Consider the following 72,089-nt stretch of genomic DNA (forward strand, 5'->3'; position numbering starts at 1 on the left):
GAAAGCAAGTTTTACTGGACAACTGAAATGTTATAAAATATGAAGTCACTGTCCTCGCTTCAGAGAGTACTATTGGTGACAAAGATTTTTCCTGTAAATATTTCATCTTTCACCTATGAACTAAACATCTCATCTCCACCCTATGAATTTCCCATCTTTTTTACCTACTAGTAGTAAGAACTTGAGCAAATAATTTCATTTCAGGGCCTCATTAGGAAATGCATACAATGTTCATTAGTGTTTTTCAAAATATGGGTCATTACCCCATTTGTGGGTCACAACTAATATTTTTATAAAATAAAATGGAATTGACTCAATTTGAATAGAAAATATAGAGAACAAGACACAGTAAAAGGCTTGTTTGCAAATTTTGTTTTAGTTTTAAATATCTGTATGCACAGTGTGATATAAAGTGTATTCCTTAATATAAGATGTAGGCAAAAAAGTTTGACAAATACTGTTCTAAAGAATCATAAGTTCCTTCTAAGTCTAAAATGAAATTATTCTAGTTTCCAGCTCAAAAACTCTGATATTGACCTCTTTTAACCTTATGTCATATGGTTTATTGCCTGACAGACAACAGTAGCCAGCTATTGGGTTGGCCAAAAAGTGCCTTCGATTTTTAAGTAAAAATAAAAAACACATTTTTCATTTTCACCAAGACTTTTATTGAAAAAAGTATTCACCCTTTTGTTCCACTACCTTCTGCCATTTTTCAGGCAACTTCATAATTTCACCTTCCCAATACTTTTATTATCTTTTTGAGCAAAGAACTGTTCCAGGTGCCTTTTACGGTCTTCCAGGGAATTGAAATTTTTTCCTTTAAGAGAATTTTGTAAAGACCAAAATAAATGGAAATCTGAAGGTACTATGTCTGGTGAATATGGCAGATGAATGAGAACTTCCCAGCCAAGCTAAGTTTTTGCCTGGTGATCAAAGAAACATGCAGTCTTGCGTTATCCTGATGGAAGGTTATGCGTTTTCTGTTGACTAATTCCGAATGCTTTTTTCTAGTGCTGATTTCAGTTGGTCTAACTGGGAGCAGTACTTTTTGGAATTAATCATTTGGTTTTCTGGAAGGAGCTCATAATAGAGGACCCCTTTCCAATCCCACTATATACACAACATCACCTTCATTGGATGAAGACCAGCCTTTGGTGTGGTTGGTGGTGGTTCATTTCGCCTGCCTCACAATCTCTTCTGTTCCACGCTCTTGTACAGTATCCACTTTTCATTGCCTGTCACAATTTGTCTTAAAACGGAACGTTTTCATTACATTTAAGTAGAGAATCACATGCGGAAATATGGTCAAGAAGCTTTTTTTTGCTTAACTTACGTGGAACCCAACCATCAAAGCGATGAACATAACTAGGCAGGTGCAAATGATTTTCAACACTTGATTTGGATATTTTGAGTATGTTGGATATCTCCGCCGTGGTATAACACTGATGGTTCTCAATTAATGTCTCAATTTGATCGCTATCAACTACAATGGGTCTACCTGCCTGTGGAACATCATCCAGTGAGAAATCTCCAGCATGAAACTTTGCAAACACTTTTGACATGTTCAATCACTCACAGTACCTTCTCCGTACACTGCACGAATCTTTTTTTGCATTTCAGTTGCGCTTTTACCTTTTAGAAATAATCTGCCGAAAATGTTGCTTTTTTCCTTCCATCTTCAATGTTAAAATGGCTACAAAAAAATTCACCTATTTTGATAAGTCTTTTTTAAAATGCGTGCTGATGTGACAGCTGTCATGTGCAATCTAACAAAATTCTTTCAATGAAGTTAAAGACAACTAAGTGCTACTAGAGCCATCTTATGGAAAAAAACGAACGAACCTTTTGGCCAACCCAATACAAGGGCATTTAGTTAAAGTGAGTGAAAAATATTTACTCCCTCAATTAGTTGTACTCGTTATAGCCACTGTAAGTCATTAAAAGACAACTTCTTGGGCTTTCACACACTCTGGGTAAGTGCCAGACCTAAGGCAGATAGGAGTTTGCCATGGTTGAGAAATAGAAATAGGTGAGAATGGTAGGTATCTAGTGAAAAAAGACAATGGTAGGAGATGAAGTAAATCATGGTAAAGTGTTTAGAGTATATTTTTACTGCCAGGGGAGCCATTTGAAAGCTGTAAGCAGAGGACTTCTGTGGCCTTTTTAAGACCAGTAGGATTGCTGTATAGAAAATAGATTTTTACACAGCAAGAATGAAACTAAGAAGGTTAAAAGACTATGACAGTCATTCAGGTGAGAGATGGTTGTGGCTTCTATTAAGGTAGTAGCAGTGGAGATGAAAAAAAATAGATGGATTTGGGGAAAGTTTTGGAAGCATACAATACAGAATTTGCTAATAGACTGGATATAGGGGGCTTGGCAAAGAAGGGAATCAATGATAGTTCCTAGAATTTTAGTTGTGATGGGGAAGAGCAAGTTGGGGGGCATGGTGGCAGGAATCCAGATTTCTGTTTGGGAGCTGTTAACTTTGAGATACATTTTAGGCATCTAAATGAACATGTCAAGAAAGTAGAACTGGGTTTCATGGGAGAAGTAAGGACTGCTGGATTTTATGCATTTGGGCATCATCAACATATAAACAGTATTTATAGCCACAGGACTGCTACTTCCATAAGAGTGTCATGCAGTGTCTCTTTTAGTCTTGATAACAATTCAAGGGAGATATTTTCTTTTTATATCGATATGATTAGCTTCTTTCTATGTCTGATCAACTCCTATGCTCAGAGATACATAGGCTAACTGTCAAGCAGCTACTAAATGGTGGAGCCTGGATTCAGATCTGTCTGACAGAGTTCTTGTTCTTTCCATTACACCAGGTTGTTTTACTGAAGTATTAGAATATGTGAATTTCTGAGTGGAGGATTTTAAATTTTTTTGAATGAAGGTTGTTTTTTTTTCAAAAGGTCTGTCTAGTCTAGAGAGAATGAACTTCATTCAGAATCTAATCCAAGTTTATAAATTCAGTAGTCTTTTCTATCCTTATGCAACTTCCCTTGGGCAGGTGCCACTGATAGTTCCTTTTTTTTTTTCTTTTTAACTCTACTCCTTTGGCATGTGGGATATGACTCTCTGTTTTCCTTTTTCCTCATATGTTGATTTTCTTTTCTTCACTGACCCTTAAGTATATGTGTTATGCAGGAATTTTTAGCCTTCTTTCTTAACTTTACATATTCCCCCTTCACATTTTTATGTTCTCATTGCTTCAAATACTAAATATACCCTTATGACCCTCAAATTTTTTGCTTCCACTCCAGACATTTTTTCCCTAGCTCTATCCAACCAGGTCCAAAGGTTTCTGAAAGCAATTAGCCTGGAGGCTCCCCCGTGCGAATAAAGAGGAGCGAAGTGTAGGGGCTGTGATTAATTCATCTACTTATAATCATTTACATATCGTCTGCTTTTATGGAGTTTAAAAAATAGACTGGCAAGCAGACAGTGATCCACGGGGAGCGTTAACTAAGGGTTTGGATTGGCACGAAGCCATTCATGTGAACATAAAGAAGTCCTCGGCCACAGGAACATAACTTGCAAAGCAGAATTCTGCTTAGTTCCTCAAAGAGATTTAACCAGAAATTTTTGAAGTGTATCAGTTCAGCCGAACATTAAAAAGGAAATCGAAGGCGAATCCCATCATGGAAGGAGGAAAGTTGGGGACAGATAACGGGTTCGCGCAGAACTTTGCATTGCAGCAGGTCATGAAGAGAACAAGGTACCGATTAGGAAGTGGGAAGAGAATGAATACACCTATGCAGAAAAAAGTGAAAAGCCGGGAGTGGCACACATTAAAGACCTAGAATTTGTTAAGAATCCACGGTAAAATAGACATCTCACCCCAAACCAGCTTCGGCGGCTCTCGCTCCAGCGGCTCCGGCTCCAGCGGCTCCGGCTCCAGCGGCTCCGCCCCCGCGTCCTCACAGACCTTAACGGGCGGTGCACCGCCCAGCTCGTCCCGCCCCCTTTCCCGACTGGCCCTCGGCAGGGCCGCGTGCACGTGTGAGGCGGATCCCGCCCCCTCCGTGCTCTTGGCCAATGAGAAATGGTGTCGTAATTCGCCACCGCCTAGTCTCGGGTCGTGTGACCACATCTCCCCGCCCTCTCACCCGGTTGCCTCCCGGTTCTGAGAAGATGGCGAAGGTCTCAGAGCTTTACGATGTCACATGGGAAGGTAACTGCTGCCGGGGCGGGCGCGGAAAGACCAGAAGCCGTGGGAAGCCGTTCGGGAGTACCTGCTGCCCTCGGAGAGCTGGATTTTCCGGTCTCTCTTCGGCATTGGACCGGCAGAGCTGTGGTGGTAGCTGAGGTGGAGGTTGAGGCTGACCCCTTCCTTGGCCGGCCACCGACTGGGGTCTGTGGTGTTTCCCACCTCTTGCGCCAGTAGGCTGACCGACCGTCCTACCTCCGCGCCAGTCCAACGGCCCCGGGTAGCTTCCATTGAAAGGCGGCCGGGACCTGGGGCTAGGGTTGTCATACGTTTCCTGTGGCTGCTGGGCGGCGCGGAGGAGGCGGGATAGTTGCCTGCACAAGCGTCTTTGCAGCCGAGAAATACACGGCCTGTACAGGCCTTTGAAGTGCTCTGTAAGGGTTACAATTCTGTGTAGTAAAGGTGTGTGGAAAACCCGTGAACATATCTGATTCTTTTACATGCCAGTTTACATTTCATTCTCTCTTCAAAACTGGGTTTCTGATTTCTCCCCTTGTTAATTATCCCCTGTCCCATTCCCCCTCAAAACACATTTACACACACAACTTCCTTCTTATTCCCTACCAGTAATTCCTTTTCTGAAGGGGAAGTACCTCTGGTTTAATCTGAGGTGGAGTTTGTGTTTAAATTTGGAAGCAGCCAAACTTTGGATGAGTTCTGTAAGAGATTTTCCTTTCTTAAAAACTTTCGTGGGCTGCATGCATGCTTAAGAGAAGAGCCTTGAGTTTCTCTAAGGCATGGAATTTGTGTAATCGAAATTTATATTCCCAACATTTCACAGTAGACTTCAGTAGCTTATTTGTTCGGATATTTAAATAATGGCCTGATAACATGTGGACTGAAAACTATATTGATTGTTCAGTGGTGAGTAAATCTTTCCAGTATTACAAAGTTGAAAACAATAATGGGAAAAGGTAAAATTCTTTTATACTGGAAGTGAATTCAGTGATGTATTATTGCTTTTGTGGCTTCTAGCACACTGAACCGCAGTGTTTCTACCTGTACTGGGGAATCCATTATATTAAAAGTATTAAGTTCTCAGTACTTGGAGACAGCAAATTAAGTAACACAGTCCCTACCTTCAGGGAGTTCATAGTCAAATGGAGAAAGACAGACTTGTAACATAGTTTTAAAAGGCTTGTGTCAGGGTATATTCCTTCAGTAGATACATGGCTGTTATTTTTAATGCTTTTAAGAAATTTTCAAATATTTCATGGTATTTCGAAGGTGCTATTTTGAAGGTATGTTCAATATAAGTTTCTTAGATGATGGTGTTGTGTAGAATGGTAGGGAAGGAGTAGGTGTGTAACTACCAGCAGACAAGGTAATTTAAGTAACTTGGACCTTACCCTGTGGACATTCTAAAGATGAGTGACATAATTAGATTTAGATTAATCAATGATAACTACTTCACAAGTTTGTTGAGGAACAAAAGGGAAAACGTATGTTAAAGTGCTTTTAAACTGTTAAATACATATAAAAAGATGATCTGGCTCCTGCCTGTGTCTCCAGCTTTATCTTAAGCTACTCTTACCCTTGCTCTGTGAGCTGGCCATGCTGGCTTCTGTTGAATTCCCTAAATGTGCGATGCTCCTCTAGTCTTAAGACTGGATACAAGCTATTCCTTCTGATAGGAGTGTTCTTCCCTCCTGGTTCTACTCTTATACTCTGCTCTACCGACTATTCTCGGCATTCCCCTCAAAGGTCACATACTTCAGAGAGCCTTCCTTGACCACCCTACCCCCGCCCATTCTCCATCCCGCCACCAAAATTTAAAAGAGAAAAGACAACAAAAACAAGCAACAAAACTTACCCCTGGTCCTTTAACTATGTGTCCTCATAGTACTGAAGTACTTACCCAATTGTGTTAAGTTTAAAAATGTCTCTCCTCGAATGAAGAGGGACCAAGCCTATCTTGTTCTAGTGCATGACATATTGGAGGAACTTAGTGATCGGTTGACTAACTGAATTGTTAGTAGGATTAAAAAATTAAAAAATCATCACAAAAAATACTATAAGTAATTTTCTTAGTATTGGAGTGATATTTTTAGTATCTTAGACTTAGGCAACTCACTTAGCAAATAGAATATAGTTTGCTCATTTTAATTAATGTAATCAATAAGTAGAATTAAAATTCTATTTTAGGAGACTTTTAGGAAAAGAGTATTGTAGATTTTTCTTTCAGAGACTTTTGGTAACAAGAGGGTAATGGGAGGACCCTCGGGGTAGTTTTTTTGTTTAGATTTGGAGGGGGGCGGGAGTGTCAGTTGACCTGTGTCCTTTAAGAATTCCATTGAATAGGGCTTCCCTGGTGGCGCAGTGGTTGGGAGTCCGCCTGCCGATGCAGGGGACACGGGTTCGTTCCCTGGTCCTCCGGAGCGTCTGGGACCGTGGGCCATGGCCGCTGAGCCTGCGCGTCCATAGCCTGTGCTCCGCAATGGGAGAGGCCACAGCAGTGAGAGGCCCGCGTACCGCAAAAAAAAAAAAAAAAAAAAAAAAAGAATTCCATTGAATAGCATCATGAATTAAAGTACTGGAAATGGTTAGTTCAAAGAGTAGTGTGATTCTTGTGATAGGAAAGTTTATCACATATTTATAAAAGACATATATACTAAGTTTAACACTCTCAGTCTCTGTTGGGCTCTATAAAAAAGTAGGTATATGGTTTATTTATAAGCCAGTTGAAAGTTATTGATGTTTATTATATAGAGGAGTTTGGAGGTGGGAAAGAGTTGAAGGAGGGTATAGTCAAGTTTGTTGAGAATAGGGTATTTGGGCAGAATATGGATAGGATGCCTCGCACAGTGCCTGGCCTATAATAGGCATTAAATGAATATTTGTTGAAAAAATATTTATTAAAAATATTTGAGGGGATTTTAGTTGTATATGCTCACTGTCTCTACTTCTCTTTTTATTCAGTCCTTTAAACAACCACAATTTGGTTTCCATGCTCTATTAGTCTAGTAAGATTTCTAGGGAGATCTAATGCCGGGTCTAATGTATCTGTTTTGTACATCTATACTACATTTGTCATTGCAGGTCATTGCCTCTATGAAAAATTCTTTCGTTGGTTTCTTAATAGCATTAAGGCTCTCTTTTTACTTTTCAGAACTTTGCTGTGTTCTCTGCATCCATTTGCTCCTTAATTTTTGATGTCCCCAGTGGTTCTTTCCTTAGCCCTCTTAATCTGTTATTGGTGGTGATTAATCCTGAGTTCAACAGACTTCTAACTGTTGCAGGCATAGGTGTTATGTGGTCTGTGACTTTCCTGAAATTACATGGAAAATTGGGTGTGTTTTTAAACATGTACATATTTCTGGGGGAAAGTTGGTTCAAAGGTCCCATCAGCTTCAAAGAGCTCTAAAAAGGTTGAATGTCTTCTGTGGGTAATCATCCACACCTAGCTTTAATTATTAGCCTGTATGCTAAATGACATGTTAGTTAAACATATATTTGAGTACTTTGTGCCAGCTGCTGTTCCAGTTCTTGCGGATACAGTGCTGAAAAAGACAGGCAGGGTCCCAGGTCTCATGGCATGTACCCTGAGATTTCACTTCTGCACTAACGGTTCATATTTATGGATATGTAAATGTTTAGTGAAGGTCATTTTTGCAAGGTAAGAGCTGGAGAGGTAGGTTGGTGCCTTGAATACTAGCCTAAGGAATTTGGACTTTATTTTGTAGATAGTTGGGAGCCACTTTCCTATTTAAAAAAAAAAAAAAAAGATCAGTGACTCCTTTTGTTAAACTTAAAATTTTAAATGGACTTTTGATATAGGGCAGGGCTTTTTCTTTGATAGGGATCTCCTGATTGAAATTCCTTGTCATCTTTAATAAACCATTTTCAACTTTGCTTTCTGTAACATGGAACAAGAACATAAAGAACCTTGTATAGCAGCTTCAGTGCACAAGTCAGTGCATTGAGTCACCTTAATATAACAGCAGTGTTTGAAAGCTCTTTACCTTTGTGGAGTCTTTTTAAAGCATCCAGCTTTGTTTTATAGAAAAAGTCTATCTTTTGCACTCAAGTTTTTTTTGGCTTTTGTAATATTTAATTATAGTATATAATTACATTAAGTTTAACTGCCATGAACTGGTTTGCATGCAAACACAACTGACATTTTAAAATGTAACAAATAATGGAAACAACCAAGAGCCTGTTGGGCAAGAGCTTCTCAAATGCTAGGGGCATCATTAGTATTTTTTGCAGGAAGAAATTCTTTGATTATAACTGGAGGATAGTTAGAGTTTTTAATGAACCTTATTAATGTCACCCATATTTTTTTATTGAAGTATAGTTAATTTACAAACACCCCTCATATTTTAATTACTTGTTTACATTCTGTACACACACAAATCTTCTCAGTGCTTCCAATGACCAGCATAGTGGTGAGAGTCAAAAAATAGCTCTCAGTAAATGCTAACTAAAATTTTTGTAGCACTTTATATTTTATGAAGTGCTTTACATAAATTATCTGATATTAGGAGTTCTAAACTCAGATGCCAAGAAGATGAGGATAATGTGTGAAATTATGTGAAAGATGATAGTGGTGCCTATGAAGAACTGGTGAGTGCATGCCTTATCTAAAGGTAATCAGAATCAGATTAAAAACAGATTACCCCCCACCCCAACCCCCAACATTGTACTGGCTAAGACATTTGAGGGGTCTAGGTTTTGCTTTATGTAACGTTCATGGCAGATAGGCTTGTGATCTTCTGTATTTTATAGCTGAGGTTAGAAATGTTATATAACAGGTCCAAGATGACTATGCTAAGTAGCAGCATTGGGATTTAAACCAAAGTCCTCTGACTGTAGCTCCTATGTCTTTATGCCACTTCATGCTCTAAATCTGGAATTGGCATTATTTTCTGTAAAAGGCCAGGTAGTAAATATTTTCAGCTTTGTGTGACATATGGTTTGTCTCAACTATCCAGCTCTACCATTGTAGCACAGAAACAGTCAGACAGTACCGAAATGAATAAGGGTACCTGTGGGTTTTTTTGTTTTGGGTTTTTTTGGGGGGGTGGGGGGTGCCTGTGTTCTGGTAAAACTTTATCTATAAAACAAGTGGCTGCAAAATTTGGTCCTGGGACTTTAGTTTATTGACCCCTGCTTTCAGTCTCCTGCTTTAAATGAAATATGAAGACCAAAGCCAAAGATGGAAGGATTAGGAAAAGATAAATAGCATTTGGTTTTAGAGAATGTACTGGTGGCTTGCAGAGAAGTTTCAAAGCCTTTTGGTTCAGAAACAAAAGAGAATTAAAAGTGGGTATGAGAACAGGTAAGGAAACAGAGGGTAGAACATTAATAGCTTAAATTTTTTTGAGCACATTTTGTACCATACACTGTTCTAAGCACATAAATTATCTCACAGTGCTTACCACAACAACTATATGATACAGGTATTATTATTTTTCATCTCCACTTTTTAGATGAGAACATTAAAGTGAAAAGTGTTAACTATCCAATATCACACAGATAGAAAGTGGTAGAACTGGCATTTGAACTCCAGCAGTTTGAATTTTGCATCTTCACTTTTAACCACTACACACTAGTGCCTTTAGATAGTAGAAGAGATATCTGAAGAAAGAAGATAAAAATTTAAAGCTTATGGGAGTTTTGAAACACAGGAAAAACCTTTGAATAGTGAAAAGAATTGTGAGGCAAAATTGAAGTGTATGTAGCACTTTAAATATATCTTTGAGGGAGTCATAACAGTGCATAGATAATACTTTTTACCTTGCTTTAAAAATATCTTGAAGTACATGTTATACTCAATTTGGTTTTCTTTTAAAATTTAGAGCTTGGGTAAATAGGGAAATATTTGCGTGAAAGGGCTCATTGTTTTTCCTAGTTAATCTTTAGAAAAAGTGCTTTTATTACCAAGTCCAAGATCATTCTGCTCAACGAGCAACAGGCTAATAACTTGAGAGGTGAGTTGTTGGGACAAGGAATAGTGACTTTATTCAGAAAGCCAGCCAGCTGAGAAGATGGTGGACTGGTGTCCCAAAGAACCATCTTACCCCAGTTAGAATTCAGGCTCTTTTATAACTAAAAGAGGGGAGGGGGTATGGTTGATTGCTGCAAACTTCTTGGTGTCAAAATCCTTTGTTCTTGCATCTGTTCATGTAGGTCAGGTCATGATGTTCCTGAAAACCTCCAACAAGACAAACTTTATACTCTGTTTGCAACTTCTTATCTCTGTCTAAGTAGAAAAGTGTTATACCTTTAAAGGTTGGAGTCTTGAGAAAGGGCTGGCCTGTATATTTCAGGCCATTAGGCAACACTCTTAACTTGTAGCAAAAGCAATAGAATACAAAGGTTAAAGTAAAAGAAAAATATACAATATGGAGTCAGATTTGTTCTTCCCTATTATACTTTGCTCTCCTAATTTTCCTTCTTCTGGTGAGTGATCCTTCAGGTTTTTTTTTTTTGTTTGTTTTTTTAAGGGTCTCTGGGAGTAGTCTTTGACAGAGAAACATGTTCCCCACCCCTGCTGTGGGTTACATAAACTAAGAATTAACCTGAGCTCCATTTTGCAATGGCCTGAAGGAACTGCTTTGCCTGCCTTCTCTCTCTCCCCCAATAGGTGGGTTGGGCACTTTCCCAGTCCCTGGGAAAAGGTTGGTCCCCAACCTTTTTGGTACCAGGGACTGGTTTCACGGAAGACAATTTTTCCACGGACCAGGGTGGGGTGGATGGTTTTGGGATGATTCCAGCACATTACATTTGTTGTGCACTTTATTTCTATTGTTATTACATTGTAATATGTAGTGAAATAATTATAAAACTCACCATAATGCTGACAGGAGGTGGAGCTCAGGCAGTAATGAGAATGATGAGGAGTGGCTGTAAATACAGATGAAGCTTTGATCACTTGCCCGCTGCACTCAGCTCCTGCTATGCGGCCTGGTTCCTGACAAGCCATGGACCAGTACTGATCCATGACCTGGAGGTTGGAGACCCTTGCCTTACCAAATGAGATACTTTTATTCCTCTACCATAGTTTATGCTCTTTGTTGTAGAATTCATCTGACAAACTCCCTTTGATCCTTAGGGCTTAATTCACATATCACAGATGTCTTCTTTAACCCTTTCTCCCTGCCAGGTGAAATTAATCTTTCCCTCACCTTGCTTTCTTAGTGCTCTGAACATAACCACTATCTTACCTTTTATCACATTATTTTGCTGCTGTTTACAGTTTTTCTGTTAACTTGTCAATTTCTTAGGCACACTGGATGATTCTTTTTCATCATTACGTTTATAGCATGTTATAAAAAGTGTGTATTAATATATTTTTGAATGACTAATTAGAAGTCATGGGGGACATGACAGTGGGTGAAAGGGAATGTTTTAAAAGTCAGAGATTTTCCAGTAATATACTTTGATTATGAATAAGTAGGAGGAGACTGATGGAAAATTGAGTACTGTTGGTAAATGAGAAATTTGACAAAAAAGGAGATGGGACCAATTTTTCTCTTTTAGTCTCTAGTTTATGGGAAGGAATTCTGTGGTTTCTTAAAGGGCATTCTAAAGCAAGTTAAGAAATAATCTAATAGATTAAAAGATATTTCTTAAATTCAAACTGCATAGTTTATTAATTCGCCTGGGCTAGCATTTCTTAATTTGGGTGTCAGGGTACAGGCAAGGGGTGCAGTTTTGTGGAACAGATCTGTAAAACACTAAATAAATTTATATTCCCGAGGCTCTTCCTATTTTAAAATAGTCTGCCAGGTTGACAGAGAATGTCAACTTCAGACAGTATAACTATGGTATAGGGGATGTGGTTTGAATGAGTTATGAGAACCCAGGTTGTGGACCTTGTGGATATATGTTATATGCATGTTATCTTGTGGATATATGTTATATTTTATATTTGATATATGTTATATTGTATATTTGGTATAAGGTATAATGTATATTTGGTCTTCATCCCCAATTTCTGGCACAGAGCTCCTAAACCCTTGTAATTTCCTTAGTGATAGGGTTGATAGGAACATCTTCTGTTATAATATTTGGTCTTAGTCCTGGGTTCCACATACAACATCTTCTGAGATTTATAGTGATACATGTCTTTTTATATACCACTGAATAACTGGTGGCTGGATAGCTTCGGGATGGGGGCTGGTCACTGGTAAGACCAAGACTTGAGTGAAGGGTTGGAACTTTCAACCCTACCCTTCAACCTGCTGGGAGGGGAGAGGATCTGGAGATTGACTTAATAACCAGTGTCTAAGGATCTAATCAGTCATGCCTACAGACTGAAACCTTCATAAAAGCCCCTAAACTTCAGGGTTCGTAGAACTTCTAGGTTGGTGGATACATCAAGATGCTGGGATGGCTCACTCAGAGAGGGTACTCCTATGCCCCCGAAAACCCCCTCCCACCCCCAGCTCTTTGCTCTGTGTATCTCTTCCATTTGGTTGTTTCCTGAGTTGTATCCTTTATAAAAAACCAGTAATAGTAAGTGAAGCACTTTCCTGAGTTCTTTCAGCCACTCTAGCAAGTATCAAACTGGATGCAGGAGTTGTAGGAAGGAACCCCTGATTTTGTAACGAGTTGCTCATAAGTATGGGTATCCCTGACTTGTGTTGGTTTCTGAAGTGGGGGCAGTCTTTTGAGACTGAGTCCTTAACCTGTGGGGTATGAGTAACCTACTTTTTTGTTTGCCTGCTCAATTCCTCTTCAACCTTTAAGATTCAGTTCAAGTTACTTCCTGTGCAGAGTGAGAGTCAAGGTGATTTCTAGGTTTCAGTAGAAGAAATTAACTATGTTAATTTGTAATGATTTTCTAAGACCGTTTTTGTAAATTCACTTAGGGTCCATTTTCATCTTATGATGATTTTTGTTTTCTTTTGTAGACTTCAAACTGTAGGGACTCAGGTAATGCATATAAAGGTAGTGAAAATCCTATATGCTTCTCTTAGATATATTCTATAGAAGCATAGCATATTGTTTATTTAACTCATGTGTTCAACAACAACTTAATTCAACTATTTAAATCTGTACAACATGTATGTCAATAGAAGGAAGAAGGTAGTACTTCAGATGAATATGTAAGATTTTCAAGAGGTAAGAGTAAGAAAGCATGTATGTAATTGGTGAACTGGACAGTTAATTCTACCATAGCCATATAAAAAAGGGATCTTTTTTCTGGGTTAGGTACTCCCCCACCCCAGTTATTATTTCTGCTATTGTCAAAATGCTGTTCTTTGAAACTCCAGAGTTCCCTATTGTATTAATATGCAAAGTTGTTCTCTCAACTTTTGTTGTTTGCTAGTGCCTTTGACCTTACTTTACATTATTCATTTTTATCTTTATATATAATCAAAAAATTTCCTTTGTCCTAATTTTTTCTTCTGTTTATTTCCCTTTGTAATTGTGTATCTTTATATGGACTGTTGTAGTAATGTTGTTATTAAGAGAGTTTTGTGATGAATGTTTCTTCAGTGCTGATAGCCTAATATGATACCCTGATTATGAAAATTTTAGTCAATGGGTAAACTTCAGGAGCACCTTGAATTTTTGAGATTTCAATGTATAATTTGATTTGTTTTTCTGAGAAAATAATCCTTAGCTTTTATCAAATTCTGAACACTGTAACCCAAAAAAGCTACGATCCATAGTTGCTTAAAGGGATAGAAGATATTTGTAGCAGACCCATGCCGTACACTACTTTTAAAGATAGTTGTAATATCAGTTGTAATGCATTTTCAGTCTTCTAAAGCAGGGGTCCCCAATCCCCTGTCCTCGGCCTGTTAGGAACCAGGCCACACAGCAGGAGGTGAACGGTGGGTGAGTGAGCAAAGCTTCATCTGCTGCTCCCCATCACTCACATTACCGCCTGAACCATTGCTCGCACTACTGCCTGAAACATGCCCCTCCCCCGTCCGTGGAAAAGTTGTCTTCCACGAAACCACTCCCTGATGCCAAAGAGATTGGGGAGCGCTGTTCTAAAGGATCTGTTGCTCTTGCTAAAATGATTTTCTGCTTTATTAAATTTGAGATACCATAGACTTTTACATTAGTGTGAGTGTATTTTCTTAAAAAGTTGATTTCATCTTGTCAACTGACATTAATCAAATGTATATATATATATGTAATCGCAAGCATTTTTTTTTCAGAAATGCGAGATAAAATGAGAAAATGGAGAGAAGAAAACTCACGAAACAGTGAGCAAATTGTGGAAGTTGGAGAGGAATTAATTAATGAATATGCTTCTAAGCTTGGAGATGATAGTAAGTTTTTTAATTTATTGTGTTCATGCTCAGCACGTTTCATTTACAGTTCTTAGTTTTTTTAAAAAAAAATTATTATTATGTTTTTTCTGCTGTTCATATTAATCTCTCTATGATCTGTTAGTTTTTAAAAAACTTCTTAGGAAGTCTTAATGGCAATTTTATTTTGAGAAGGACTTATAATTGTTGGTAGTAGTGAAGCTATCAAATAGGCATTTTTGTTTTAAAGCTTACAAGGCTGTAGTCCTGGTCAGGTCAAAATGTATTTTATAATGACTTTTGAAACAGTAAAAGTATTAAATAATTAGAGATTTTTTTTTTACCTTATATTAAAATATTTTGCATTGCTGAAAACATAAGGTTGCTTTCTTTCCTTAATTCCAGATGTAATACAATAAATCAATTTTCAGTTATGAGTAATGTTCTTTAAAATATCAGAAACAGGAAGAATTTATTATCTAATTTCTGTTCTGAGATTTTTATATTAAATTCAGTTTTTTCCTCTGTGTATCTAGTTTGGATCATATATGAACAGGTGATGATTGCAGCCCTCGACTATGGTCGGGATGACTTGTCATTGGTAGGTATTTAAACTTGTTTTATTTTATATTTAATTTGCTTCATAAATTATGTGTAAGCAGTTAGTATATGGCTGTATTGAATGCTTTCTGTAGGTGGTTTTCAGTGCTACTCTTTTTTTTTTTTTTTTTTTTTTTTTGCGGTATGCGGGCCTCTCACCGTCGTGGCCTCTCCCATCGCGGACAACAGGCTCCGGACGCGCAGGCCCAGCGGCCATGGCTCACGGGCCCAGCCGCTCCGCGGCATGTGGGATCCTCCCGGACCGGGGCACGAACCCGTGTCCCCTGCATCGGCAGGCAGACTCTCAACCACTGTGCCACCAGGGAAGCCCTCAGTGCTACTCTTGAGTAGCTGGGACTAGCTAGGTACTTTGGGACACAGTATGTTTTTATATCTTTTTAACAATCTTGAGAAGTAGATGTTTAGTATCCCAGTTTCACTGAAGAGGTTAAATTAGTTGGTGAAGGTTATCCACTTAATAGGTGAATTATGCCATATTATAGAGTTAAAAATAAGAAGCATACAGTTTAAAACATTTATTTTTGGGGTTGTTAAATGACTTAATATATAATGTTAAGTACTGTTTTACAATGTTTTAAATGTATATGTTAAATTAGTAGAAAATCCTGACATGTACAGAACATGACTTAAAATATTAATATTAGGTATTTAAGTGGGGCCTGACACATGGAAGTAATTTTTAATTTTAATTTAATTTTAAAATAAAAGAATGATAGCTATATTTTTAAACACTCATGTGCTAGGTGCTATGCTAGAAGCTTTACATCATGGTTTATTTAATCTTTATAATTATTTCATAATTTGATTTGTGTTTGATACTATCACTATATTCATTATATAAATCAGGAAGCAATGGTTTCTGTTCTTTTGTTCTGTATTTCTGAGCTCTTAAGTGCTCCTTCACACTGCTTCCTCATTTAAGCCCAAAAGAAATACAAAAGAAACAGAAAGTAGAAATACCCAAGAACATATGCATGTCTAATTAGCTTTGTCCTTTTCAAGGTAATTATGTCATGTTGACTATACACATAATTCCAGTGGAGCTACCAGTGATAAAAAATATTCCACGAAACCGTTGTATTACGTTTAGCACCTATGAGACATAGTCTTTTGAATACCAACAGAGGTGGCAGCTTATATCTTGAGGGAAATTTTGAAATTTTTTTTTGTATAGCAAAATGCCATTTGGTAAAGTAGGAGATTAAGTGAATAGGTAATAACTTCTTTTGTAACACAGTATTTTTTTTTTAGTGGTTCAGAAGTTCAGCACAGTTAGCTTGATTGAACAAGTACTATGAGTTTTGCATGATGTCAGAGAAATAAATGACCATCATCTTCAGTTTTGACTAACTTGAATATTTTTCTTATTACAGAACTTAGAGCCACAGACTTTGAAGCTATATTTCCAGATCATATTAAAATTTACTTCATTATTGGTTAATAGTTTCTTCATTAGTTAAAGGCATTTTTAATCAGTTATGCTTGGGGGAACTAGAGTGGACCATTTTTATCATGCTTAATATTTCTAGCACTTCCAAGACTCTTATAATCCCTTATAGGTTGCTGAGAACATAGTAGGTGCTCAATAAATACTTGATTATTTGTGTAGTTGAGTTGATGGGTAAATTATGGATATCTGCCAAAAGGAGATTGGTACTCCATTGATATGGTGTCTGTATTTTATGACCCCAAATCACATGTGTACTGACAAGGTGATTGATTAGAATATGACTTCAACAGGGCAAAATTAAACAAAGTGTTAACAGTATTTGCTAGGGACTTGAGGTTCCTACCAAAAAACTTAATTTTTATCAAGAGAATGTTTGTGCAATACTTAGGAAGAAAAGGCCAGCAAGCAGTTGTAGTTATTTAAGTGGTGCCTGACACATTATGGAAGCAATTTTTAAGTGATATGGTAGTAGTATTTGAAGAGTTATTAGTGGACCTCATAATCTGCTCATTTTCTTAGTTAAGAGCTTGATCAGTTTCTGAGAACTGATTGTTGTCCTCACTGTAAGTTCAGAGTTCTTTTACTGCATTATTCATTACTGATTAATTTCACTTATGCCATTAGATCTCAGTAATGAAATTATTTAAGAAAAACATTGAAGACTATGTAAGCCGTTCCTTGTAACCCATTTAGTATATGTAGTGTAATTACTACTCTTCAAGTCTTTTTTACCAATATTTTTTTTTAGTTTTGTCTTCAGGAGTTGAGAAGACAGTTCCCTGGCAGTCACAGAGTCAAGCGACTAACTGGCATGAGATTTGAAGCCATGGAGAGGTAACTGAATCTTGTAAATAGTGTGATCCTGTTTTAAAATGGCAAACATGGGGTCTTACATTTAGGTCCTTCTATACCCGAGGCAACATCATTAATTGTGCAAGATCTTTTGCTAGTGAGCTTCAGAATAGTGTCAGAGTGCTTCTCAGACTAAATCCTGCCAAGTTACTCTCCTTAAATAGAATTTGACATAAGAGTGTAATCCATTTACCATCTTTGGCCTAGTGGAATTGGGATCATGCTTTGGAGTAAAATAGGCTTCCTATCCTGTTTCTAAGGATTTATTAGCTGTTGACCTGGCAAATTATTTAAGATTTTCAGCCTTACTCCTCTGTAAAACAAGAATATTACCAACTTGTCAGGGTTGTTTTTTTGAATTAATAATGATATATGTGTAGTGCCCTCACAGGCACTCAAGGTATAGAAGCTATTATTATTATTATTATTTTATTTATTTTTTACGGTACGCGGGCCTCTCACTGTTGTGGCCTCTCCTGTTATGGAGCACAGGCTCCGGACGTGCAGGCTCAGCGGCCATGGATCACGGGCACAGCCACTCTGCGGCTTGTGGGATCTTCCCAGACCAGGGCACGAACCCGTGTCCCCTTCATTGGCAGGCAGACTGTCAACCACTGTGCCACCAGGGAAGCCCTATTATTTTTTTTTTAATTGAGATATAATTGATATATAACATTGTATTAGTTTCAGGTGTATAACATAATGATTTCTTAAATGTGTACTTTGTGAAATGATTACCGCAATAAGTTTAGTTAACATCCATCATCATAGTTATAAATTTTTTTCTTATGGTAAGAATGTTTAAGGTTTACTCTGTTAGCAACTTTAAAATGTACAACACAGTATTGTTAACTATAGTAAACCATGCTGTATTATATCCCCAGGACTTAATTTATCTTATAACTGGATGTTTGTACCTTTTGACCACCTTCACCCACTTCTCCCACTCCCCATTCCCTCGTCTGGCAACCACTAATCTGTTCTATGTATCTGTGAGCTCAGGTTCTCTTTGATTCCACATGTAAGTGAGATCATACAGTATTTATCTTTCTCTGTCTGACTTATTACACTTAGCACAATGCCCTTAAGGTCCATCCAGGTTGTCATAAATGGCAGAATTTCTTTCCTTTTTTATGGCTCAGTAATATTCCATTGTACATACAGTTGACCCTTGAGTAACATGGGTTTGAATTGTGTGGGTCCACTTAGTACGTGGATTTTTTTCAATAGTAAATACTACAGTGCTACACAGTCTGTAGTTGGTTGAATCTGTGGATGTAGAACCTTGGATATGGAAGGGCCGATTTTAAGTTATATATGGATTTTCCTTTTTTTAATTTAAATTTTTACTTTTGGCTGTGCTGGGTCTGTCGTGGCACACAGGCTCTTCATTGTGGCACATGGGCTTCTTGTTGCAGCATGCGGGCTTCTCTAGTTGCGGTGCACGGGCTCAGTAGTTGTGATGTGTGGGCTCCCTAGTTGTGGCACGCGGGCTCTAGAGCATGTGGGCTCAGTAGTTGCGGCACGTGGGCTTGGTTGCCCTGTGGCATGTGGGATCTTAGTTCCCCAACTAGGAATTGAACCTTTATCCCCTGCATTGGAAGGTGGATTCTTAACCAGTGGACCACTAGGGAAGTCCCCTATGTATGGATTTTCCACTGTGCCGTAGGTTTGGTGCTCCTGACCCACACGTTGTTCAAGGGTCAGCTGTACTTACACCAAACTGTTTTAGCCATTTATTTGTCGATGGACACTTAGGTTGTTTCCATGTCTTGGCTGTTATAAATAATGCTGCAATGAACATGGGGGTTCAAATATCTTTTCAAGTTAGTGATTTTATTTCCTTTGGATAAATACCCAGAAGTAGAATTGACTAGATCAAATGGTAGTTCTGTGTTTAATTTTTTGAGGAACTTTTATACTGTTTTCCATAGTGACTGTGCCAATCTACATTCCCATCGACAGTGCACAAGGGTTCCCTTTTCTCCACATCCTTCCAACACTTGGTATGTTTTGTCTCTTTGATAATAGCCATTCTAATAAGTATGAGGTGATATCACATTGTGGTTTTAATTTTCATTTCCCTGATGATTAGTGATGTTGAGCACCTTTTCATGGACTTGTTGGCTATTTGTGTGTCTTCTTTAGAAAAATGTATATTCAGTTGCTCTGACCCCTTTTACTTGGCTTGTTTTTTTGTTATTGAATTATATAAGTTCTTATAATATTTTGGTTATTAGCCCCTTATCAGGTATGATTTGCAAATATTTTCTCTAATTCCATAAGTTGCCTTTTCATTCTGTTGATGTTTTTCTTTGCTGTGCAGAAGCTTTTCTAGTTTGATGTAGTCCCAATTGTTTATTTTTGTTTTGGTTGACTTTGCTTTTTGTGTTGAATCCAAAAAATCATCACCAAGATTGATGTCAAGGAGTTTACCACCTACATTTTTTTCTAGGGGTTTTATGGTTTCAGGTCTTATGTTCAGGTCTTTAATCCATTTGAGTTGTTTTTCTGTATGGTGTAAAGATAGAGGTCCAGTTTCATTCAGGCTGTCTAGTTTTCCCAACACTGTTTATTGAAGGGACTGTTTCTCCTCCATGATATATTCTTAGCTCCTTTGTCATAAATTAATTGACCATATACGTGTGGGTTTATGTCTGGGCTGTCTGTTCTGTCCCATTGGTCTATGTGTCTGTTTTTATGCCAGTACCTTACTGTTTTGATTACTATAGTCTGAAATCAGGGAGCCTGATCCCTCCAGCTTTGATTTTCTTGCTCAAGATTGCTTTGGCTACTCAAGATCTTCTGAGATTCCATACAGATTTTAGGATTATTCTATTTCTGTGGGAAATGGCACTGGAATTTTAAGAATTGTACTGAATCTGTAGATTGCTTTGGGTACTATGGACATTTGACTAATCTTAATTTTTCCAGTCCTTGAGCATGAGATAATCATCTCATTTATTTGTGTCTTCAGTTTATTTCATTAGTATCTTACAGTTTGTAGTATATAGGGCTTTCAGCTCTTTGATTAAATTTATTTCTAGGTATTTTATTCTTCTTGATGCAGTTATAAATGGGATTGTTTTCTTAATTTCTCTTTCTGATAGATTCTTATTAGTGTATTGAAACACAACAGATTTTTGTATATTAATTTTGTATCTGCAACTTTATTGAATTTATTAGTTGTAACAGTTTTTGATGGAGTCCTTTGCACCAGTAAGCTGTGATTGTATTCACCTGTCTCGCAATTTTGGATGCAGTGGTTTGCCCTGTAACATTAATTGTCTGATGGATCTAAGAAGAGTTGTTGGGTCAGCTTTTTTCTTGCGAGGATGGGAGTGATGACTTCCAAGGTCTTTATGTGCCAGACCAGGAACCAGAAATCTTGAGTATCTTTTCATGCAATAATTGGCCATTTATATATGTTCTTTGGAGAAATGTTTGTTCACATTGTCTGTTTTTAAATTGGGTTACTTTATTTATTTACATCTTTTTATTATTTAGTTGTAAGAGTTCTTTATATATAGTCTAGATACAAGTTTTTTATCATATATATGATTTGCAAAAATTTTCTTACATTATGTAAGTTGTCTTTCACTTGCTTAATGGTGTCTGATTACAAAGGATTTTGATTTTTTTATGAAGTTCAGTTCATTTTTTCTTTTGTTGCTTGTCATTGTGGTGTTATTTCTAGAAACCATTGCCTAATTCAAGGTCACAAAGATTACACTTCTAACAGTTTTGTAGTTTCAGTTTTTGCATTTAGGTCATTGACACTTTTTGAGTTAATATAGTATGAAGAAGGTGTCCAACTTTATTCTTTCTTTTGTGGATATCCCATTGTTCCAACACCATTTGTTGAAAAGACTGCTTTCCCCATTTAATTGTCTTGGGCAATTAAATCAATTGAATGTAAATGCGATGTTTTATTTCTGGGCTTTCAATTCTGTTCCATCGATATATATGTTTATTATATACCACACTGTATCGATCCCAATATTGATATTGTAGCTTTGTAGTAAGTTCTAAAATTGGGAAGTGTGAGTCCTTCAACTTTGTGGGGTATTTTTTTCAAGATTATTTTGTCTGAGTCTCTTAAATTTTTATATTCATTTTAGAGTCAGCTTGTTGTTTCTTACCTTTTTAACTTGGTGTTTTAGGTGAGACAGGGTTAACTTGTACCTCAATTGTAGCAGCTTTTTTCACATAGGGTCTATTGATATAGTTTTTCTTAATCCTTTTATTTCTTGGCTTTTGGCTTATGTGTTTATGTATATGTATATTTTAATATCTTTGGATCTTCTCAGTTAGCAAAGGGCATGGATAAATAAAAATAAATAAAATAGTATTATTATAGGTTAGCAGAAAATAATTTTGAATCAGAGGACAGAATGGAAGAAATCTGCAAAGGATTGCTCCTGAATCAGTATTGTACTCTAATACCACTTTTTGTTTTACTTCAAGTAGTATGAGTTCCTAGCCCGTTCTTAAAATATGTGAATAGCAAAGCACATCCCAGAGTCCAAGATGAATGATTTTTCAAATTATCTTTTTAACACATTTTAATAGTTATCATTCTACCCTCTTTCCAGCCTTACAAAAAATTGATATGGTAACAATAATTTATTTTTCAGTATTAACTCAGGTTTCTAAGAAACCTAGTGAACTTTAATTTCTTTAAGCTTTTATTCTTTAATTGAAACTCATATCATCATTTTACCTAGTAAGGTTTTACTGTTTTTTTCTGAAAGAGTGGCTGTTATATGTTTTTGTTACACAGGACCTTTAACCATTGATTCTCATACATGATTGTGTGAATTAGAATTATCTGTGGCATTTAAAAAATAGTAGTTGCCTAGTCCTCACTACTGAAATCAGTCTGTTAAGGGTGTAATGCAGGAGAATAGGCAGATTTGAGAACGTTGCTGACTAAAGGTAAATTTTTATGGACCTTCAGTGTATTAGTCAAGACTCTCTAGAGAAACAGAACCAGTGGGATGTGTGTGTGTGTGTGTGTGTGTGTGTGTGTGTGTGTGTATACATATACATATATATATAATGGAGATTTATTATGAGGCAGTTATGGAGGCTAAGAAGTCCCAGGATCTGCTCTCTGTGACCTGGAGACCCAGGAAAGCTGGTGCTGTAATTCAGTCTGAGACCAGGTCTGAAGGCCTGAGGACCAGGGGAGCCAATGGTGTAAATCTCAGTTTGAAGTCTGAAGGCAAGAGAAAGTGAGATGAGATGTCCCAGCTCCAGCAGTGTAAGGCAGTAAAAAGAGGTAAATTCTTCCTTCTGCCTTTGTTCTATTCAGGCCCTTGAGGGATTGGATGGTGTCCACCCATATTAGGGAAGGTAATCTGTTTTACTGAGTCCATGGATTCAAATGCTAATCTCATCTGAAACACCCTGAGACATACCCGGAAATAATATTTGATCTCGGCACCCTGTGGTTGACACATAAAACTAATCATCACACCCAGTTTTTACATAAATTACTTTTTTTTATTATAATATAACTTAAATATGTTCAAATATAAAACCAGTATTAGTGCCTTACATGTATATTTTCATATAACTGTGAAAACAATGTATGGTTTCTAATAAAATACCAAAAAAACTAGAAAGTACTAAAATTCAAATTATCATTCTATTAATGAAGTGAATGAATAGTTTCCTCTGTCATTTCCAATATATTTCCTGGAAGTTATATAGTTGAGAAAAGATCCCCAAGTGATTCTTATGTACTGTGTCTTGTGAGAACCCGTGCTCTATGGCATTAATTTTGCCCTTGTTTATATACTGTTTATATACTTTATTTTATACTTGTTTAATGATACTATTTTCTCTTTCTCCATATAGTTGCAGGTTCTTATGAGGCTAGCATACCTACTATATAATCATGTGTTTGATGTCCAAACTAATTTTCTTTTTTTGAGCTATTGCTAACTCTGATTAACTTAGTGTACAGTGATGTTATTTGGACTTTGCATGGTATGGACATATTTACAAATTAAGTCTGATTTTATTTTCTCAGTAGTCTACTACAGTAGTAAAATATTCTTAGCTACTGGCATGACCACAACCACAGATACAGGCTTGGTCACTAAAATTGTGGGCTGGTGTTTGATTAAAAGATGTGTCACCATGATGTGTTGAATAACATTAAGAGAAAAATTAAAAATTATCATAGGGAACTTAAGAATAGATCACAAGAGTATATCTGCCATCCCTAGTTTTATAAATACTGCTGTAAAAGTGTTTAAACATCGTTTTTTGCTTTCTCTAAAGATCTGTATCCGGAAGTGGAGAAATTGATTGGAAGGGAGTTGGGGGTTGTGGATATGGTTAGGAGGGAATTTCAGACTCACTCGACTATTTCCTTGTATCCCAAATAAGATCACAGTGTATAGGATTATATTGTTAGATAAAGTTCTTTATGTGATTTCTGATGTATTCCTCCCTTTGATTCACTATCATATAATGTTAATTTTGGCTTCTTAGTTATATCCTGCCATATTTGATTATTTTTTCCTTTGATAAACTTGTTAACTATTTCCCATATGAGACTAACCCAGCAAAGTGTATTATGTGTGCATACTTAATAGGTACTTAATGAATTGAACTTCACCAGCTCAACTAAGAAAAGCTGTCATAAATATTTATTAAAGGAGAACTAATACTTAGATCATTTCCTTGTGAATATATTTGTTAAAATTAAACTTTTTCTCATGGTTTATTAGCTGTAATTCTATGTATAACTAGGACCACAAAGGTGTCTCTTTGAGCTGCTAGTTTTTACCTTTGTATTTAGGCCAAATTGAATCAGTATGTTTTTGAAGTAAGTTTTTCTATAAATACTTTATACTTTTTTTTTTTTTTTTGCTTAGAAAATGACATTGTAGCAAACTTGCTGTCATGTGAAGATCAGAAGAGGCTTAGTAGCGATTGTAAATGCATATAAAGTCCTGCCAGTTTAATCATTTTCTGTATTTACTATTTGTCACTAAATTTTAAGGTAATGATTCTTGATATTTGTTTTTCTTTTTAAATAGATATGATGATGCTATACAGCTATATGATCGAATTTTACAAGAAGATCCAACTAACACTGTAAGTTAGCTGGTTGTGCTGAAGATCAATTCGTTTTAAGAGGTGAAATTAATTTATTTTGGAAATAATGGAAAAAAACACATGGAACCATGTTCTATTTTGTTACTTTAAATATTTCATGATGGGCCATTTAAAAAAAATAGGTTTAAAACTCTTCAGTAAAATTTGATTTATAATATCTCTTATTAGAAAGAAGCTAGTTGAAATTTAGAAAGAATGAATTTTATGTGCTTGCAAAAAAAAACACCTAGCAGAGCTTATTGTTTTTGTAATACTTTGAAGTTTATGGAATACTAACTTCTCTGGTTTGGGTAGTTATATTTTAATTGTCTTCATCAAAAATGAAAGACGTCACCTCAGTAATTAGTATATGGAATTGATTAATGAAGGCTTTTTTTTTTCAGTTTTGCTTTCTTCCTTATACCTGAATAGGGATATATATATGTATATGTTTTCCTTAAGATAACATCTTTAATTTATTCTGATTTTGAACAAATATTTATCTCAGTTTATTGGGCAGAAGATTTGTTTCAAATATACTTATATAGTTTATCTGTTTTAAAAACACCATGGTGAAAAATTTTTTTTTAATATTGAGAACATTTTAGTTTACTATATTGGCATAATGGCTTCCCTCAGACTTACCTTTTACTAAATGAAAAGTCAGAGACGCTAGATAACGTATCAGGCGTTTCAATGTTTCATATTATTCTATCCATACACACATATGCCTGCTAAAGTAAAGTAAATATTTTTAGAGTTTTTAAATAATAATCAGTTTGAATTTGTTTTTTCCCTTTATAGAGACAGATTGTTATGTTAACACATAATACAACTACGTGAAGGTTTTCTCTTATTTGCCAAGTAGTTTATTAAAAATATACATTTTAAAAAGCCATATAATGTATGATTGTGGATTAAAAGATGAAGAAATACTGATTGAACATTGGTAACTTGATTCATTTTAAATTATTTATGCTAAGTTTGGAAGTTAATATTGAAGTATGCAATTTTTAGATAGCATTTATACCAGGCATTTATTGGTCATAAATCCCTGATCTCTCCTTGCCCCTTTTGTTACCTATAGGAATATGTATTTTTTTTTGCTTAAATAATATTTTTTCCCAGCTTTATTGAGATATAATTAACATTGTGTAAGTTACACAACTTGGTGATTTGATATGTGTATATATATACAGTGAAATGGTTTAGATTATTGCTTTTAATACAGTCTCACCCCAGGGATATTTTCTCTGGAAACTTTCTAGGTGTTGTGTTTTGTTTTGTAGATATTTGAATGGTAAGGATTCATCATTTTGTGAGGATTCTCAAAATATAGAAAGTTCAGGGAAAATTTTGACAGAGCTGCAAGCCTACCTGTTATTAAAAAAACCCAGTTAATTTAGATATCCCAAATAAAAAGAGAGTTAAAATTGAGAAGTTCTGAATAATCCTTAAATCTTATTTATCCTAATAGCTTGCCATCTGTCTTAATAAAACAGTCCCTTATAAAAAGCCCCATTTTTCTTTTCCTAGAGATTTTCTCATGTACTTATTTCAGCTCTAAGACTTTACTACAGTTTCAAAGGTATTCATTTTTTACACAGTGATATTTCTGTGTAATATGAAATATGACATCAGATTTCTGAAAATTTGTTTCATGTAGTTTTCTCATACTAGTTTAAAAGATTAATAGTTTGTAATTTATTTTTTTGAATTAGGAGTCATATTTTACTTCTGTCAGTTTAAGTTGGGCATATTTTAAATAAAGTATTTCACTGCTTCAGGTTCTCAGATAATATGTAACTAAATATTATTCTATCTTTGTAGTACTTTCCATGTTTTATGGTTTGGCTCCCCTCATAGACTATGTATGAGGAGGTAATAACTAAATTATTTAGTTGTTAGGTAAACATTTTAGAACAAGGTAACTAAATTCAGCTTTGCTAGATGTACTATTCTTTCATCAAATATTATTTTTATCTAGTCTCCCCTCAGTCCCTTCTGTCCTTCTGTAAATGTTTATTGAGTACCTGTGAAGAGCCACGAAAATGTTGGTGTTACTAAGAATAAAGACACTATTTCTGTTACTGTATCCATAGAAAGCACTGTGTTAGACATTAAGGGAGAAAAACAAAGCCATATAAGAACTAATAAAGTCTAGTAGGGGAAGACTTTTCTTATATTAAACAGTAAAGTTACTATGTAGAAGACACGATAGTTATAATTCAAGCTTTTATACTGTAGAGCTTTGCATAGTCTAAAACTGATCATGTGACTCTTTCATCTGCTTCTGTGTTCCTATATATCCAGTATAGAAATGAGGCTGTTCATTAAAGCTTTAAGGAGCTCTCTTTCCCTCTCACATGCATTCATTATTCTTTCAAAAAATGTTTGTTGAGTGCTTGCAACATGCTTGTTGTGGAGACTAGCAGGATGAATTAGACACCATCCTTGACTTTGTTTTTAGAGAGATAGCATGATATAATGAACACATTATGGACTTTGAAATAGACTTATTGAATCCTGACTCTGGTGATTTGCTGCATTACTTTTGAGCCTTGTAGGCCTTGAAGGATGAGTATGGCTTAAATAAGACAAAGGTGGTAGGCTGGGGAAAGACATTGTATCCCATGAATGGCATGAGTAAGCCTTAGCATTATTAAAGTACAAGGCCTACCTAGGGAAAAAAGAATAAAGTGATTAAAATGGAAGTTTTCAGATTTTGGGAGGTTGCTTAAATGGGACATCTCATCTATTTTTAAAAAGCTGTAAAATATTCTTTTGAAAAAAGTAACATGTACCCATGTTAAAAAATTACAAACAGTACAGAGTATATGGTGAAAAATAAGTCCTCCCACCCCTGATCTCAAGTCCTCCTTCACTTAGGCAAACATTGTTAACAATTTCTTAAGAACTCTTACAGAAATTTTTTCTCATGCACACACAAATAGGTGTGTGTGCATGTGTGTCACTTTTGACAGGGAGAATGGTTGGAAATGCAAATGGTAGCATACTGTACCTAGCAATATCTTTTAAAGTTCGTGTGCTGTCAGCACATCCTTTACCTCATCCTTTAGGTACCTGCATAGCATTGTAATGCATGGATGTATAATCCCTGTCTTCATGGAAAACTTTCTTTTAATTAAGTCCCCTTGGTATCTGATATATTCTTCCCAGAAGCAGTGTTGCAGTACATGTCATTTGTAGGATAGATTCCTAGAAGTGAAGTCTCCTAGTCAGGAGGTCCATGTATTTTAAAATTTGATAGTTGTTACCAAATTTCCCTCCACAGAAGCTTTTTAGCTGTCTATACTCATTTATTTGGTATATGAAAGTGCTTCTTGCCCTGTATCCTCCCAGGTGGTATATTATCAGCTTTTTTTGTGTTTAACCATTGCCAGTCTAATTAGTTAAAAATGTTACTTTGTTTTAATTTGCATTATGAGTGATGTTTAATATCTTCTAATATGCTTAAAGGACCAGGTGTATTTCTCTTTTTGAACTGCCTCCTTTAACACGATTTTCGCATGAAATTTCATTTCTATTCTCATTGAAGAGAGGGCATGGTTCTGGTGCTCTTTGTAAGTTTTAACCTCCCCCTTCTTCCTGACTGATTTACTGCTGAGGAAAACTAGGGCTCTAAGGAACAATATTTTGTACCTTTTAGTTGGTTCATTGTTCAGAGTGACTAGCGATACAAGAAAGTCTACATTTGTGAACCTCCTGGTATGTTACACTTTAGAATTTTAATTTTTTTTCTGCATTATCAATACAGTTTTATTTCTTTTTTTGTTTTCTTTTTAATTGAAGTATAGTTGATTTACAATATTCTGTTAGTGTCAGGTATACAGCATAGTGATTTGGGCCTTTTTGCAGATTAGATTCCATTATAAGTTATTACAAGATATTGGGTGTAACAGAATTTTAATTTTTATTCTTAAAAAATGGAGAATGAAGTCAAATTTTGATTAGTGAAATTCCACCAGATTTTTTTTTAGAGATAACTTTGTCAGTAATACGGGAGTTGGTTTGAAAGAGGTGAAAAGAAATGAAATAGTAATTTGGAGGCTGTTCTGTCTTAGGCTAGAGATTATGGGGATCTAAACCTAGGATAAGTAGAATTGAAGAGGATGGGGGTTGGATGAAAGTATATTTTGCAATAAAAATATACAAATGATGCAAACTTAGATATGAATGTTATTTTAGAAGGATAACTCTGAAGTATGAAAATTTTCGTCACCAGCTCATCAAAATCAAGTATTGAATTAGGCTCACTGTGAGCTTTTTATCCCTTAGATTACCCCAACACCGGTCAGTTTTTTGTTTGCCTGCTTTTAAAGTAAAAGTAGGCTTTTCATCCTTTGAAAGCTCTTTGAGGGAAAAATTATGCCCATTGCATGCAACAATGCCTAGCATATATGCCTTCAGTAAATACTTGTTGAATGCATGAATGCCTTTCAGAAAGAAAGTACAATAATTCTTATCTTTTTAGTTAAATTTCATATTTCAGAAAGATCAGATTTTGCCTCCCAATTGTGAACTGCCTGTTATGATATATCAAATATTTGAAGTCTTATTTTGGAATTAGATGTAATTGCCTCTGTGCCAAGAGTGAAGATGGTTTATTTATTTATTTTTTTTAAATTAATTTTATTTATTTATTTTTGGCTGTGTTGGGTCTTCGTTGCTGTGCGCGGGCTTTCTCCGGTTGCAGCAAGCGAGGGCCACTCTTCATTGAGGTGCGTGGACCTCTCATTGCAGTGGCTTCTCTTGTTGTGTGCAGAGCACAGGCTCTAGGTGCGCAGGCTTTAGCAGCCGTGGCATGTGGGCTCAGTAGTTGTGACCCGTGGGCTCCAGAGCACAGGCTCAGTAGCTGTGATGCGTGGGCCCAGTTGTTCTGCGGCACGTGGGATCTTCCCATGCTCGAACCCGTGTCCCCCACATTGGCAGGCGGATTCCCAACCACTGCGCCACCAGGGAAGCCCCTGAAAATGCTTTTAGAATGCCATATTTCCCAGGGTCACGGCATAAGCCTCGGAGGCAGAAGAACTTGGAACTCTGCTTTCCCTTTGTTGGCCAGTGGTCTGTTTCTGTGTCCCAACATCTGGGGTAGGGGGCGTTCTAGGTTGTATTTTGCTGGTAGACCTTAATCCTTTAATCATTTTCTAGGTTCTCTCCCTGCGTGGCCTCATTTTTTTTTAAGATGTGATATGTCTTTCAGGAAAAATTGCTAGCTAGCTCCTTGTATATATACAGAGGTATGTAAGAAATTTATGGTCATAAGAATGTTTTGAAGTTTCATAGTTTATAATAGAAATTCTGACTCCATTATTAAAATCGCTTGTAAAATGTGGAACAGTTTTCATTTTTGACTTAAACTGACTTTTACAAAGGTTGATCTAAACAAGAAATTTAGATAAATACAGAATATTGGCATATTTTATAAGATAAAAAGTATTAAAAAAAAGATAAAAAGTATAAGAAAGAAATATAAATGGAAGTTGATAGTCAAGACTGTACTTAATGTCTAATTAGTGCTATTTTAAAAACTGTTTTGGCATATAATTGATGTAGAATAGACTGCACATATTTAAGGTATATAATTTGATAAGTTTGGACATTTGTATACACTTGTGAAACCATCACCACAATCATAATGAACAAAACCGTCATGCTCTAAAGTTCTCTTTGCTCCTTTTGATTTTTGTATTCTTATATATATTGTTTGAGCTTTCTTGTGAGATATCATTAAGTTACTTGCAAACAATTTCATCCTTTTGGGTCTTTGTTAGACAGGACCAGAACAGTGTTTATACTGGGACTAATTAATTCCCCATTATGTTCTTCTGGGTAGTCTGTTCACTGCTCCAGGAATCATGGCATTTTCCAGTCTGGCTGGTAGGTAGGGGCACTATTCCCAGCCCTGTGTGAGCTCTGGGCACATTTTCCCCTAAACTTTTCTGGTAGATCTTTCCTTGGCTGTAGTGGTTTCCACATACACATGCACTGATCAGTGCGAACCTGAGTACTCGAGGGAAACCCTTGAGATTCAAGGCGAATCTCTTTAGAGTCTCCATTCTGTATTTTTCTCTCTTCTCCTGTACTCTGTCCCATGAACTGTAGCCTCTTTGATCTTCTTGGACTCTGAGCTCCTTATGAACTCACAGCTCAACCTGATTTTCTTTTCTTGCCCAGCACCCTTGAAACTCTCTCAAAGCAGTCAGTCAGGGCCCACCTCATTTGTTTCTGCCTGTCAGGGATCAACTCTCCTTTTTTGCCTGTCGTCCTATGCCTTAAAAGTGGTTGTTTTATATATATAGTACAGTTCTTTCATGGTCTCAGGCAAGAGGGCACAACCGCTCCCTGTTACTCCATTTTGGCCGGAAATGAAATCCCTGCTTAATGCTTATTTTAAATGATCATGGTTTTTGTGCCAGAATGTGGTAGTATTTTTCTGTAGAGGGCTGTTGTATGTGACTTAATGATCCATTGTTGCCTGTATGATAGTGATTGCCATATAGGTTTTTCTTTAAGCTGTCATGTATAGTTTCATTAGGAAGACTGGCTTTGCATAGTTGAATAGTTACCTCTTAAAAGTGTGTTTTAAACCTTATAATATTAGGAGATAAGTTACTATTATCTTAGGCCTTACATGGTTAAGCAGTGTATTGCTTATTATAGTAGAGATTTTGGGGCATGTTTCACAAATTGATTAGTAAAACCTTATGTTTAAAATCTTTGCTTATACTTCACTGAAGTGTTTGTTAGGTGGAAAACTCTTAGTTTTTAAAATAGGCTGTTACAAAGTTAATACTGAATTTCTGTTTTACATTGTAAAATTATGGCATTCCACCTACTATAAATATACATAATTCAGAATAATAGTAACAAATTAATTGGTAATATTTCAGTTTCAGGAACTCTTATCAATAAATCTAGAATGGGAATCAGAAATTTGAGATCCTACTTTTCATCCTACCTCTTTTGATGCATTTGGGTTGTTTAAACCTCTGTTTTTCATTATTTACAAAAGGATTCTGTTTTAAAAAGGCATTTTTAAAGATTAATTATCTTTGAAACACTAGCAGTGCTTTATAAACTGTATTCTGCAAAATGCTGCTGACCTAAAAATTTGGTGTTTGTTCAACAGTAGAGACATGATTCTCTTGTCAAATCAATGAGAAAATGAGTTAATATTAGACAGGTGTTTTTAAAAAAACGAAACTCATTTTGTGAATAATTGTGTCCATTACAGTGTTCATACCACATCTCTTACTGTAGAGGTATTAGTTGCTATTCATATTTATACTTTGACTTTTTGTCTCTTATTTGTGGCATTTGAATGAAGTATTTTCAACAAGTTTCACTGCATCTATACAATATCTCATTTCAGCTGATACAAATCCTGTAAGGATTGGGGCAATATATCAATATTAAACTAAGCAAGCCTGTGCCAGTTCTTTAAAGATCTCATAGGTAGAGCTTTTGGCAAGTTTTAACACATATATATATTAAGCATAGACCAAAGGTAAAAAAGAAGGAAGATAACATTTATTCAGTACTGTTATATGCTGTGTACTGTGTTAGATACTTCACTTTGATACTTGGAGATTGGTGGTATTACTGAAGTTTGGGCAGGTCGGATGTTTTGGTCTTGGTTAGAAAGCTCGTAAGTGACAAGAATTGGGATTCAGTTCCTTGTCTTTTTTTATTTCAAAACCTAGACTCTCTGCTCTGACATATTGCCTGTGGAAGAAGTAGTGTCATCAAATGAAATGAATAAACAAAAATGTTTCAAATTCTGTTGAACTGGTGAAATTAGATCATATATGCTCCAAAGAAATTAGTTTCTTAATTATGTTAATTTAATCCTCACCTGTTTGCAGAAGGACTTGGAATAAGGCGTACATTTGAAGTCTAATATTCTTCCTAAAGGCTTTAGGATTGAGTTACTTTTAGAGCTTTACTTTTACTTTCCTTCTGAATTCTCGAGACTTAAACTTTACATTTATTATGGTGCTTTCATTGTTGTGCATAGTGAAATTATTCCAAAAATATTTTAGTTCCTGCTGTGTGGCAGGTGTTCTGGTAGGCATTCAGCATGAACCATATAATCAGGGGTATACATTTTTAACAGATGTGTCATTCTTTCATTACTGAAATATTGTTATCACTATTATTATAAATATTGCTTTTTCATATTTATTGGGAGTCTTTTGATTCACTCTGATATTTTGACTTTCAGTTTTTCAGAGCAAAAACCCACCTTTTCCACCCCAGGACAGATAGCTCCTTTGGTCTAAAGAGGCCCCATTCATTTTACAGTACTTCCCTTGTCTGTATCTTGTGGAGTGTGTTTTACATAAAACAATGACAATCACGTTCATAATTAATAAGCCTAACCTAGCCCTAATTATAGTGTTTTATTGTTTAGTCTTCTGCATTGAATTAAACAGAGATAGGGGATGTAAATTTAGTAATTCACACAGAGCCCTCCAGTCACTTCAGCCCCAAACATATAGTCTTGATTATACACAATGCTGCTGTCTCCTATGCCTTTGCTCCTGTGTTCTCCTACTATGCAGTATCGTCCCTCCACACAACTTTCTTTTCTGCTTTCTTAATGTCTACTTGCACTTTCTCTTTCAACCCAGGTATCACATCTGGGACGCTCTTTGCTTCCTGTGTTTCCACTTCCTCCCATCTGCCACAGCCTTGTTAGGATCACCACTGTGTTGCCACAACATCTTAGATATCTCTATTATTGTCTTTTTATTTGATGTCTCTTTCTCTTATCAGACTGAGCTCCTGCAAGGAATTATCTGTTCCTTTTTTTTATCCTTATATTTTTATTGTCCAGCGCAGTACCTGGCAAACAACAGATGTTTGTTACATATTTGATGAATGTATAAATAAATGGCATTGATTTTTATATATTTAAAAAGCTTTAAGTTGCAGGTTTTAAATGTTTTGTCTATTATAAAATATTTCTTTCAGCACCTATATTATTGTTTTGAAAGACTTAGGTAGATTTTTCTCTTGAAATTGTGAAAAAACTTATTTGAAGCCATATTTGTATAATGACATTCAAGTGGCCACAGTAAGATTATTTTCTAATCTCCACTATCCCTCTATCTCTTAAGATACAGATCTTATGAATGAGACAGAGTAAAGGACTTTAGGCTGGATAAAGATTAGGATTCCCTGCTGGCTTGTAATTATCAGAATCTGGATGGTTATTTATTTGAATGAAATGATGCATACATTGTGTACATCAAAAGTAAAGCACATGTGATTGTTAGAGGAATGTTTGAACTCCCCAGTGGGATGTCATGGGGTATGTTTATAAACTCCCACTAAGCAGTAGTTTTACAATGGAATTTCACTGGCATTGAGATAATAATTTGCACAGTCAAATTACCTCTTTACAAAAACCCAGGGAATCATGAGGGTCTAATCCTTTATTAATGTCAACCCACAGGCTGCAAGAAAGCGTAAGATTGCCATTCGAAAAGCCCAGGGGAAAAATGTGGAGGCCATTCGGGAACTGAATGAGTATCTGGAACAGTGAGTGTCTTACAAGAGGATTGTGTTTTGTTATTCTGATAAATCTTTTTTAATTAAAATGGAATTTGCATTTGATTTTCCTTTTTGCCTCCATGCTGTTCATTTATAGAATATCTACACACTTACTTTTTTTCCCTTTCCTCTCACCAGATTTGTTGGAGACCAAGAAGCCTGGCATGAACTCGCAGAACTTTATATCAATGAACATGAGTAAGTCGTTAACACATAAAATTTCGTTAAGGAGTGCAATTTTCATCACTATATAAGTTCAGAAGGCATAGTAGTTTCTAAAGGATTGGTGAGAGGTATGAATCACGTCATTTTAAATTAGCAAAATAAATAAATGAAGAAAAACAAATCGACAGTTTGTTGGTTATAATATGTGAATTGCTTTAAGTAGGTCATTTGTGTTTGCTAAATTATTTTTGTTTGGGAAATGAGTTTTCTTTCAAATACAGATGGCATTCTTTGGAGTTAGAAAGGCATGTATGTGCTGAGCTAAGGTTATTTTTAGTGAATCAAAATTGTGAATTTTTAGAATTTAAATTGTTCTTACATACAAAGAGTATTATACTCCCTGCTGTTTAAAAATTCTGTCAATTGTATGCATTTATTAGCCTTAGTGCTAAGAGAATCAACTCTTCCAAAGTAGAAGCATTCTGTTGCCTGGGTAAAAAACCAAGAATAATCAAGAATGTTGAATGCTGTAGGAACTTGCTTATTGGATATTTAATGTTTTTGTTAGCTTTTTTTTATTGCAGTGACAGGAGGAAATCCCAGTGTGAGAGGATTAGCCCAGTCTTTTCTAATATCACAGCATTAACGCTAACCTCTATCTAGAGGCAGGCTTTTTTTCCCCTTTTTTCTTAGTGAGGAGTCTGAAGTATATCACATTGTTTCTTTCCTTCCTTTTCAGAGAACAGAATCAGATTCTCATGCACATATTCTTACTGTGCACGAATACTTAGAATACTTAACCTCATCCTCATAGTACAAATAGCTGACATAGGAAATAATATCGAATGGAAGATACTTGTCTCTTGCCTTTTCTCAGGGGTATATATGTATGTGAAATAGAGTTAATGTATTATCTGTGTAATTCTAATAAAAGTGGCGGCGAAAACAAAATGTCACTCAATGAATGTGTACTGTATTCTGGGAACCATTTTTCATTTCTCTATTATATATGCTGGCTATCAGATTCTCTTTGTTTTTTGTTAGGAAGTTATTTCCTGAACCATGTTTGGATGCTTGTATGATCATATTTGTAAATATACTTAGCTTTCTCTTACGTATGTAAGAGTGGTAGTGTATTTGGTTAAATGGTAATGTTTCTATTTTTCATTGTTTTAAAGTCAACATTTATAAAGTATTTTTTAAAATGTAAATTATTTGTATGCTGGAAACTATAAAATATTAATTAATGAAATTAAAGAACACCTAAATAATACCAAATTCATAGATTGGAGGCTCAGGATTGTTTTGTTTGTTTGTTTTTTAGGGTTTTGTTTTTGTTTTTGTTTTTATTGAAGTATAGTTGATTCACAATGTTGTGTTAGTTTTAGGTATACAGCAAAGTAATTCAGTTACACATACATATAATGATTATCTTTATTTAAATTTTTCCTTGGGCTAAATTCTTAGAAGTAGAATTACTTGATTAAATGATATGCACATTTTCAGTGGTTTTGATAAATCATTCCTAGATGTGCACTAGAAAGGTAGTGTCAGTTTACTCTCACATCAGCAATTATTAGAATGTCCACTTAACAACACCGGGTGCTACTGTTCTTTCTAATCTTTGCAAATTTTGATAAGTGAAAATTGGTTACACGTTTTTTAAGAGCTCTTTATGTAAATGATATGAGCCTTTGTCCTGTCAAGAATATATCCTTGTTTATTATGTCCTTTTAATATTGATTTTTTTAACTTATAGAAACTTTATATTTTTAGATGGTCAGATATATCAATTTATATTGCTTTCAGGTTTTCTGTCCTCTAAGAACTATATAAATATATCATCTCTGTTTTTTTCTTCTACTTCTTTATCAATTTTTACATTTTTACATGTATTTGTAATATTTCTATATTTAGTTCTCAAATAGGTTATACTTTATTTTTAACCTATCATTAAATTTATTATTTGCCTCACCTTGTAATAGCCACATTCAGTTTTGCTTTGTTTTGAGTCTCTAAAGAGTTTATTGAGATAGAGTTGGATGTACATTTAAGAGAAATGAACTGAAGAATCACAAGAAATTAAGAGATACAAAGAGAAAAGCACCTGAAAAATAGTTTCTTTTCATGGGAAATGATACTTACATTCTGCCTACCCTTTTATCTTGTATTACAAAACTCTTTTTGGTCTTGAAGCTAGTTACTTACACAATGTCTGTTTATTTTTTCTAATTGAACACTTAGAAGGGATATTCAGATTTACGGTGAGTGGAAATAAATGTCTTCAGATTTTTTGAAACTGTATGAAAATCAGAATGTTCACTTAATTCATTTAACTTATTTGAGCAAGTCATTGTCTTCGGTAGGGTATTGTTGGTACAAGTAGTAAGTTACTGTGGAATGTCAGTTTACCACAGTTTTGTGGACCTGGTGGCAAAAATGTACCAATTTAGGAATTGCTTGATATATTTAATATTTTGACATTCTTTTCTTCATATTAATAGTTATAGTAAGTCACAGGCAGCATTGTGAATCTAGATGTAGACTTTTTTACTCCAAATAAATTTCCACAGTAGACTGTTCATATAAGTCTATTCAGTGATTTCATAGAGAGCAAAGGGGATATAGAATTCTGCCACATACTTTTTTTATGTCTTTAAGTTATTTTTATTTAAATTTGCTTCTGATTTATAAATTCTAGATACAGTTATTCTAGTGGTATATGTCACACCAGTTGATCACATTGAGACACTTGCTCTAAGTATAAAAAATTAGTCATGATTTATACGTTAACCCCACAGTACATATTATAAACAAAAATATGTATTTTAAACAAAGATACTGAATTTTTTTTTACTTGATTTGTAGTTAAAAATAGATGTTATATCAGCAGGGAGCAGTTAGTAAAGATTGATTATGATTGTGATTATTGTAGGTACAGCCTTACTATAAAATTCTATAACAAAGGGAATTATCAGAATCCTGTAAGGAAAAAATCACAATGTTGATAAAGCAGTCAAGGAACAAATATTGTAACCTATACATATGCTTTTGTGAGGAACAGAAGAACTTCAAAAGCTTTAGTTACTGACTCTAATGTAGTAATAATAGTGGTTATTCTATTTTAAACGGATTCCAATTATTTTGACTTCTCTAAATCTTAGTCTCATGAGTTGTATATAATGAATTAATTTCTTTATATATCTGCATTGGTATTGGCTATGTACCATCTTGGGAGAACTGAGAAAATAGTCATCACTCAAATCACTTTTGTATGGCTTAATACTCTTGTGTACCCCTGGCTGAGAAAAACTGGATTAGACCATTTCTCACTCCTTCCAGGTCTAAGTTTATTTGATTCTATACTTTATCCACAAAATTAATTTGATTTTATATTTTGTAAAATTGGGGGAAGGTATCCCCTCGTATGTGATACTAAATAATTTTTGAGAAAAATATCTTGGCATTCATTTTTCATTAGAAACTCCTCTCTGCCCATTTTATCTTACATTATGCTATATAAGAATCAGAGTCACTGTTTTGCTCAACCCATTTAAATCTCTAAGAACATTTATTCTTAGCATTAATATGAATTTTTGGCGTTACCGTAAAGGAACACATTTAGAAGGGAACTATCTTTCTGATGAAGCTGGTGTTTAAGGTAGAGACGACTTCCCCTTCTACACAATGATGAATAAATATCAGATAGGTAGTCACAATACTTTTGTTCTACACATTTATTGTCATTTGTTCAGTCATTCATTATATAGCTATCATATGTCAAGAACCAATACTGGGTGTTGGGCATAAATATGAAAAGGGCTAAATAGCAGCATGATCTTTGGTGAGAATTATATATAAGGTCCTTCATAAGTTTAAAATGCTGTGATTTGGGGCTAATCTGCAGGGTGTTTTTGGTTCCTTTGGCCCTTTGGGTTTGATTGCTGTACCTGTTTTTATGTTACCGTTGACATATTCATCACTACCATCACCACCTCGATTTTTCATCCTGATGTGTAGTGTATATAGGTAGTATGCATTGTGGTTAAGAGTGTAGGCTGCCTGCCTACTTCCTAGGGTTTTGGTGGGATTAAATGAGTTAATAGTTGTAACACACCTAGGGAAGTGCATGATACATAATGAGTACCTAATAAAAGTTAGCTATTATTAGTCAGTATTTCACATGTTTGAAACTGCAACGTATATATTTTGAAAACTAAGTATATCAGACATTAGTGTAAAATAGATACCTTTGTATATTGGTGACAGATGTCAAAAATAACTGTAGGTAGCCATTTTCTGTTGTAATGTCATAACCTCCTCACTGGGACTAAATCTTACAAGACCTGTGTTCTTTAGGATTTCCTGTAAATAGGAAGGATATTCACAGGGCTTAAACATATAAAATACATTAAGGAGAATTATAGTCATGTGGTATAAAACTATTTTCCAGAGCCCTTTGCAGCAGTTTTCTCCTTAGGTTTTCAGTAAAGATTTTGTTTCTCTACCACATGATTAAATAGTAGTAGAGTGCATATCAAAACCACGAACTTGATCTGTTTTTCATGGGTTTAGAAATTCGTAACTTAATAACTTTGTATTTGACAGTAACCTTAAATAATGAAAAGTCTTTATAATGGAATATGTGGGATATGTCTGTAAAGGATTTTTAGTGAATATTTAGTGTTTATTTCCTCATTACACTTTAGCTATTTGAATATTTTATTAAATGATCAGTGGACTTGTAGAACCTATTTTATATGTAACCTGATCCAAGATCTTGAAGCCTGTGTTGTTAATTATGTTTGGATGTCATCCTAGTGACCCAGTTTTAAAAATTTAATATCTCGGGACTTCCCTGGTGGCACAGTGGTTAAGAATCTGCCTGCCAATGCAGGGGACACAGGTTCGAGACCTGGACCGGGAAGATCCCACATGCCGTGGAGCAACTAAGCCTGTGCGCCACAACTACTGAGCCTGTGCTCTAGAGCCCGCAAGCCACAACTACTGAGGCCATGTGGCACAGCTGCTGAAGCCTGCGCACCTAGAGCCCATGCTCCGCAACAAGAGAAGCCACGGCAATGAGAAGCCCGCGCACTGTGTAACCCTTGCTTGGTGCAAATAGAGAAAGCCCCGCGCACTGCAGTGAAGACCCAACGCAGCCATACATACATAAAAAAATAAGAAAAAAAGAAAAATGTAATATCTCTTGATAGTTCACAGGCTGCTTTAGGATTTAAGCTTCTGTGTATTCATTTCATTAAAAAATATGATATTCGTATTTATGAATTCAAGATAGGTACTTTATTAATAAAGGTATTTAAAGTATTTTGGGAATAAAATGTGTAATATCACTAAAATTGTTTTAAAATTATTTTAAGGTGTAACTGACATAAAATTTATGACTTTTAAAATTAACTCCTTGATGTTTTTCAGCTATGCTAAAGCAGCCTTTTGTTTAGAGGAGCTTATGATGACTAATCCACACAACCACTTATACTGTCAGCAGTATGCTGAAGTAAGTGTTTTCAAAAACAACAATTGTATGTGATTTTATTTTTGTTGGTGTGGGTATTATTATGGAACTAAGAATATGTCGTTAACGTTAGGCAAGTATATAAATATGTGGGATGTGATGAAAATTGATTTATGGGAGTAAAATTTTTAATACTATAATGGAAATACTGACTTTTCAGTTAAATGCACTTATTTAAAATAGGGAAATTCTTTGTATTTTTCTAATTGCATACTGTATTCTTTCCTAATTATAAATTATGTCATAGTTATCACCATTTAATGGCCTTTAAGGCATTTACAGTGATTACAGTTTTTACATCCATATTCTAGGAAATTGATATTAAGGTCAGTATTTTGGAAAGTAGGAAGTATTTATCTTATTTGATTAACTGTTAAGAATAGCAATACAATTGAATTCTATAAGGTTAAAAGGACTTCATCATTAAGGAATGTCAGTGCAACTAGGAAAGGACAATTCAGTATGAAGTCTAGATTTATAATACTAGTAATAGAAAATAAAGTTGTGAAGCATTTGGAAGGCAGTTGAAATAGAAATTATACTGCCTTTTTTATATTGGCAGCATTTTTTTTATTTTAAAAGCTCAGTGATCTTAATGTTCATAGAATATAATGATTCTGGAGGGTAGGTTATGCTTTAAAGTTTAGATTAGCTTTAACAACTTTAAGATGAATTCTTTTAACATCTTGCATTTGTTTACAGAATATCTGTTTCAATTACTAATGCCTATGGTATGATGAAACATGCTATATTTCAAAGTAGTAAAATAAACAGGTTTCAGCACTCCGTAATTTTTAACAGGTTAAATATACCCAAGGTGGACTTGAAAATCTTGAACTTTCAAGAAAGTATTTTGCACAGGCATTGAAACTGAACAACAGAAATATGAGAGCTTTGTTTGGACTTTACATGGTGAGTTGAGGTGCATGTTTAATGTTATTTTATGAAATGTCATTTAAAGTCCATTAACCGTCCCAGTTAATCACTTCCCTCTTTTTTTTTTTTTTTTGTATTTCATTGATAAGCATATGATGTTTTTCCTCTAGTTAATTATGAACAATAGGTTGTAAGGCAGTTATATTTTTCAATATTAATATATCCCAGCTATTTGACATTTTATTGTCAATTATCTTTTACTATATCAGAATTTAAATCTGCCTTTATGAAATTAAATAGTAACAGATACAAAGCTATATTATGTATTTCTTTTTTTTTTTTTTTTTTTTTTTTTTTGCGGTACGTGGACCTCTCACTGTTGTGGCCTCTCCCGTTGCAGAGCACAAGCTCCGGACGCACGGGCTCAGCGGGCATGGCTCACGGGCCCAGCTGCTCCGCGGCATGTGGGATCTTCCCAGACCAGGGCACGAACCCGTGTCCCCTGCATCGCCAGGTGGACTCTCAACCATTGCGCCACCAGGGAAGCCCAAAGTGATTTCCTTCTTTTTTGTTTTCCTCTTTTTTTTTTTTGTTTGCGGTACGCGGGCCTCTCACTGTTGTGGCCTCTCCCGTTGCGGAGCGCAGGCTCAGTGGCCATGGCTCACAGGCCCAGCCGCTCCGCGGCACGTGGGATCTTCCCGGACCGGGACACGAACCACTGTCCCCTGCAACGGCAGGCGGACATTCAACCACTGCGCCACCAGGGAAGCCCGTTGTATTTCTTAATTGTTTTGTTATTCTTGGGTTCATGCCCAACATTTTATTTCTTACCTTAAATTATAATTGTATGAGATATTTTTAAACTATGTTTATAAAAGACATATTAGAAATAAAATCTCTCATGCCAAACTAAAACTTTTTTTATGATATAGAAAAACAGTTTGTGGTACGCATGTAATTAAATATTTCTTTTGTTTATGTATGCTAAATGATGAGCTTAGAAAAAGTCAGTTAACAAGAGCTATGGGAAATAGAGGAAGAATTTAATGAACTTCAAATTTATATAAAATGAGCTCCTTTCTACAGTCAGAATGACTAGAAAAATAAACTTCTTTAATAGGCCAGTCCTTTGAAATTTTAATTTATCCTAGTCTTTTCATGGACTTTCGGATGAATATTTTGTTGGAGCTCAGTGAAAAGGATTGATTGCAGAAATGGAGGCAGGAAGAAGCGTAAATGAAATAATTTTTAGGAAAGAAATGGCAAAATATAATTAGAAAACAGATTAAAGGGATTTCAAAAAATTTTTTCTGGATTCTACTAGTGCCAGTTGTAACAGCTTGTAGGTACAGTATGGTAGCAGTGTCTCTTTTACCAAATAAATACTATTTTTTAAAATAAATAAATTATTAATAATAGTAAAAATACATAGCACTTTATGTGTCAGGTGTTGTTATGAGCTCTCTTTTTTATTTTAAATCATTACATCTTTATATCAACTATTTGAGAAGGTACTATTACTACTACCATTTCACAGAAAATGAAACCAAGGCACATAGAGTCCTGATTAATTTGCCCAAGGATGGACACAGAGCTGCTAAATGATGCTCAGGCAGTTGACTCCAGAATCATTCTCTTAACTACTGCAATCAGATTTTGGCATATAAATTCCTTAGTGGCAGAGAAGGAGACAGAAGGAAAAAGCATATAACACAGGCTAGGCATTAAAGAAACCACATGGACAGATATATTTAAGCATAAGATAAAATTTGTATCTTTCTCTTCCCAGAAATACATACAATTAAAAATAAGAATATGATTTTGAGGGTCTACAGATTCTTGCATGGATCCCAGTTTAACAATCCCTTGTTTAAATACATCTTTAAAAAGGAGATGATGGCTCTAATTGGTTCTTTGGAACATAGTTTGGAGACTCTCAGTGTAGTGAAAAGAGAAATAGGTTGGAAGTGATGATCTCTTTCTACTTGTAAGACTTTCGTTAACTTACTTTAGTTAAGTCAGTTCACTCCTATTGGACTTAATTTTTTTTTTCACCTGTTAATGTAGGAAGTTAGACTAAATTATTTTTGAGGTTCCTTATATTAATATTCAGTAATTCTAAAATTCTGACATAGAAAAGTTGAAGTAATTCAGTAATAAGAAATAGCACCAGTAATATCCTACAGTATTTAAGTGATGATGAAATTTTACCTTCAAGGGCTGTGGTAGACAAGTAATAAAATAATTTTAGATATTATTTAAGGTATCCTTTCTCTTCCTACTACCTTGGATTATTCTCCATTTTAAAATATTTTCATTTCATTTCACTAATTTCATTCAGCTTTATTTTATTTTAAAAATTGTGTTGATACAGTTTTGAAAAACTCTTTATTATCAGCCCATTGCAATTATGACCCTTACATGTTTTTGAGTGTCTTGGCTACATCAAAGGAGTATTGTTTTTGATGTTTCTTTTTTGTTCTTAGTCTGCAAGTCATATTGCTTCTAATCCAAAAGCAAGTGCAAAAACAAAAAAGGACAACATGAAATATGCTAGTTGGGCAGCTAGTCAAATAAACAGAGCTTATCAGGTTAGTATCGATAATTTTATATTATGACAAAGGTCAGTTAATGTATTTCTTAGTTGTTGTTTATGTTTCTACAAACTACAAAGCTAGATGTCTATCATTGAACTTTTGTGCTTTTGGGTCTTTATCAAATGTTTTTTACTTTAGTAAAATAGTAGTTTTACTTTAGTAAAATAGTAACAGGAGTCTGTTACTATTATGATCCCATAATGAGCCTTATCATCTCAGTAGTTCTACATTTGGCAAATAAAAAAAAGTAATTGTAAAAATCCAGAAAGGATAAATTTCATGATGTATTTCAGAGGCAGATTGGGTATGTGAGTGTATTATTAATCAGAGATATCTCAAATAATAAAAAAAAGAGGAAGAAAATCCTAAAAGTAAACTAACAAGACTATATAACAAAGTTTATGTACTCTGTTTACAGTCAGATCTTATCTGAAACATCTCCCCTCATTTTTTAGTTTACTGAAGCTCATCCCTAGGAGATTCTTCAGGAAAGACTCATGGAAAAACTCACCTTCTTACATCTTTCATGTTTGTAACTTATCTGTCTATAGTCTTTATATTTGAAGGACAATTTGACTTTTTATACATCCTTTGCTATTAAATACATTTACCTAAGTATTAAGCATATTGTTCCTTTTTTTTTAGGATAAAATATTGCTGTCAACAAGTTTCATGCCATCCTGATTTTCTTTCTCTAATAAGTGACTTGCACTTTTTGTCAGGTTGCCCAAAGGAATTTTTTTCTTTATCTTTAAAATCCAGTAGTTTCACTATGATAATGTTTTGTTGATATTCTTGGGTCGGTCTTCCCAAATACACTATAGACCTTTTTAATATTTGGATTCAGTCCTCTTTTAGTTTGAGGAAAGTTGCTTTTAGAATTATGATTTTGAATTTTTTTTGCTTGATTCCTTAAGTTTTCTTTTTCAGGTCTCCAACTATAAGTTTATTGGATCTCCTTTCACACTTCCTTTTATCATTCATTTTTTTTTCAAATCCATCTGTCATTTTCTGTATTTTATTCTCTTCTTTTTTTTCTGGTAGTTTATATGTTTCCTCTTCTTTGTTACAGAGAACTCAAATATGACCTCTCTATATATCTAGTCTTTCTTAGAACTAGGTCAGGTTCAGAATGATTTTTCTGGCTGCAGGCCTCCCTGTGTTCTACCCCTACCGGTCTACAGATCTTGAATTTTGAGGTGGTGTTCTCAGTTTTAAATGTTACATTTTGTTGTTGTTGTTTTTTCTTCTGGGATTTTCTGCCTCTGGGCATCACTACCTCCCACCCTCCCCTTCTCCCCTTATCTGAACCATCTCTCCCTCTTAACCCCAGTGTTTCTGCCCTGTTAAATTTGGTTTCAGTTTCTGTAGTTTTCTTTCAGTTTGAGGTTTTTTTCCTTTTGGAAGAGGGTGTTTGCTGGATAATTCAGAGATTTTGAGGTCTTAGACTATTAGATTTGTTTAAGGTCACGTTTGCATGCAGTTTTTTTTTTTGTTTTTTGAAGATGTTGGGGGTAGGAGTTTATTAATTTATTTTATTTATTTATTTTTGCTGTGTTGTGTCTTTGTTTCTGTGCGTGGGCTTTCTCTAGTTGTGGCAAGCGAGGGTCACTCTTCATTGCGGTGCGCGGGGCCTTCTCACTATCGCGGCCTCTCCTGTTGCGGAGCACAGGCTCCAGATGCGCAGGCTCAGTAGTTGTGGCTCACGGGCTTAGTTGCTCCACGGCATGTGGGATCCTCCCAGACCAGGGCTCGAACCCATGTCCCCTGCATTAGTAGGCAGATTCTCAACCACTGTGCCACCAGGGAAGCCCTGCATGTAGTTCTTTATACTTTGATTTGGAGCCTATGAGACTGTCCTAGTTTTGCAAGCCATTGCATCAGTTCATACTTTTTTTTACTTCAGTGGCTTATAGAGTAGTAGGTTGTCCTCTTTTACATCCTGTAGTGCCTACCACATAGCTGTTGAGCTTTTGTAGGTCCTGCTACTGTTGGTGGTATAACAACCTTCTAGGGTTTTGAAGGATTGCCTGCAATATAGTTTTTTTTGAAAGATGTCTTTGTTGGGTTTGTTTCCTCTTATTTTGGTCTTGGTTTTGGTGCTGTTTATTTCTTTGTTTTTGTACTCCTGGTTGGGGAGATTAAAACAATTCAGTGCCCTGTGATCACACCATTTAGTCACTTTTGTGTAGTTTTATTATATAAAATAGAGAATGTTGGTTCTGTTGGCATATTGCAAGTCAGAATATCTATAAATATTAGCTAAGCTATGCTTCTTCAAATGGAGAAGGCTCCATCTGAGAGGGCTCGAGGGGTTCCACACAGAGTAGGCTTGGGGGTTGGGGGTTGCGAGGGAGGGAGGGATAGTTTGTGATTTAAAAATAAGACTTGGGGGCTTCCCTGGTTACGCAGTGGTTGAGAGTGCGCCTGCCGATGCAGGGGACATGGGTTCGTGCCCCAGTCCGGGAAGATCCCACATGCTGCAGAGCAGCTGGGCCCGTGAGCCATGGCCGCTGAGCCTGCGCATCCGGAGCCTGTGCTCCGCAATGGGAGAGGCCACAACAGTGAGAAGCCCACGTACCGCAAAATAAATAAATAAATAAATAAGACTTGGATAATATGAAAATAATAGTGTGCAAACGACATCATTGTTTTTAAGATATTTTTGAGAAACAACTAGCTGCTCAGAGAGTGCTTTTTTTGACCTGGCATGACTATATTTCTAAAATCAATTTTTATTAAATTATAACATACATGGAAAAATGAACCCAAGTCACAAAGATACATTCCAATGAATTATACAAGTAAATGTATCCAGGTCAATAAATAGAAACATTACAGCACCCCAAAACCTTCCTGGAACCTTCTTTCAAATTCTACTCCTTGTATTCCCCTCAAAAGTACAAATTTATAATCCCATAGTTCTGGCTTTTTTTTTTTGAAATTTATAGAATCATACAGTATGTATTTATTTTTGTCTGGCCTATTGCATGATTTATGAGTTTTATATTTTTTTAAGTTTGTAGTTCATTCATTTTCATTGTACTGTAGTCTATTATATGAACATACTACAATTTATTCAGTTTTTTAAAAAATTTATTTTATTTACTTATTTATATTTGGCTGTGTTGCATCTTCGTCGCTGCTCACGGGCTTTCTCTAATTGTGGCAAGCGGGGGCTACTCTTCTTTGCAGTGTGCGGGCTTCTCATTGTGGTGGCTTTTCTTGTTGCGGAGCACGGGCTCCAGGCACACGGGCTTCAGTAGTTGCACCACGCAGGCTCAGTAGTTGTGGCTCACGGGCTTTAGAGCACAGTCTCAGTAGTTGTGGCACATGGGCTTAGTTGCTCCACGGCATGTGGGATCTTCCTGGACCGGGGCTCGAACCTGTGTCCCCTGCATTGGCAGGCGGATTCTCAGCCACTGTGCCACCAGGGAAGCCCGTTTATTCAGTTGTTGATAGGCGTTTGGATTATTTCCTGTTTGGGGCTATTATGAATAATACTACACTGATATTGCTGTACAAGTCTCTTGGTGTATATGTACATGTACTTCTTAGGGGTGTATACCTTTGAGTGGAAATACTGTGTCATAGGATGTATATATATCTAACTGAAGTAGATAAAGCTGGTTTTCCAGATTACTTGTTTATAGTCTCACCAGCAGTGTTTGAGCGTTCTCATAGTTCCACATTTTCACCAACACATCCTTCTGTCAGTTTTTGTAATTATAGTCATTCTGGTATATGTGTAGTGGTATCTTCATGGTTTTGTTTTGTATCTCCCTGATGACCAGTGAAGTTGAACACTTTTTCATATGTTTATTGGCTGTTTGGATATCTTCTTACGTGAAGTCTATGTTTTTCATTGGTTTATGACTTTTTATTTTGTTTTTTAGTTTTTTGATTATGGGCCCTTTGTTCATTATATGTGTAGCAGATCTTTTTAACTCCTTAGTTGCAATCACTCTCAAATGATTTTGATGAAGAAAGTTTTGAAGATTATCTTCACCCTAATCGTTCATTTCCCTTATGGTTTGTCTTTTATGTTCTGCTTAAGAAATCATTTGCTACTGATGGTCATAAAGATAATCTTGTGTGTCTTTGGAGTTTTTTTTCTTCTACTTTTCACATTTAGATCCACAATCCATTTGGAACTGATTTTTATGTATTATATGAAAATAGAGGTCTGTTTCCCCCCTGCATAGCTTTCCAGTGTTTCTTTCTCTGTATTCTGTCATGAGTCCCATTCTCTGGAAGCTGCTACCTTATAATAGTTGAGAGAGAACACAGATGCGCGAGCTGTATCGTCTGGCTTCCAAGTTTGGCTCTGACATGTGGCCATGGACAAATTACATACCATCTCTGGGCCTAACTTTTCATTTGCAAGATGGACATAATAAAAGTTTTCTGAGTATTAAAGGAGTTGATACATACTTTTTACCATATCACAGTAATACACCTTATATTGTGTTTACTAATTGCATGCTGTAAGTTCACTTTATTATGTCTGCTATTTTTATTGCAATTACAATAGCAGTAACAACAATAACAGTTATAATAGCAAACAAAATTTATTATAAGGTAGGTACTTTTCCTGTTTTACAAATGAGGAAATTAAGGCATGAAAGATTAAATAACTTTCTCCAAGGTGATATAACTGGTTATTAACAGGAGCGATTTTCAAACCTAGGCAGCCTGACTCCAAGTTTGGTGCTCTTAATGGCCACAATATACTGCCTTTATAAAGAGATGTCAGGTATAAATGTTTCTAAAAGTGTAATTATAGTTTCCAACTCCCTTCTTAGTTATTTTCTCATGTGAACAAGTGATATCCTACCCTCACTTGTTTCCCTTTTCATTTCAGACCCAAAGCTCTCCATAGTAACTCAATTTAGAGTTTCATTTTGTTTGTTTGTTTGTTTTTCCTCGGTTTCACTGTCTCTTCAGTAATGCAAGACCAGGCAAGCATGCCCTTCCCTGCCATATGAGATGCACTTTACCATTAGACATGAATCCATCATTTCGATATTTTAAGTCATTGTTCATATATCCAAACCCTATTCGTTAGTAATATTTTCCCTCCCTGCCATTCTCTTTAAACAAATTTTTAAAAATTGTCTTATTAGATCCATTCTCTTTTCATAGACTTATTTTGTAAAGTCTTAGTGTTTTTGGAAAGAGCTCTGAGAATATCATCTGTGCTCTTCAGTCTTTGACTTTGGCACCATAAACTCCATAGTACCCAGTGATGTTTTACACATCTTTCCTGACGGTATGATTTGCCTTTTCTTGACTCTAAGGGAAAGGATAGTATAAGGAATTTTTGTAAGTTTCTGTCATCTTGGATACCACTCCAAAAATATAACATCTCTCAGTTGATAATGTCAGGTTTCTGTATAGCAGCCTAAAATACCTCTCAATTAGGAATCACCCATCATGCAAAATTTGTTTTTGCCTCTAGACACTAGTAACATTTTTTTTTGTTTATTTTTGTTTTTGTTTGGCTGCTCTGCGCGGCATGCAGGATCTTAGTTCCCTAACCAGGGATCGAACCTGTGCCACCTGCAATAGAAGCACAGAGTCTTAACCACTGGACCACCAGGGAAGTCCCCGTAACGGGTTTTAAATAAAATCTTTTGTTGCTTTTGAAATTTTCATCTCTATTCTTTTTCTACAGAAGTTGGTGATTTTCTTCATGTGAATCAGATTTCATAAATATTTGTATCTATTGCCTTTTGCTAACATAGTGGTTTAAAATAACGACTTATTTGCTTATGAATCTGTAGGTATCATGTAGGCTTGTGCTCAGTTGAGTAATTCTACAGGTCTATAGTGGACTTATTTTCTTTTCCCCTCTATGCTAGTGGTTGATGGCCTCACTTAAATGTCTGATGGTTGGCTCTCTGTCAGCTGGGGGTGCTGGGCCTTGTATTTCCCATTTGGCAAGCTAACTTGGACTTATTCACATGATGGTTTCAGGGTTCCAGGAGCAGCAAACAGGCAAACTCCAGAGCCTCCGGTTATGTCACATATGGCTAATATTCCATTGAGCAAAACAAGTCACATGGTGAACCCAGATACAGGGGATATAATATTTCACCTCTCAATCGGAAGAGAAATATGTGGTCATTTGGCAGTTTATTACACTTTTGTATAACTCCATAGTTCCATCCTTCTGTTTTTGTTTATTTTTCTTTTTATCCACTTTATTGAGGTATAGTTTACATACAATAACATGCACACATTTTAAGTGTATAGTTGAGTTTTGACAAATGTATACTCCTCTCTCACCACTATCCCATTCAAGACATACAGTTTCCATCAGCCCAGAAAGGTCACCTCTGCCACTTTGTAGTCAGCCCCATTCCACACTGCAGACTAGCACTGATTTGATTTTCATCACTATAAATTAGTTTTGCCTGTACTAGAACTTTATATATAAATGAGATCATAGATTATGTACCCTTTTGTGCATTGCTTCTTTCACTCAGCATGTTTCTGAGACTCATCAATCCACTTCTCCATTTTATTTATCTTATTACTTTGTCCACCCATATTATTTTCCACAAACTGTAAATTTGTGAATTTTAACCCAACTTACTCCAGTTATCACAATGGGTAAATCATTGACCTTTGAATTTGATAAGCAATTTTTTATTATTTGAGTGGTTTTCTGGTTAGTTTTCTTTAAGATCCATCAGGAAATTATGAAAAAAGTTTACTTAAGCAAAATCTGTGTGAAAAATAATGCAGAATTTGTGATTAATGTGGAAAAGTATAATTTTCAGAGACTGACATTTTAGTAATAAATCTCTGGGATCTAATTGAGAACTTTATATGTCTAGGCATATAAACAAGTATAAAGTGTATAGTAAGTATTCCTTATTGTAATGTTTTTCTAGGCATTTAAAAATTAGAGAAAATGAGATTTTAAGAACTGCTTTCTGTCTTTGTTTCTACTTAATGAAACAAAATATGGCTACTACTTGCTTTTCAGTTAGGTAATTGGTTTAGCATGTTCAGTAGAGGCAGGCAAGTTTGATTAATGCTCATGAAAAACTTTAATGTGAACCTACTCACAGTAATTTTCCAGATAAATGCTTCTTTGGTACTCTGTTAAATTCGTCTGTGCTAGTGATCCATATGTTATTTGTGATTGCAGAGGTGATTCTGTTACTATCCTTTTGGGAAATAGAAAATTAAATCATGATTTGAGGGAAAAATAGGATTCTGGCTTAATCAGTTAAATTGCCATATAATTCTAGAATAGACAAAATAATTGCATGTCAGGTAAAATTTGAAGTGATAGATTTATATTTCCAACTTTCTTTTTATTTGTTTTGACACAAGTTCGTTTGGTTTATTCTAAATTGCACTGGTTGTCAGTAGTGTTGATACACAATCTTAGGTGGTTTTCTAAAATTAGCTAATTTTAAAAATCACAAATTTGTATTTATTATTACTTTTATTACATTTAAATACAAATCAAGAAAAATGCTATATTTTAAAATACTATGACTTCAGCGCTACACAAATTTTTCATTTTTATTTTCCATTTAAAAAATTAGGTGTCCTATGTTGTACCCCTTCCCCCAACCCATCAAAAGCTTTTTCTTAGAATTAGACCTTTAAGTATCTGATTAGGACAATTCCTGTTTACTTTGGGTAGGCAGTGGTAAAAGAAAAGGCTTTCTGTTCTTGGTAAGTCCTTGTGAAAGTGACTCTATCAACTGGGTAATAGGAGTAATAAGCACACTCCACACATCCTTTACTCACCAAGGGAAATTATGAAAGGGCAGAGTTTTAAATGTGGTGTTGCTATTGCCATATTTTTAAATTATGGCCTGTATATTCAGCATTTGAATTCCTTAAATTAATAATGTCTTATGAAAGGCAAAGTGATCTTGATTCTTACAAGAAGCTTTTTCTCTTTCCCTGGCATTTCCTCTAGAAATCCCCTTTAGTTACTCTATCAAATCAAGATTCAACCACAGAAGCTAATGGTTTAGGAAATAGGAGAATCATAATGTTAAGCTGCAGCCAGAGAGGTCAGAGGCAGGTTACCAATTCCTGAAGCCTATTGCTTCTACGATGTTACCTGTGCTTGATCACTTAATCTTTCTCAACAGGTCACAAGAAGTTTGCCAAATTAAGTTAATTACAAAAGAGAAGGAACACATCATAAATCAAGTACTAAGTACCTAAGACAGCATTGATATTTGAAGGAAAGATCAGTCACTTGAAAGTATACTGAGTGCTTAGATGTTAACTTGAAAATACTGTATGTTGCTAATAGAAAATGTTAATACTTTAACCAGGGGAAAAACAGGTAATATAGTTATAATAAACCTTCCCCTTCCTTAACAAGGAATATATACTTATCTAGTAAATCTGTAGTGTTAAGTCAAACTGATAAATGATGGGAATTGGCAGTCTAGTTAGAAAACTCATTTTGAAATCAGCATGGGGTATTCAACAGTTACCATGCACTATATTGAATTTAATACACATGAATTTGCTTTTAAATGTACAAAGATAGTATTTAATGCACTATGTTTTGTTTTTATTGTAAAATCCAATCCCAAATTGGTATTATAAAATAAATTATGACTTAATAAACTAAAAATGCATATTTTAAAACGTTTACTTTAATATGTAGCATAGAGTTTTATTTGATAGGTTTTTGCTGCAGAAACATGATATTATCTAGTCAACTAATAAATCTGGGAAATTTTTAAAAATTGCAGCCCACTCTAAGTAGTTTTGGAGAATTCTTGCAACTCTAAAATGTTTGATAACACTTCTTTACGTTTGTATTTTACCTTTGTTTGAAATTGTAAAAAGTTGATTAGAGGGCCACACAAGTAGTCCACATTCCTAATAAATATAAGCTAAATTTCATTTCTAAATTATGCTTTTTATTTCATAAAGCTTTTCTGGTCTGAAGAGGGAGTACAGTTTGAAAATCATATTAATGTTTTTATAGGTTATCATACTACTTAAACATTTAAACTGGCCAATTTCACATGGAAATTTTTATATACGTCAGTTGAAGATGAAACCTTAATGAAAATGTCCTTAAAACCCAAATTTTGTTTTTTATTGAAGAAAAAGAACATATCTGATTTCATGCTAGTGATAAAATAGATAATGTTAACTCTCTAACAATTTGAAAGTAAGACTGTGATTTTGAACCTGCCACTGAAATTGAGCCTAATTGCATTTTCTAAAAATTAGTTTGCAGGTCGAAGTAAGAAGGAAACCAAATACTCTCTCAAGGCAGTCGAAGACATGCTGGAAACACTGCAGATCACCCAGTCTTAAGGTTTCAAAAACTCTTTCACATTACATTTCACAACTGTAAAATTGAGCTCACTGGTTTGTGACCTATTTACTAGATGCCCAGTGCTATTTATATACTGATTTTCTGCTAAGAAGGCAGTTGTAAAGAATGTGATAATATAAACCTAAAAATGCCATTTATTGCTAAGCAGGAAGATGGGGAAAGCCGATGGAAGAGAGATTTGACAAGATTCTTACTGATTGTACATCATTCTTTCCATATCATACATATATAACTGCTTTTAAACCACAATCTGATATAGAAATAACCTTGTTAAATAAACTGATGATTTATTAAACTTGCATATGAAAATTCTAGATTCTTTTTGTTATAGTCAAATAGTGAGTGACTATATTGTTTTAGAACTCGATTTCTAGTTAACTCCTTTTTATTTGTGATAGGAAATACATAGCATATATAGGTGACAGAAGCAAAATGCTGGCAAATTATTTTCATTCTTTTTATAGCGTCAGGTTGGGTTTCGCTCTGTATTCCAGTGGGCTATTATTTTATATGCTGTAATGTTATTCTGATAAATCTTGATTAAAATATATATCATTCTCCAAAGTTCAGCACTATCTTTTTATAAAATTTTGTTTTGCTATGGGACATAACAGATTTTTTTTTACCTATAAAATGGTTTAAGGTTCATGTATGTTATGATATTCAAATTTAACGCTTATGAAAATAATATTTATCCAACTTTCAACTCTATGTAAAAGGCATAATTTTTAGAGAGCATAGATAATAGGGATAAAGGGGTTTCAGTGGCTTAGTTATTTTTACTTTAGGGAAAAATAAGAATAAACTATCTTTAGAAGGAAATTTTTTACAGTTCTCATATCTCATTACTCCTCAGTAATAATAATTAGAATTTCTTCTTCCTTTTTTTCTCTTTTCATAGTGAACAACCATTACACTACCTTTAGCAGTATTTTGCATGTTTCACAATAGAATAGAAAGAACTTTGAGAGTTAACCACTTTATTCAGACACAAATCAGTTTTTAAAATAGGCAGTTGTTCATTCAGGGCAAATATTGTTAATATTAGTTTGTAATTTATATACATAACTTATATATTACATACAGAAATACATATATAAATTTTAATTAATTAATTACCAACATAATACAGAGACTCCGGCATGCTTGTTATTGCTTTATTTGCACAAATTGGAGATCATGGAAGAATTGACAACCTGGAAGTCTTAAGGAAGAAAACTATTGTCAGTATCAGCTTTTTAACCTTTTCAGTTATTCTGTTAGTAAATTATTCTCCACATCTAGTCTAATTCTTTCATTTTGCAGTTTTTTTCATTTTATTTTGCCCTGAGTAATGGGCAGATGTGAAATAACTCTTCCCATATGAAGACTATTCTTATAAATTAATAATTGTTATCACAAGATACACTGTTTTTGCCCATGAATTTAGTGACCATTTTCAACACAATCAGACATTTCAGATTTGTTTGCTATAAAGAAAATAGTGCCCACATATTATTCCACTACCTTTCTTCCCTTTAATCTCCTCCCATGAGTCACTAGAGTAGTGTTTACTTTAGCAATATTTTTGTAATAAGTAATTTAGTGTCCCTTATAACTGTCAGCCTTTAGTTTCACTATATTTTTTCTAATTTTAATACCTCCTTGCCAGGAATTTTTTATTTATTAAGTACATTGTTAATGTGCAATAATTTATAAAATTCAATTACATATGGTGATAATCTCATTGTGGCAGACAGTTGCCCACCCAACTGCTTTTACCTCCTTCCGTGTTAACAGTATCCTATGTTGTTCAGATAGGAGCACAGATCCCTGTGGGAAGTATCATGATTGATCTGAAAGAGAAGTGGTTTCATTCCATATGGTCCGTGATATGCCAAGGCAGAACTTTTTGCATTGAAGGAAATATTCCATATTTGTGCTACCTAATGTGGTAGCCACTAGCTGTATGTGGCTATTAAGCACTTGAAATGTAGCCAGGACAACCGAGAAATGGAATTTTTAATTTAATTTTAATTTTAATAGCTGCATGTGATTCATGGCCGCCATATTTGAAAGTGCAGATATCCAAAATCTGGGCATGTGGCCTAATTAGGGCTAATGAAATGAACAGAAGCTGTGGGGAAGGGCCTTTCTTTCAAATTAAAAAGTCACAAGTTTTGTGAGCTGAGGCTTTTTAGCCTCTTCTGGCCATGAATGCCGACAACAAGCCTGGAGGTATAATAGCCATCTTACAAGCATGAAATAGCAAATATGAGAATTAAAGCTGTATTTCAGAGATGGTTCTGTAGAAAGATTACTGGGAGCCTGGGTCCCTGATTGGCTGAACTCTTGAACCAACAAGAGCAATTGCCAGCTTCTGCACTAACTACATGAGAAAAACAAACTCTTGATTGTTAAGCCATTGTTTTATTTTTTGTTACTTTAGCCATATATGTTTCTGACTAATATATCCATCATTCAGCTTTTTTTTTTTTAAGATGCAAAACTCTTATCTTAGACATGCTAGGGATGCTATTTTATAATTTAATGATTTAAAATTAAGTAGATAATTACATGTAACAAAAGAAGTAGTATCTTGTTCCAACTCAGCACCTAGTATTTAAGCCAACAGAGGTGAGAAAAAGGCATATTTAGAATGTCTTTAATCATGAGGATAATATTGACTTGGGAACAGAGGAGGAAGTAGAAAAAGTTGAAATGGAAAATCAGTGTTTCAATATGTTGGAAGCATACAATTTTTATTATCAAATATTTAGAAGAATTTTTTTTCTTTAATGCTATAATCCCTTTATCCTCAAAGTAACATTTAAATTCAAAGAACTATAGTAGGAGTGTAGGAGGGACTTTAGAGAGATTTAGTTGTTCTGCATTTTAGGATGAGGAAGTGAGGTTCTGAGAAATTAAGCTCTTCTGTGACAGAGCAGGTAATTGGACCAGGATGTCAGGCGTTCCCAAGTCAGTGCTCCTTCTAGCATATTCTAAGGCATATATCTAGTCTCTGATAGGTTGTTCCTTGACAAAAATGAGAGCCAGATATATCTAAAGGACATTGCTTGTTAGCAGAGCAAGGACTAGAATTCAGATTTTCTGGCTTGTAAAAGAATTTTTTAATGGAATAATGAAGTCAGAATTTCATTTTTAATTAAATTGAATTTAAACAGAATTACCCATTAAAGATGTTACTTCATTTATAGTTAATGTGAGAAGTATTTCAAACTATTTGGAACTATTTCAAACCTCTTTCACTTTGAACCTGTAATTTATCCTATCTCTCTTCTCATTCTTGGCAAGTAACCTCTTTTATAGGCTGAATTGTGTCTTCCCCAAAATTTCATATTTGAAGTTCTAAGCCCTGGTGCCTCTGAATGTGACTTTATCTGGAGATTGAGTCTTTAAAGTGGTCATTAAGTAAAATTAGGTCATATTGGTGAGCCCTAATTCAATATGATTGATATCTTTATAAGGAGAGATTAGGACACAGACATACAGTGGAAGGACCATGAGAAGACGAAGACAAGATGTGCATCTACAAGATAAGGAGAGTTTCCTCAGAAGAAATCAACCCTGCTGACACCTTGATCTTGGACTTCTGGCCTTTAGAACTGTGATGAAATAAATTTCTGTTGTTTTAAGACACCCAGTCCTCTGTGTACTTTATTAAGGCAGCCCTAGTTAACTAACAAGGCTCTCTTACTGTTTCACAGAGAAAAAGAGAAGTCATGAGATAAAAACATATCCAGTATGACATTCTTGTGCCCAAATTCACCTCTTTTCCTCTTAGAGTAAAAGAAATTGGCCCTACCCTTTTCTGAGCTATTTCCCACCACTGTCTTCCTCATTTTTTATGCTTTAGCCATACTTTAGCTTCGTGAATTTGCCACACTCCCTTCCTGACTTCCCAAAACTTCGTCTTTTCTTCACATTTGTCCTTAAACTATTTTTTTCTTCATTACCTCTTCTTTTTTATTTCAACTAGATTCTTCCTATTAACGCTAAAATATGCTCAGTTTGCTACCACTTTTTAAAACATCTTCCTTCATTTCCACAGTCCCACTCCAGCCACTACCCAGTTTTCTCTTTTTACAGCCAAATTTCCTCACTTGTCTAAACTCATGTCTGTTTTCCCATTCTTTAAATTGCTCCAGTCTGGCATTCCCTTCACCCCTTGCATTGTTCCTTTGAAATAGTTTAGTTCCATGTCACAAATCTAATGGACGTGTTCAGTCTTTTAAGTCATGACCATTTTCCATCAATTTTATGCTCTATGATACACCTCAAATCTATCTACTCTTCTCCATTTCTATTGCCACCACCATACACCAAGCTACCATTACCGACTCCTAGACTACAACAGTGGCTAGAGAGCTTCTTCACTTCCCCTGCTCCATTCTTCACTACAATTAGAATGTGACAAAACATCACTAATAATGCCTTTTTACCCTCCCCCTCTTTAAAACTCTTCAGTTGTTTCCCATTTGTTGCCTTAAATATGACCTTTGAGGTTCTGTATGCTGTCAGAACCAGGAAGGAAGATTCAGATTTTCTTAATTGTAAACTGTCGTCCTCTACTCTTCCCCTTTGTTTCTGAATTTAGCTACGCTTAAATTCAATGGCCTTGTTATGCTTCCTTCTACAAACTTGGTACTTGTTTTTCCCTCTCTATAAAACAAAGCCTTCCTTAACTCATCTTTCAGAGGTCACACCCCTCTTTTTTTTTTCCTACTGTATTTTAAAGACAGTGTCTTATTTTAAAATACTTTAAGACTCACAAGAAGTTGCAAAAGCAATACAGAGAATTCCCATGTACTGTAAGCTTCTCCCTATTATGTAACCTTAGTACATTGTTAAACCAGGAAATTGACATTGCAGCAGTATTATTAACTCAGGTACAGACTGTATTCAGATTTCACAATTTTTACATGCCTTTTTTTACTTTTCTGTTTATGAAGTGTTACATATGTAGATTCATTTTACCATCACCACAATCAGGATATAGAATGTATATCACAAAGGAACTTCTTTTTTTTTTTTTTTAAATAATTTATTTTTGGCTGTGTTGGGTCTTTGTTTCTGTGGGAGGGCTTTCTCTAGTTGTGGCGAGTGGGGGCCACTCTTCATCGCGGTGCGCGGGCCTCTCACTGTCGTGGCCTCTCTTGTTGCGGAGCACAGGCTCCAGACGCACAGGCTCAGTAGTTGTGGCTCACGGGCCCAGTTGCTCCATGGCATGTGGGATCTTCCCAGACCAGGGCTCGAACCCATGTCCACTGCATTGGCAGGCAGATTCTCAACCACTGCGCCACCAGGGAAGCCCCACAAAGGAACTTCTTGCTGCTCCTTATTAGGTTACATGTTACATCCTCATCTAATGCCTACTGTCCACTGATTTGTTTCTCTGTTGCTATAATTTTCTCACTGTAAAAATGTTATATCAGTGGAGTCATACAATTTGTAACCTTTTGAGACTGACTTTAACTCAACATGTTGCCCTTTAGCTCTATGAGTGTTGTTGTATGTGTCAATAATTTGTTCCTTTGTATTGCTAAATAATATTCCATTGTTTAGAGGTATCACAGTTTGGTAATGCATTCACCATGGAAAGACATTTGAGTTGTTTACACAATGAAGTGGGCTTTATTCCAGATACGCAAGACTCTTGCTTTAATATTTGAAAATTGGTCAATGTAATTTATCATATTAAGAAGAAAAAAGAAAAAGTACATGAGCATGTCAACTGATCTGAAGAAAGCATTTGAAAAAATTCAATACCCATTTATGACGAAAAAAACAACTCAGCAATAGAAGGAAACTACCTCAATTTGATAAAAAGCATCTACAAAACTTGTGCCTAGCATGCTACTCAATGAAAGACTAAATACATTAAGATGGGAAGAAGACAAGGATATGCACTTACCACATCTGTTTGTTATAGTACTTGATGACTTAGCTGGTGCAGTAAGATAAAGGAATAAAAAGCATACGGATTGGAAAGGAAGAAGTAAAACTGTCTCTGTTTACAGATAACCTGATGGTCAACATGTAAAATCCCAGGAAGTCTCCAAGAACATCTTGGAACTAATAAGTGAGTTTAGCAAGATCACAGAATAATACAAGGTCAACAAAAATTTTATATGCTAGCAATGAAGACATTTTCACTTACAAGTTGCTAAAAAATACAATATTAAGTATAAATTTAAGAAAATCTGTGGGATATGTTTGCTGGAAACTACAAATGCTAATGAAAGAAGAGCTCAATAAATGGAGAGACATACCATATTCATGGATTGGGAGGCAACATAGTAAAGACATCAGTTGTACTCCAAATGATCTGTGGGTTTAATACAATTTCTATCCTGAAGGATTCTTTGTAGATAGACTTTCTAAAATTTATATGAAAAGGTAGAGGAACAAGAATAGCATACACAATTTTGAGAATGAAGATAAAGTTGAAGGAATTAGACTGCAAGATACCAAGACTTACTATGTAGCTACTACAGCAGTCAGGAAAGTATGGTATTGTTACTGATTGTGTGGTTTTGCCAGAGTGATAGACACATAGAACATGGAACAGAATATAGAGTCCAGAATAGACTCACACCAGTTTGGCAAACTAATTGATTCAGTGGAGGAATTGTGCTGGGACGATTGAATATTCAACAAATGGTGTTGGAACAGTTGGGAATCTATAGCCAAAGAAACCCTAAACCTAGACCTCACACCTTAAAAAAATATTCAGAATGGGTCATGGATCTTAATGCATTGTGTAAAACTAAAATTTTTAGGAAAAAAACATGAAGAAACCCCTTTGACCTAGGGTTAGGCCAAAATTCTTCAGGTGACAAGATGTAATCTTTATTTAAAAATATGAATAAATTGAACTCTGTAAAAAATTTTTTTTGTTCTGAGAAAGACCCTGTTAAAGAAGTGGAAAGACAAGCCATGGACAGAAAATACTTGCAAACATATTCAATAAAGGACTTGTGTCCAGAATATATAAAGAACTTTCAAGATTTAATAGAAAACAATCCAATTAGAAAATAGGCAGAAGACTTGAACAGACATTTCAACAAAGAGGCTGTAGTGGTGGCACATGAAAAGATGTTCAACATAATTAGCTATTATTAGGGAAGTGCAAATTGCACCTATAATGAGATACCACTGAAAACCTATTAGAATGGCTAAAATAAAACAACTCTGTGCTGATGATTATGCAAAACAACTTGGAAATGTCAAATGTTTAGCTTCTCTGAAAAATGGTTTTTCATATACTTTTATATTATCACATACCTTTCATTTGAAGCACTTATCATATTAATCATTTTCAGGTGATTCCCACCCCACCCCCCTGCTGTAGATTCTTTAATTACGTGAGGTCAGAGACCATATCTGTTTTTGCCCACTATTGTCATTCCAGTTTTTAGCATCGAAGCTACACACACACACACACACACACACACACACACACGTTCATATACTCATCTCTCTCCAGTTATATATTTGTATTTATTTTTGCACCCAATTTAATAATCATAATGAGGTGTAGAAGGTATGAACTTTGCATTACAGTAGACATAGTAGAAAGCAAGAATAAATCAAGTCTTCTATACTTAGTTTCTTAGCATAAAAATATAATTAATAATTAGAAAGATCTTGATGCCCAAAGTTAAATTAGAAACATTGCAACAGACCATTTAATCCACAAATGACCGAATTTCAATAAGGTCAATTGCATCTCTACTATTTAACATAAAAACACAAACATTATAAGAATGCACAGCTCATTTTCAAGTCTAAGTCCTGGAAAAATTCCTCTATCTCAACAAACTGCTGCCAGCAAAACAAACTTAGAGACATTAATTTGGCAAATAAGTCACTAATAAGGAAATATGTACTTGCAGATGTCCAAGTAATCATGAACATTTCCAAACAGTGAATGGACAGTAACTTCGAGGAAACCTGAGTTTATGCCTAACAAACTTGAGAGATACACTACTAAAGAATCCCTAATTGCAAATTCAGTTCCTTTTTAGGCAACTTAAATATTACATGAAAACGTGGATACGAATTATGTGAAAATGTGATTGTATCAGATGAATGACCCAAAAAGTTGAAGTTTATCAAAAAGCATGTTCTTTAAAAACTCTAGGTAACAATGTGTACCAAAATATCACATCAATTTAAAATCAATTTGAAGCTCTCCAGAGTGGTAACTGTAGAGTGGTTTCAAGAGTTGGCCTCAAATGACAGCTGATTTTGGATCCAGTTTCACTATACTGGTTTACGTGTCATACTCAGTATGACAGAGAGAACTGGAGACAACACAGCTCCACTGGTTGATAATTCCCCAATGTCCCCCCCCAGTCTGACTTTTAAAAATACGGGAATAAATATGACTACAGTTCTTGTGAGGGGAATCAAAGTTGTGTGGTTCCAGATAAAAACAATTGTAGAAAATTGTCTTGCTAAAAAGAGCTTCAAGTAACATGATATATATGCTGATTTTAAAAAACTAATGGCTTTTGGGAAATAGACATGGTGCAAATGTTTGCATCACAAATTGTTGCATCACAAATGGCACCCAAGAGTCAGAACTCTGATGCTTGCACAAATGCAATCTTAATGAATATTAGAATGAGAGGGAGTTCTAAAAAACAAGTTTTAAAGATGTAAAAATAGTTAAATACAATATTTTTTCCCCATGGGGTGGGAGTTACTGCTAAATATTTCATTTTTCTGCGTGTGATTTCTCTGAAGTTTTTCCCACAAGACAATATTTACTAGTCTAAAGAGAATCATAATACAGTATTTTCTGTTAATTATATCTCAATTTAGCTTAGCAACTTAATTTTCTATTAACAAATCTCAAATATCATTAGACTAGTTTTTGAATTAACAGTCATTGATTAGAAGTAACAAAAAATGATTTTCAATTGTATTCTTTTCCTTCTACAATCTTATAGAAGTACGCCACCTAGAGTAAATTTTATAGTTTTTAAAGTATAAAAACTGCTGGGCTGGTTTTATTCTAAACTACAAAAAGTAGGCACATTTTAATCAAAATCAAGATAATATTATAATGTGGAATTTTTCATATATTTTCTGTTTTGATGTGACTTTCTTAATATTACTGTATATAAAATAGACTCTTTTTCAATAGTTCCAGATTAAGCAATTTACACAATGTGCCCTCTCGAGATGGTTAACAAATCAAGTTCAGGAGTTATAATTTTTGAAACCTGATTCAATGACATTAGGTAATCTTAACATGTTATTACCAACTAAAATAACTATGGGAATATTTGAGAGATAATATAAATAATGAGTTTTGGATATATACGTAAGTACACACACAGTATACTAGGCAATGTTAAAAATCATTGACTTTTTTTCCCCCAACTTTATTGAAATATAAATGACATATAACGTTGTGTAAGTTTAAGATGTACAAAGTAATGATCAGATACACTTATGTATTGCAAATTATTTACCACAATAAGGTTAAGTAACGCATCCTTAACCTCATAATTACTATTTTGTTGTTGTTACAGTGAGAGCACTTAAGATTTACTCTCACAGCAACCTTCAAGTATGCAATACGGTATTGTTAACTATAATTCACACTATACATTAGATCCCCAGAAATTACTAATTTTAGAATTAAAAGTTTGTGCCCTTTGTCCAGCATCTCACCGTTTCTTCTGATCTCCAGCCTCTGATAGCCATCAATCTATTCTCTGTTTCTATGAGTTTGACGTTTTTAGATTCCACATATAGTGAGATCATATGGTATTTGTCTTTCTCTGACTTATTTCACTTAGCTTAATGCCCTCAAAAGCCATCCATCTTGTCACAAATGGCAGGACTTCCTTCTTTTTTATGGCTGAATTATATTCCATTACATATATATATATATATATATATATATTCCATTGCATATATATATATATACATTTTCTTTATTCATTCATTGATGGACACTTGGATTGTTTCCATGTCCTGGCTATTATGAATAATGCTGCACTGAACATGGGAGTGCAGATATCTTTTCAAGGTAGTAATTTCATTTCCTTTAGATATATATTCAGAAGTGGGATTGCTGGGTCATATGGTAGTTCTGTTTTTAATTTTTTAAAGGAATCTCCACACTGTTTTCCATTGACTGTTTCAATTTACATTTCCCACCAACAGTGTACCAGGGTTCCTATTTCTCCACATCCTCTCCAGCATGTGTTATCTCTGGTCTTTCTAATGATAGACATTCTAACAGGTGTGAGGTGGTATCTTATTGTGGTTTTGATTTGCATTTCCCTGTTGACTATTGATACTGAGCACTCTTAAACTTGGTGGCCACTGTGTGTGAGTTCCTTATATTTCTTAGGTTGCCTTTTCATTTTGTTGATTGTTTCTTTTGCTGTGCAGAAGTTTTTTAGTTTGATATAGTCTTACTTGTTGATTTTTGCTTTAGTTGCTTGTGTTTTTGGTGTCATATCCAAAAAATTATTGCCAAGACTGATGCCAAGGAGCTTTTTCAGTGTTTTCTTCTAGGTATTTCCTGTGTTTAAGGCCTTAGTCCATTTCAAGGTAATTTTTGTGAGAAGTGTAAGATAGGCATCCAGTTTCATTCTTTGCATGTGGATATCCAGTTTCCCCAGCATCATTTATTGAAGAAACTATTCTTTCCCCATTGAGTATTCTTGGTTCCTTGTCAAATATTTGTTCAGCTTTTGTGCGTGGATTTATTTCCGAGAGCTCTCTATTCTGATTTATTGGTCTATGTGTCTGTTTTTATGCCAGTGCCATACTGTTTTCATTACTACAGCTTTGTGATATAGTTTGGAATCAGGACATGTTATGCTTCCAGCTTTGTTCTTTCTCAAGATTGATTTGATTAATCAGGGTCTTTTGTGGTTCGATAGGAATTTTAGGATTGTTTTTTGTTTCTGTAAAAATTTTCATTGGAATTTTCATAGGGATTACACTGAATCTATAGATGGCTTTGGGTAGTATAGACATTTTAACAATATTAAGTGTTCTGATACATAAACATGGAATATCTCCCATTTATTTGTATCTTTAATTTTTTTCATCAATGTCTTATAATTTTCAGTGTACAAATCTTTCACTTTCTTGGTTAAATTTATTCCTAAGTATTTTATTATTTTTGATGCCATTGTAAATGGGATTGTTATCTTTATTTCTTATTAAGATAGTTCATTGATAGTGTATAGAAACAACTGATTTTCATATAAAGATTTTACTGAATTTATTTGTTCTTATCTGACTTGGTATCAGGATAATGCTGGCCTTCTAAAATAAGTTTGGGAGTGTTTTCTCCTCTTCCGTTTTTGGGAATAGTTTGAGAAAAGTTGGCATTAATTATTCTTTAAATGTTTGGTAGAATTCACCAGTAAAGTCATTAGTTCCTGAGCTTTTCTTCGTTAGGAGATTTTTGATTACTGATTTAATCTCCTGACTAGTATTTGGTCTGTTCAGATTTTCTGTTTGTTCCCAATTTAGTTTTGGTAGGTTGTATGTTTCTAGGAATTTGTCCATTTCTTTTGGGTTGTCCAATTGTTGGTGTATGATTGTTCATAGTAGTTTCTTAGGACCCTTTGTATTTCTTTGGTATCAGTAGTAATGTCTCCTCTTTCATTTATAATTTTATTTATTTAAGTCCACTCTTCTTTTTTCTTGGAAAACCTAGCTAAAATTTGTGAATTTTATCTTTTTACAAAGCCAACTCTTAGTTTCACTGATTTATTTTTCTATTGTTTCCCTATTCTCTATTTCATTGTTTTCTGCACAGATCTTTATTATCTGCTTACTACTGTTAACTTTGGGCTTAATTATTTTTCTTTTTCTAGTTCCTTGAGGTGTAAAGTTAGGATATTTATTTAAAATCTTTCTTTTTGTAATGTAAGCATTTATTGCTGTGAACTTTTCTTTTGCATAGCTTTTACTGCATCCCATACATTTTGGCATGTGGTGTTTCCAATATCATATGTTTTGATACATTTTCTAACTTATCTTTGATTTCATCTTTGACTCATTAGTTTTTCAGGAGTGTATTGTTTAATTTCCATGTGTTTGTAAAATTTCCAGCTTTCTCATGTTATTGATTTCTAGTTTCATATCATTGTGATCAAAAAAGATACTCAGTGTGGTTTCAATGTTTTAAATTTGCTGAAACTTTTGTGACCTAACATATGATCTATTCTGGAAAATGTTCCACGTGCACTTGAGAATGTATATTTTGCTGCTGTTGAATGGAATGTTCCATATATGTTTTTAGGTCCTTTTGGTTTAGAGTACAGTTTAAGTTCCACATTTCCTTATAGATATTCTGTCTCCATGATATATCCATTGTTGAAAGTGAGGTATTGAAGTCTCCTCCTATTATTGTATTGCTGGCTATTATTTCTTTCACATATGTTAGCATTTGCTTAATATATTTAGGTACTCTGTGTTGAGTTCATATATATTTATAACTGTTATAGCCTCTTGATGAATTGACCCCTTTATCATTATATAATAACCTTAGTTTCCTGTTACAGTTTTTGACTTAAAGTCTATTTTGTCTGATATAAATATAGCTACCCTGCTCTCACTTGGGTTTCATTTACATGATATATATTTTTTCATTCCTTCTCTTTGAGACTATGTGTGTCCTTGAAGTTGAAATGTGTCTCCTTTAGGTATCATATAGTTGGGTCTGGGTTTTTAAAAATTCATTTAGTCACTCTATGCCTTTTGATTGGAGATTTAATCCATTTACATTTAAAGAAATTATTGATAGTAGGGACTTACTACTGTCATCTTTTAAATTGTTTTCTGGCTCTTTTGTAGTTTTTTTTGTTCATTTCTTCCTTTCTGTCTTCCTTTGTAAGTTGATTATTTTCCATAGCAGTATACCTTGATTCCTTTCTTTTTATGTTGTGTGTATCTAGTATCGTTTTTTGTTTTGCATTTATCCTGAGGCTTACATAGAGCATCTTAATGGATATAGCAGTCTGTTTTAAGCTGATAACAACTTAACTTTGATTGTATACAAAACTCTACCCTTTTACTCCTCTCCCCTCATTTTATGTTTTTGATGTCACAATTTATATCTTTTTATATTGTGTATCTATTAACAAATTATAGTAACTATAGCTATATTTACTACTTTTCCCTTTAACCTTTATTGTAGAGTTAAGTGGTTAGCACACAACCATATCATAGTATTAGAGTATTTTGAATCTGACTGTATACTAAACGTTACCAGTATGTTGTATATTTTCATATGTTTTCATGTTACTAATTATCATCCTTTCATTTCAGGTTGAAGAACTCCTTTCAACATTTCTTATAAGGCACATCTAGTGGTGATTAACTCCCTCAGCTGTTGTTTGTTAGGAAAGTGTTTATCTCACCTTCATTTCTGATGGACAACTTTGCCAGGTAAAGTATTTGTGGTTGGCAGTTTTTTTCTTTTAGCACTTTGAAGGTATCATCTCACTCTCTCCCACCCTGCAAGGTTTGAGAAGTCCACTGATAACTTTATGGGGGTTCCCTTTTATGAGAGAAAAATATTTTTTCCTTCTGGCTGCTTTTACAGTTCCCTCTTTGATTTTAGACAGTTTTATTATAGTGTGTCTTGGAGAAGATTGTTTTGGATTGAAATTTTGGGGTGACCTGTTAACTTAATGAATTTGGATGTCCAAGTCTGTCCCCAGGTTTAAGAAATTCTCAGACATTATTTCTTTAAATAAGTTTTCTACCCCTTTCTCCCTCTTTTCTCCCTCTGGGACTTCAGTTATGCCTAGGTTGTTTCTCTTAATCTTTTACCATTAGTCCTGTAGGTTTTCTTCATTCCTTTTCATTCTCTTTTTTTGCTTCTCACTGGATAATTTCAAATGATCTGTGTTTGGACTCACTATTTCTTTCTTCTGCTTTGTTTGTGCCATCTGCTCTTAAAGCTCTTATTGACTTTTTCAGTGCAGTCATTGTGTTCTCCAGTTCCAAAATTTTTCTTTGGCTCTTTTTCATGTTTTCTGTTTGTTGAACTTCTTATTTTGTTCTTATATTATTTTCCTGACTTCAGTAATTATTTGTGTTCTCTTACAACTGTCTGAGAATCTTTATAACAATTATTTTGAATTCTTTATTGGGCAATTCCTGGATCTCCATTTCTTTGGCATCATTTACTGAAAATTTACTGTGTTCCTTTGGTGGTATCATATTTACCGGATTCTTTATGATGCCAGTAGTCTTGCATAGAAGAAGCAGTCCCCTCTGCCAGACTTTATGGACTGACTTCAGTGAGAAAAGACCTTCACTTGTGTGGGGCATGCTGGAACATGATGTGACCCTGGGTCTAGTGGTTCAGGGCACCAAGTGTGCGTGCATGTGGTGGCTCTGGGTCCTGTGGAGGGGTGTACCATCTCAATTGCTTGGCCAACTGGAGTACATAATATCAGAAATTATGTGGTCCTTGGTGAACACTGTGGGGGATCTTCAGTGGCTGCGAGGGTTATTGGTTCTTCAGCTGTGCTTCCAGGTCCAGTGGCTAGGGACCAAGCCAGTGGTGGTGGCTGGAGTCAGGGGTATGTGGATCTGGGGGCCAGCTGCAGGTTCCTGTGTAATGATAGGGGCTGGTTGCAGGTACACACATAGTGATAGCAGCCAGGGCAAGCAGCGCATGCCAAGGTCAACTGGGCATACTGGCAGTTGTGGGGCCCTGGCTGTCAGCATACACTCCTGTGACTGCAGGGTCTTGCCATGGGTGCATTCAATGCAGCAAAGGTTAGTGACAGGAATCAAACTGGAGGTGTACAAGTGCACACAGCTGGAGGAGCTAGCCCCAAGCGTGCACATGGCATTGGGGGTCAGCCATGGGGGTCTAAGGCTGTGTTTTGCACTCATGCAGCCACAGAGCCGGGATGCCAGTGCAGATCCCAGGCTCTGATAGGGAGGGAAGTGGGGAGTGAGGAGAGATACTAAGGCATTTGGCATCTGTAAACATGAAAACCTGTGGGGCACAAGCCAGATAAATCTGTAGGGGTTCTGTTGTGGTTGTGCTGGTTTCTTCAGTAGCAAAATCTGCTCGGGTCTTCTGTAGAGGAGTTTGCTGGGGATCATGGTCACTTCCACTGTGTGGCTGATACTGGTAGCCCTTGCCCTTCTTCCTTATTCCTAGCTGTATCTATATGTCTCAGCTTCGCCAGTCTCTTGGTGGGCTGAAACTGAAGTGGATTCTTCTTATAGTGAACTGAAAGGCTGGGGAAGCTGATGACACCCTGCTCTCTCTTTCCCAGTGAGGGGAACTCTTTCTAGCTGGGGAGTTCCTTCCTGGCCTAGGGAGATGAGGGAGGCAAAATGAAGCTGTTCTTCCTATCCTTTTTGTGTGTTTATTCTCAGGGTTTTTGTTCCACTGTGTTGCTAAAGTTTCTTAAGTGGACTCCTGAGTTCTCCCAGAGCTGGCTTTGTTCATGGATAGTGGTCTAATTGTTGATCCTTGCGGGGAGATGGCATCTGAGGCCTGCTACTTTGCCATCGTGGTGATGTCACTCCTCAGAATTGACATTTCATAGTGAATGTGATGGGGGAAGATATCATGAAATTGAGTACAAAATATTTTAGATTTGAAACCAAAGCTATTTGGAGAGTTCTGTCTTATCTCTGAGACTCTATCTTATCTTTGCTTTAAAAGATCATTTTCTCTTCTAGTTTTTGTGTCTTTTGATAGGTAATGCTTGGAATTTTTGCTTTGGGAATTCAAAATTTGAAACAGTTGTGGGCAAACGATGCTTCTTGTAACATCCCACAAGGGATCAGATTTTCTAATGAAATATCACTTTGATTTATTTGTGTCCTTGTATAGGTGATTTCTACACTTATCCAGAGGAAAAATTCCTGCAGAGTAGAGGTCTTGTCTTCAGTTTCATTTCCTTACATTATCTAACACATACTTTTGCCACAGGGAATGCTTATAAATATTTGTTGATATCATATTTTGTCTCCAAGCTAACTGAAGTCAGTGAGGAGAGTCATTCAATTGCTAAACTTTAACAGTCAAATTAGCTTATCAGACTATGAATTTAATTAGCAAAGTTTGAAAACTCTTCATGGTTTTTTTTTTTTTAATTTAGTATGGCAAATTTTATTTAAGGCATAGCAAAGCCTCCCTGATAGCAGTTATGTATTACAGAAGTTCAGAATGAAAGATTTATAAAATTTCTCAACCCACTAAAAATATAAACCAGACAGAAAAATTACCCATTGAGTAATAGTAAATGTCAGTGTTTAAAAAAAAAACGAACTTATTTTTTAGTTACAAGGGACACATGCATTTTATTTATAATATAGCTTCAAGACTTTAAATATGCTGCCCAGAATATCTTCCAGTTGCTATAGGGAGTTCTGTTATTCGTCAATGTAGGGTTTCCTACTTGGCAGCATTATGTATTTATGATGGCATCTGTGTTTGCTGGTTGTTGCATTTGCAGTGGAACTTGTATTTCAGCCAGTTGAAGAGGGAGGAAAAAAGAAAGTAAATTAAACCTGACTTCTTGGCAATGAAGTAGTAGCTTCTTATTACTTGGACCCATATATTCCAAGAACACCAAACGTAACTGCAGTTGTGTGCCATAGTTACTGTACCTATAATTGACTATATTTGCATTGTAATAAACTTGTATAATAATATTAAAACCAAAAAGTTAAAAACTAAAATATTATGTCTTGTCAGTTGACATGCACTTTTCAAGCAGAATTTTAATATGGGAAATTAGCTATTAGAATGATGCTTATTTTTTCCTGGTCAAAGAAAAATTGTGATTATCATCAATATCATTTTGTAAGCTTTCATTTACTTAAACTAAGTGAAAATCTAAATGAACTAATTAAAAAAGATTTTCCTCAACTTTTATGAGAGAAACAGAACAGAAAATAAAAGCGAACTTATTAATATGTAGGATTTCTTTTTAAAAACAACTAGTATATTTTAGAGTTAGTGTACATTTATCTCAAGCCAATATTCCAAACCCATATACATCTACCACATTAATCTGTAATATTTGATGTTCGTAAAGGTTATCTTCAGATATCCCAAGAAGTACCTTTTTAATATTAAGAACCTAGAAACACCTTCTTAGCATTGATTCTTAATATACACAACCGAGAGTTAACTCCTTAATGTTGGCATATGAAATTATATTCATTATAATTTCTAGATTTGTGAATTGTGTTCATTTTAATTTATGTAATTCATTTTATTTTTTAAACATTGGCAGTCTCTGAGGCATAGTTTAGTTAAATATCTACTAAGTTAACTTTTAACTTTGTGTTTACCCCAACTGTGTTGCACAATTATATTCCCTGTTCTCTGGAAGCTTACGAAATTGATACCCTGGTGGTACCATTATGCATAAAACAGAAGTGAGTGGTGACAAAAATATAATATTTAGATCTTGCCCTCAAGATGCTTACAATTTAGTTTGAAAGACAGTGAATAAGAATGAAAATTCTATTAGTGTACACAGGAAATAACTGTCCAGTAGAATAATATGTGAGTAATTCTTATTGCCTAGTGACTTAATATGTTAGTGCCGTACAGCTTCAGATGAAGATGTCACTGCAGTTCAGAAGGTTCTTTAAAAACTTGAGGGAAGGGGAGAGACTTGGCCTTGATACTGAAAGATGGGTAGTTTTAGATCAAGTGTTGGCATTCTAGGTTGGGGTAACAATTTATGCATCAGTATTAGAGAGGAGAAAACCACCTTCTAGAGGCACAGTGGCTAGGCCTTTTTTGCTAGGATGAGAGTTTAGAGAAGTAAGTATAGAGAAAGAATGGGGGGAAGTATTATTAGAACAAATATTTCTCTAGCACTTTACAATTTATAAGGGATTTCTATGTAATTCTCATTTAATCTTAAATACCTGTGATGCAGTATCTTTATTACTTCTATTTTAAAAATAAATCTAGAACTAAGGCAACTGGGAATTATTGTTACAAAATAAAAATGAACAAAATATAAATGTAAGCTTTGATAGTCTAAAGAGAAAATATAACAAAAATTAGGTTAGAGTGGAAAAAACTGTTAATCTGTTTAATCTTTTATTGTAAGGAGACGGTTTAAAGGTAAAACATAGTTTCAAAAGTGACATCAAAGATTTTTATAATTTTTTTTCTTACCTTTAGAGAGATCTTTTGCTTAGTAACCATATCTTCTGTGAAGATTAAATTTTTATGAATTTCAGTATTGCCTTCTATTTATTTTTTAAAAATTTAAATTTAAAAATAATCATGATTCCACCATTTTTTCCTGAAGTTATTTATATTTGCCCTTCTGAAGGACTCCTTTGCAAGCTGTACATGTGCGTAAGAATGTTCAATAAAAGTTGGCAATGATTATTTTGGGATGATGGAATAGTAGTAGATTTTTTAGTTTCTTCCTGGCACTTTTCAGTGTACTTTCTGAACCAAATATGCATCATTTTTTTTTCTAAAACATTAAAGGCTTTATTCTTAAAATTTAAAAATTCCATACAAGTGCTGTTCTGAGGAATATACTTTGGGAATCACTGATGTAGATAATTATTTCCTAACCTTTTTGGATGAGTGATCTCTTTCACAATAATATATGATTTTGCCAACTCAGGAATTTAAAAAATTATTTTCTGATTTTCCTATGGCATGTAACAAAGTAATTTAGCAAAAAGTTTTCATAATTATTTTATTTTATTCTCATGATGACATAAGAGAAAATGTTGCTACCTATTAGTATGTCTTCACAAATATAGCATTGATGATAGTGGGTTTTTTGGGGTTTTTTTTTTTTTTGCGGTATGCGGGTCTCTCACTGTTGTGGCCTCTCCCGCTGTGGGGCACAGGCTCCGGACGCGCAGTCCCAGCGGCCATGGCCCATGGGCCCAGCCGCTTCACGGCATGTGGGATCTTCCCAGACCGGGGCACGAACCTGTGTCCCCTGCATCGGCAGGCGGACTCTCAACCACCAGGGAAGTCACGATGATAGTGGTTTTTATTACCAGTTAAAATAAGGCCAGATTGGATATAATCATAACAGTCATTTATTTTATTAGCAGTGCTTTTTGAGGTACAAGAAATACTGGTGCACTTTTAAAGAATTTTGATCAGACAGATTGAACTAATGGGTCTGAAGATCATTTTGAGGCAAATTTGCACATTTATCATGTTTTTACTCATTAATGTGTATTTTATTATTTTCTTGTGTTATCTTTCTTCACCCAATGACTGATTATGGGTATAAACTAGGTAATAAGGGACCAAAAACAGATGATTTAAAACTAAGCAATGATTAATACCTTCATGATGACTGGTAATGCTTTGCTGAGTTATAAACTGACAGTGTCTATGTATGGAGGCTCTTCCTCTGATTTCCAATAATCACTGTACATTCTTACAGCATTTGCACTCCTAGGCTCTCCAGATTTCATTTTAGATGGATATTTTTAAAAAGTTATTAACATATTAAGTAGATACTG

At 35.0% G+C, this 72,089-nt stretch overlaps 1 protein-coding gene and 1 non-coding gene across 2 annotated transcripts; one reads left to right on the forward strand and one right to left on the reverse strand.

Moving 5' to 3' along the window:
- Window positions 1-4,120: 4,120 nt before the first annotated feature.
- On the forward strand, window positions 4,121-56,222 carry EMC2 (ER membrane protein complex subunit 2). The gene is made up of 12 exons (XM_065895218.1): window positions 4,121-4,189; window positions 14,350-14,463; window positions 14,979-15,043; window positions 17,262-17,347; window positions 24,424-24,481; window positions 33,966-34,051; window positions 34,202-34,261; window positions 39,665-39,746; window positions 40,566-40,676; window positions 43,127-43,231; window positions 52,475-52,562; window positions 56,051-56,222. The coding sequence occupies exons 1-11, from the start codon at window positions 4,150-4,152 to the stop codon at window positions 52,559-52,561; spliced, it is 894 nt and encodes a 297-aa protein (XP_065751290.1). The 5' UTR covers window positions 4,121-4,149; the 3' UTR covers window position 52,562; window positions 56,051-56,222.
- On the reverse strand, window positions 48,770-48,842 carry TRNAR-UCU (transfer RNA arginine (anticodon UCU)). The gene has a single exon. It is a non-coding gene; the product is annotated as a tRNA-Arg (tRNA).
- Window positions 56,223-72,089: the final 15,867 nt, after the last annotated feature.

The sequence above is a fragment of the Phocoena phocoena genome, chromosome 17, assembly GCF_963924675.1.
Source record: "Phocoena phocoena chromosome 17, mPhoPho1.1, whole genome shotgun sequence".
In the NCBI taxonomy this organism is placed as follows: Eukaryota; Metazoa; Chordata; class Mammalia; order Artiodactyla; family Phocoenidae; genus Phocoena; species Phocoena phocoena.

Coding starts and splice junctions, on each gene's coding strand:
- EMC2 (XM_065895218.1), top strand. CDS start 4,150: ATGGCGAAGGTCTCAGAGCTTTACGATGTCACATGGGAAG. Junction 40,677..43,126: donor CTTTGTTTGGACTTTACATG/GTGAGTTGAGGT, acceptor TTTTGTTCTTAG/TCTGCAAGTCATATTGCTTC. Junction 43,232..52,474: donor AAATAAACAGAGCTTATCAG/GTTAGTATCGAT, acceptor TCTAAAAATTAG/TTTGCAGGTCGAAGTAAGAA.